We start from the raw sequence: 70,878 nt of genomic DNA, 5'->3' as shown, positions 1-70,878 counted from the left end.
CAGTCGAGATTCTTTTGAGTGTGACCGAAGAAGACTTACTTATCAGAGACAGCCTGAGCTGGGATGCGCGGCAGCTTTGTACGAGGCTGGAGAGAATTTAATTTTCCAGTGGCTGGTTTTGCCAACAGAAATATCCCCAGTCCTTTCTTCTGGGCTGGCCGTTCTTTAAAATGCTCTCAGCGCTCGGCTGCGCTGCTGTTCAACGGGAGCTTGGACACTGACTTCCACACCAGCAGGCCAATCCCGCTCAGCCCTTTGATTAATAATTGAAGTCTCTTTTAAGGCCAGTTAAGAACCCAAGGCCCCTTATACTATCCTGTCCTTCCTGTCCAGAGGCGAGAGGGGAGGTCAGTCTCCCTTCCGAAGAAAGCAAGCAGGACACGTTACCAGGACGTGCTTTGGGTCTCTCTGTTCACATCAGATTTGGGAGACTTGATGGTCTGTCGTGGGCCTGCAGGCAGCCAGCAGATCCCACCCGGGGGGTTTGTGATGGAGAGATGTTACCCGCTGAGGGCAGCTTGAAAAGAGGTTGGCCCAGTGGGTACGGTGCTCAGCGGGGACTTGGAAGAGGGGGGTGTGATGCTTTGTCCACCACCGATTTCCTGTGTGACTTTTCCTGTGTGCCACTTAGCCTCTCTCTGCCTACTAACACATCACAGGGGTGTTCAGTAGATAAACACCGTAAGGATTGTGAGGGGTGCAACTACTGTGGTAATGGGAGCCAGACAACAACCTTAGTCAGACTGTCTGCTTTTTTGGCTGGGATCCGTTCTGTGGGTCATGCATGCTAAGTTCTACTCCAGTTATATACCTGAGCTTGCATGCTCCCTTCTTGCGTCTGTTCATCACCTTGCACGCTGATGAATACATAGTTAAAATATCACAACAATATGTAGCTCTCCAAGTGTTTTACAAAGGAGATCACTCTCTTTCTTCCCATTTTACAGAAGGGGAAACTGAGGCACAGAGCGGGCAAGTGACTTGCCCAAGGCCATCCAGCAGCAGAGCTAGGAATATAATTGAGGTCTCCTGAGCCCCAGTGCCCTGCTTTGTCCACAACTGATTATTCCCTGGTGAGTCACCTGCAGAGGGTCTCCTTCCCGTTCAGATACCCCCTGGCCCATACACAATGGTGGGAAGACAGCCACCTCCGTGTCACTCAGACCTTGAGAGGGCTCTGGAACCCGTGCCGGGGGAAGAAGTGGTGCAGAGGGAGGCACCTTGTCTTCCCCCAGACACATCAAACTGCAGGGATTCTACAGCAGCGTGGCTCCAATGGAACTGTGCTGCCCAAAGCGAACGGCTGGGTGGGCATAGATCTCAGGGGAGATCTATGGAGATCTGGAGAGGCAGAGCAAACCCCAGCTCCCAGGAGAGTCCACCAGGGGACTCCGATGGAATTGTGGTGGGGCAAATGCCTGTCGGGGCGGCAGGACAGCAATACTGAGAGACAGCTTCAAAAATGAAGAGACTTTTGCCACTCCCATACCACTTTTGCTGCTTTTGCCGCTTCAGCCATCCTTGTCGTCTGTCCCATGACTGCGACGGTTTTGCAGTTTCCTCACCTGCCGTGGCTGCAGCATGGCACCTGGAAACCAGATGTGGCTTTTTCCTTGCACTCCTTAAAGTCAATGGAGAACCCCCATTAACTTAGCTGAAAGCAGGACTGGGCTGGAAAACTTTTATTAGGAGAATGACAATTCTTCAGGAGTCTCTAATACATTTATTGGATGAGCTTAAAGCACTTTACGAATGTTGCATAAGACTCACGACTCTTCGGTGGGGACCAGCCGCTTTAATACAGTGTTACAAGTTGGTAAACTGAGGCATGTTGGTGACTGTGCTCTACTGACATGCTGGAGGCATGAGTCTAAACAGCTGCTAAGCAAGTGCACAAACCAATGGCCAGGAACAAGCAGAAGGAACTCCAGAAGCACCATTTATTCCCCATATCATTCAGTTTCATAGGGCATCCCTCTGCCTCATTGACTCGCCATCTCTTTTCTGATCTTAGCTGCAAGATTCTCTTCCCTCACTTGCCTCATTTCACTCTACAGGGTTTGGAGGATGCAGCTGCCATGAATAAGGCTCTAGCTGCATTACACTGCAATCTACAATTACATGCACCACAGTGGGTGGCTCTCTCCAGTTCCGAAAATGCCACGGGGGCGGTTTCCATGGCATGCACGCGATTGAGCGAATGATGGGTTGGCTAATTACAGCTCATAAGCAGTGTCAATCAATCAAAAAAGGCTGAGGCTCTTCTTCTGTCTGCCTCCCAGCTGGGAATCCCCTTTACCATGGGCGGCAGGTTTGTATAATTTTTGGCGGTGCCCAGAATGGGTCCAAGCAGAGTTGTCCTGTCCATAGGACGGACCGGGGCAACCACCCTGGGCCTCACACACTGGGGGGCCTCCACGCTTCAAGGGCTGTGAGTTCCAGGGCAACCCGGGGGGCTAGTGGGAGTCCTCGCCCAGCAGCAACAAGCAACCTGGCTCCACTCCACTCCACCCCACCCCGCTGGCTCCTGGCATCGCTTGGGGGAGGGGGTGGAATCCGTAAAGAAGTGGGGCGGGGGCTTGGGGGAAGGGGTGGAATGGGGGTGGAGAGGGGGCATGGTGGCGGAGCAGGGGCGGGCTGGGACCGAGTCACTTGCTGCTGCCAGTGCCAGGCCCCCCACTAACCTCCCAGGCCACCCTGGACCCCGCATCCCCCTGAAGCACGGGGCCCCCAAAACACAGGGCCCGAGGTGGTTGCCCTGGTCTGTCCTATGGATGAGATAGCTCTGAAGATATAAGCCCAAACATTGATGGAGCTGGGCCCACGTTCCTGAATATTGGTGGAGCACGGGCACCATGGACCCATATAACTCGCCGCCTATGCTCTTTACAACACGGAGTCCTGTTCGGCTGCAAACTGCAGGCCCTGCGGAGAACCGAAGTCTCATGAGGATGAGACCTGTTCCTTTAAATACTAATTAGCCAAACATGAGCTCCCAGGGTGACTCTGTTTCCAAAAGAGCTAATGCAATCCTGGGATGCATAAACAGGGGAATCGCAAGCAGAAGCAGAGAAGTTATTTGATCTCTGTATTTGCCCCTGGTGTGATCGCTGTGGGAATACCGGGTCCAGTGCTGGGGCCCACAATTCAAGAAGGATGTTGATACATTGGAGAGGGATCAGAGAAGAGTCATGAGAATGATTAAAGGATTAGAAACCTGCCTTCTGGCCAGGGATACCCAGAGGATTCAGGGGGCCCCTGCTTCCGAATTGCCGCCGAAGACCCGGCACTTCAGCGGCAGGTCCTGGGGCAGAAGGACCCCCAGCTGTGGGTCTTCAGGGCACTTTGGTGGCAGGTCCCAGAGCAGAAGGACCTCCCGTCGCTGAATTGCCACCAAAGACCCGGAGCAGAAGAAGCTCTGGGGGCCCGGGCCCCGCGAGAGTTTACCGGGGCCCCTGGAGCGAGTGAAGGACCCCACTCCAGGGGCCCCAAACAACTCTCGTGGGGGCCCCTGTGGGGCCTGGGGCAAATTGCCTCACCTGCCTCCCTCCGGGTGGCCCTGCTTATGGCAGTGGACTCAAGGAGCTCTATTTAGCTTAACAAAATGAAGGTTAAAGGGTGAGTTGATGACAGTCTATAAGTGGGGGAACAAATATGTAATAATTGGCTCTTCCACCTAGCAAGGAAAGGTCTACCAGGATTCAATGGCCAGAAGTTGCAGTTAGACAAATTCAGACTGAAAATACGGTGTACGTTTCCAACAGGCAGGGTAATTAACCACTGGAACAACTTAGCAAGGGCCGTGGTGGATTCTGCATCGCTGATGATGTTTGAATCAAGACTGGCTGTTTGAAGCTCTGCTCCAGGAGTTACTGTGGGGCGGTTCTCTGCCCTGTGCTATACAGGAGGTCAGACTAGATGATCACAACGGTCCCTTCTGGCCTTGGGATCCATGAATCTGTGATATAATAGCTGCTGTATTTGGGCTTGCTTCTGCAGGCCAGCACCAACCCTCCCATTGATCTGAACAGGAGCACAATGGGGCTCCATGACACCAAATTAAGGAAGGACCCTGTGACACCCTGGCACCCCACTATTCAGCACTGTCATGTAATTAGGATACATTTTGTACAAAGTCTGCCTTGTGAGCTGTCATTCCAAAAGTCTTGATCTGCTGGACATTAATATCTCGTTGGATTGTACGGGCTATCGCCGTATGGGAAGTTATGAAGTTTGGCTATATAGGTGTTACTGAAATATGCCATGAGGTTGAAAACACCCACAAGCAGCCTTTCAGGTACAAGAGTAAAAAGGCCAAACAACGTTAATGGCTCCTTGAGGAAATGCACACGAGCACAAGGGTTGCCCAGGAACTGTGTACAGAGATAGCACTACACCATGGGAACTGTTTGACCCAGGTCAGAGCAAAAGAGCTTTCCAGCAAGTGGGGAGAAGATATAAAAGAGGGAAAATGACATCATGGGGGTACTTCACTCTCCCTGCAACAACACACCTGGAAATATCTGAGGAGCAAAGACTGAATGGGGGGAAATGATGATCATAGATCATAGAACAGATGGTCCCAGGCTAAGGGATTTCTAGCTTCTGTATGAAAACCTGGGAAACCCACGCTGAAAAGCCAAGGGAGCTTGTGCCTTAAGAATCTGCCAGTCTGTGTATCACTCAGGGTGAGAAGTATGTTATGCTCAGTTTGCAGTTTTGTTTATTCACTAGGTGATCTGCTTTGATCTGTTTGCTAGCACTTAGAATCTTTTCTTTTGTAGTTAATAAACTTATTTTATGTTTTAATCTAAACCAGTGAGCTTTGACTGCAGTGCTTGGGGGAAATCTCTGCTTGGTTACCATGTGTGTGCATTGTCCTTGGCACATTGAGGGAGAGGCGGACCAGGTATTAAACCCATATACTGGCCAGATTTGACCAGAGCATATACTACTCTGGGGTCCCAGGCTGGGAAGCTGGTGCTTAGAAATCCTGCGTGTAAGTGCAGCTGAGTGTGTCCCTACCTGTGTGAATGCTGGTGAAAATGCAGGCTGCAGGGCTTTGCAGCTTGTCACGGAAGCACAGTGTGAGAGGGAGCCCAGGCTGGTGGGTCAGGGGGCTCAGTGGTACCCCTGTTCCAGGTGGCACCCTGTGGGGAACCCGTCACAGACTGCAGCTGTCCATTTTAGGGCTTTCAAAAATCCTTGAGGGGACAACCTCCGAAGGCTCAGGATTTGGGTTTGTTTTGGATCAGTGCCCCAGACTTGGGATGTTTCTCTGAACTATCCCAGCTGCTCAAACCTGCGACAATGGGCTGCAGATCTCACCAAAGCAGACTCATTTCAAAGATCCCCAGCTCCCCTCTTTCTGGCGCCAGCCGGGAATACCACGGCAGGTGCCTCTTTTTGTGGGATTTCATCATGTCCCATCCCAGCTAGAACCCCGAGCTCACGGAGGCGGGAGACGATTCAATAACAACCCGAAAGGTTCGTTTTGAGTGCCGTTAGAAAGATGGCTGTGATTTTAACCAACCTGCTTCACCCACAGAAGGGACAGGCCAGCTGTGTGGCCAGCCTGCCCGTGTGCTCTGGCAACACCTGATTCTGGGAATGGCTCCTCGGAGGTCACTGCGGAGCAACACAAAACAGCCCTGAGGCTACTTAAGTGGTGCCAGGTCCGAAACTGCCTCAGGCCAACCCCAGAACTGGGGTGGAATAAAAGCTCCCCCTGCTCTGCAGCGAGCTCTCCACCTCCGGCTCTGTGGCCTGCCTGCCGTTTAGCAGCATCAGGGTAGCGTGGGAATTGTGCAGCTTTCTCCTGGTGTATAAAATATTTTCTTCAAGCTGTTTCAGGGGTGGGGTGCTAACTGCTTTTCACTTGCAAAATAATATCAGTCTGATAAAGCATGTGCGTGAAATGCCTGAATTTCAGGCTGCATCAAGTGAAAAAGCTTTTAACAGCAAGCTGAGCTGGACAAAGCACTCCTTTGTCTCCACCTTACATTTGTCTGTGGGCTGATATGAATTCCTATACAGTTGTATCCTGCCAGGGATCTGCAGGCATCTCTGTGCAGCAGATTGGAACTCGTGGGTTCTATTTTCTCACCGGTCCCTTTGTTAAATTTGCATTTGACTGAGAATTGAAATGCGCAGTGATAAGAGCACAGCATGATCAATGAGGTTTTACACTGGTGGCCACTGAGCCTTGAAGAGTCATTCTGCTCCACCAAGTGGCTCCGCAAGACAACATTGTGGGGGGTGGGGGTGGCGTTTCGACACCCCGGGCAATCTGCTCTGTTTACACACCGAGTAATGCAGTCCGATCCTTAGGCTGTGTCCACGCCGCACACCAGTGGCAGCGGCATGTAGGGAACGTGTACACGGCCCAGGGAGAAGCAAGCTGCGTCCACTCTGCGGCATGTAGCTACACGTGTCTGTGAAAGGCTCCGGCAAGGGGGAAGCAGCGAGGAAAGCAGTAGGCCGCTCCTGGAGCCTTTCACTGTGGCGAGAAAAGGCTCCAGCAGGGAGAAGGCAGTGGGGAAAACCACTGCAGCAGGGAAGGACATAAATAGCAGCATTGATGGGGGAGGCACTGCTGGGACATGCAGAGAGGTGTGTAGGATATATACCAGGGGTGGGCAAACTTTTTGGTCCGAGGGCCACATCTGGGTATGGAAATTGCATGGTGGGCCATGAATGCTCACAAAATTGGGGGTTGGGGTGCAGGCGGGTGAGTACTCCGGCTCTGGCTGCGGGATCTGGGGTGAGGCTGGGGATGAGGGGTTGGGGGTGCAGAAGGGTGCTCTGGGCTGGGACCGAGGGGTTCGGAGGGCAGGAAGGGGATCAAGGCTGGGGAAGGGGTTTGAGGCATGGGAGGGGGTCAGTGCAGGCTCTGGGTGGAGCTTACCTCAGGCAGCTCCCAGAAGCAGCGGCATGTCCGCCCTCTGGCTCCTATGCAGAGGTGTGGCTGGAGGCTCCAATGGGAGCTGCGGGGGCAGTGTGCAGAGCACCCTGGCTGCCCCTATGCATAGGAGCCGAAGGGGGGACATGCCGGCTGCTTCCATGAGCCGCATAGAATGGGGCAAGCCCCTGACCCCGCTCCCCGGCTGGAGCTCAAGGGCCAGATTAAAATGCCCGGAGGGCCAGATGCAGCCCCAAGGTTGTAGTTTGTCCACCCTAGGGTTCAGGCCTGTCTTTATTCTACTCGCCTAAGCAGCGCCTCTCTGTCTACACTGCTACTTATACCGTGCTGGAGGCCCGTGCAGCACACATTCCCTATGCTCCTCTGTACAGAGCATGCAGTGTAGCTGTGCCCTTGGAAGTGGTGAACCCCAAGGCCCTGATTCAGGAAAGCACTTACACGTGTGCTTCCATCAATGGGATTTACACACCTGCTTCAAGTTAACCATAGGTGTAGTGCCTTCCTCCGGCAGGGCCCATGGGTTGTAGGTGCTCAGCAGCTCTGGAAAATCAGGGCCATACTTCGAAAGCTAGATAACGGCCAGCCCTGCAAACTCCACTGGCCTCTGAAGTGTGTCCAGGTTAGGATTTAAAGATGTCAGGTACACTTTAGTGTTATGTTCACCACACACACAGAGCAGATAGATAAAATCGTGCCTGGTGTGGAGAAAGTGAGTAGAGACGTGTTATTTACCCTTTCCCACAAAAGAAAAAACAAGGGTCACCCAATGAAATTAATAGGCAGCCTGTTTAATACAAACAAGAGGAAGTAGTTTTTCACATAACACACAATTAACCTGGGGAACTCATTGCCATGGGATGTTGTGATGGCCAAAAGTATAACTAGGTTTAGATAACTTCATAGTGGATGGGTCCATCAACCGTTATTAGCTGAGATGGTCAGGGATATAACTCCATGCTCAGGGTGATCCTACACCTCTGACTGCCAGAAGCTAGGAGGGGAACACAGGGATGGATCTCTCCAAAATTGACCTCTTCTGTATACTCCCCCTGAAGCTCTGATACTGGCCACTGTTGGAGATAGGATACTGGGCTAGACAGACTGTATAGCAGTTCTTATGTTATTAACCTTTCACAAAAAACGCTCAGTGGATGGGTATTGATCAATCACTTTCTCTTGACTCCCACACGTCTTCCATGGCCCTGAACTCTCCTGATTCTCCTCCTAATTCTCTGGCTGCATCTTCAGTGATTCCCTTGCTGGCCCCTCTTTCTCTCCTCTCTGCCTGAGGCACTCAGGCGTCATCCTTGATCCCCCTCTTCTGCTACACTTTGTCCCCTCAAGGGCTTCTGCTGCTATCATCCCCATTCTGATGACTCTCAAACCTCTCTCCCAACATGGATCTCTTCCCCACTAGTAAAGCTGGGCAGAGAATTCCACTTAGCAGAGGATTTTCATATTTCAAAATCTGGTTTCATTCCAAAAATTTCAAAATTCTCTGACAAGCAAACGGAGGCCCTGAGCTGAGGACCCTGGAAGTCCTGGGATCCCTGCTCTGAGGCAGTTTGGCAGGCATGTAGCTGAGGACCTGGGAGTAGGGTGACCAGACAGCAAGTGTGAAAAATTGAGACGGGGTGGGGGGTAATAGGAGCCTATATAAGAAAAAGACCCAAAATCGGGACATCTGGTCACCCTAGCTGGGAGGAAGCCAGGCAGGATTCCCTCAGAACTGTGTTGAAATTGAACCAGCTCTGCCAAACTTTCAGATTTGGATAAACTGGAAAATTCCAATGGAAAAAAATGAATTTAAATGTAACGCTTCTGCCAGGTGGAGCCGTCAGCAACCAGTGCCGGGTTCAATATCAAGGGGTTCCTTTTCAACACTACAATACAGAACTGACTCAAGCCCCTACCCCTTTGCAAGCACAGAGTCTGAGTGTAGAAAAGAAACTTTTAATGAAAGGAAGGAAATCACTCGACATTAATTAGGGAAAATGCCACAAGCGGGATTCATAACATAACACTATGAGCAGGACGCCCACCCCTGAGTGCGTGGGCCAGAGCCTTCTGCCTCATGTTCTTGAGTGCTACAACCAAAGGTTCCTTTACTGTGTCCCGCTCTGCTCCCTCACCGCACCCCACTCACAGTGATTGTCTTTGGTCATGGAGGACCCAGGGTTCAGAGGTGCATATGGGTGAGTTTACCTCCCACCCGGGAAAGAAGGCACCTTGCTTGCTTTGCCATCTGAGCACTTGCTCTGGCTGGCAGCCCTGCCAGCCACGGTTCCTCGCCACTGGCCACCCTTCCAGCCACTGTTCCTGGCCGCCCCACCAGCCGATTGCTTGCCATGTTCACCAATCGCTCCCACCAGCTGCCCATCAGTTACCTTCTGCTGCCACCTGCCTCTCTGCTGTGACTTCAGTTAGTGATTAGCTCTCAGAAACACTGCCCCTCACCACAAATGATTTCAGATCTCAATTAATACTTAAAATAACAGAGGCTACTAATGAAGCCTATTTACCTTTATCTTTGAACAGTGGGGAGGAACACATTAAACCAGACCACAGACCCTTAGGGACAGTCCACACCTCCTGGCTAAGATACCTGCCCCCATTCCTCTTACTTTTGGGGTCTGGCATTCGAGCCTCTGACTTAACAAGGTCCTTTCAACTGAGGCTGACCCCCTCATTTGGGACAGGTTAAGCACAATTCTGCTCCCCTTTATTCATACAGTAAAGATCAGCATGGCTTTATCCGCTGGATACCTATGCAGAGTAGGTGTGTTCATGTAAATACAGTTTGCTCCTGAAGTCTCTCCCCTCCTGAACCGGCTGTCAGGGGAGATTCAGACCCTGCTTACATTAATTCTGCAGTTCAGCTCTGCTGTCTAGCGGCTGACTGTCATTCCGACATTTCCAGCCTCCAGCTCACAGCAAAAACAGAGCTCCTCACTCCTTCTGCCAAACACCTTGGGGGGTCACCATGGCACTTCGGGGCTAGTGTGCCAGGGAGCTTTGGCGGGGTGGGGCTCGTGGCTCTCAGGGATCCTTCAGATGGGAGGGGAGGGGGGATCACGTTTTGTTAAGGGTGGGGGAAAGCTCTCCTAGCTCTTTGGGGCTGAGATCTGGAGTCCCGGGGGGATTCGGCTCTTTGGGGCTTGAGTCCATGAGAGGTGTGTGTGTGTAGGGCAGCTCATGGCTCTGGGGTGTGTGTGTGGGGGGGCTCATGATTCTTAGGGGGGAGTCCAGGGGGCTCTGTGGGGGGGGCTCATGGCTTGGGGGGCGGTGTGCTGAGGGGGCATGGTTTTTTGGGAGAGAATGTGTGTGTGGGGAGGTGCTGATGTCTCTTGGGGGCTGTTGGGTGGTGGGGGCTGATGGCTCTTTGGGGACATGGGGTAATGTTGGGGGGGCTTCATGGCTCTGGGGGTGCTGGGGGAGCACTCAGGGGCTGATGGCTCGGGGAGGCTGGGGGAGGGATGTCGGGGGTGTGTGCGGCTCATGGTTCTGGGGGGCGGGGTGGGGGAGCTCATGGCTCGGGGGCGCTGGGGGGAGCACTCAGGGGCTGATGGCTGGGGGGGGCTGATGGCTCAGAGGGGCTGGGGGGGTGGATGTCGGGGGTGTGTGCGGCTCATGGTTCTGGGGGTGCTGCGGGCGGGGTGGGGCGGCTCATGGCTCGGGGCGCTGGGGGGGCACTAGGGAGGGGCAGACGGCTGCGGGGGTGGGGGAGAGAGTGTCCGTCCCCCTTGCGGCCCCGCCCGCGGCCTTGCCCGGCCCGTTGCCCGGTGACGGTGTTTGTGACCCGGCCCCGCCCGGGCGCAGCTGCGGCCTCACTCGGCGGCTGCTCTGGAGCGAGCGAGGGGCTGGACCGAGCCGCGCCGTGCCGAGCCGAGCCAAGCCGTGCCGTGCCGTGCCGTGCCGCGCCATGGCCTCCCGCAGCGCCGGGACCCTCCTTACCCAGAACCGCGCCACCTACGTACCGCCGGCTCTCATGCCCGGGTAACGGGGGAGAACCCCCATAACCCCCTGTACCCCTTACACTCCCATAGCTCCCCTGTACCCCCTGCGCCCCCATAGCCTCCTTCCCCCATAACCCTCTGCACCCCCATAGCCCCCTGCACCCCCACCAACCTCCTCTGCACCCCCATAGCCCCCTGCACCCCCACCAACCTCCTCTCCACCCCCATAGCCCCCTTCCCCCCATAGCTCCCCTGTACCCCCTGTGCCCCCATAGCCCCCTTCCCCCATAACCCTCTGCACCCCCATAGCCCCCTGCACCCCCACCAACCTCCTCTGCACCCCCTGCACCCCCTTAGCCCCCTTCCCCATAACCCTCTGCACCCCCATAGCCCCCTGCACCCTCACCAACACTCTCCACCCCCCTAGCCCCCTGCCCCCCATAACTCCCCTGTGCCCCCATGGCCCCCCCCATAACCCCCTGCACCTCCATAGCCCCCTTCCCTCATAGCTCCCCTCTACCTCCCTGTGCCCCATAGTCCCTTCCCCCATAACCCCCTGCACCCCCACCAACCTCCCCTGCACCCCCATATCTCCCCTGAACCCCCCATAGCTCCCCTGCATCCCCACTAACCTCCTCTGCATCTCATAGCTCCCTTCCCCCCATAACTCTCTGCCCCTTCCATAGCTCCCCTGCACCCCCATAATCCCTCACACCCCCAAAGTTCCCCCACCAGCCCCCAGACCCCTGAGCCCCCTTCCTCCATCAATCCCTGGGTCCCCTATCAATCCTCTGCACCCCACCATAGCCCCTTGCACCCCCATAACCTCCTTCCCCCATAGCCCCCTGCACCCCCATAACTCCCTGCACTCATAACCCTCTGCACCCCCTATCGCCCTGCTGCACCCTGCACCACCTCTCAGCCCCCCGACCCCATAGCCCCCAAGCCCCATCAATCCCTGGGACCCACATCAACCTCCCCTGCACCCCATAACCCCTCACACCCCCAGAGTCCCCCCCACCAACCTCCCCTGTGCTCCCCATCAGCTCTCCGACCACAGAGCCCCCTTCCCTCATCAGTTTCTGGGCCCTCCATCAATCCCCTTCCCCCCATAACCTCTTCTTCCCACCAACCTCCCCTGCACGCCCCATCAATCCCCTGCACCCCCATAGCCCCCCAAGCCCCACCAATCTCCCCTGAACTCCCCATCAATCCCCTGCACCCCATAGCTCCACTGCACCCCCATAACCCTCTGCACCCCCAGCAACCTCCCCTGCACTCCCCATAACCTCTACACCCACAGAGATCCCCTCATATCTCTCCTGCACCCCCACCAACCTCTCTTGCACTTCCCATCAGCCCCCCGACCCCATATTCCCTTTTCCCCCATCAATTTCTGGGTGCCCCAGCAATCCCCTCCCCCCCATAACTCCTACCCCCACCAACCTCCCCTGCATTCCACATCAATCTCCTGTACCCCTTATAGCCCCCATCAATCGTTGGGACCCCCCATCAACCCCCTGCACTCCCCATAGCTCCCCCAACCTTCTCTGCACCCTGTATATCCCCTGTACCCCCATATATCAACATCCCCTGCACTCCCCATAACCCCTTACACCCCCATGTATCCCCACAGACCCATCAACCTGCAAGAATCCCTAATAGCCCCCTTCCATCCCCATCAACTCCTGGGGCCCCCATCAGCCCCTTTACCCCTCACCAACCCCCAATAGTCCCCTTCGACCCCCATAGCCCCCCTACACTCCCACCAACATCTGAGCCTCCGTTCAACCTCCCCATTGCCCCTTATACCCCCGTCACTCACTACACACACAACCTATCAACCCCTGGGCCCACCCCATTGCCTCCTGCACTCCTCATAACCCCCCATCACCCCCACAGGCCCCCTGTATCCTCATCAACTCACAGGGAGCCCCATAGCCTCCAGCACTTCCCATAACCCCCTCTATCCCCATTAAACCCCCCAGGGACCCCCGTACCCCTGTACCCCCCACTAACTCACAGGACTTCATAGCTCCTTGCACTCCCTCGTCAACCCACAGGGCTTTCCCATAGCTCCCTGCACCCCCTCCCATCAACCCACAGGGGGACCCTCCATACCCTGCTGCACCCCCCATTAACCCCTGGAAACCCCGTAGCTCCCTACACACACACCTCACTAACCCTCATAGCTCCCTACATCCCCATTAACTCCTGGGGACAGCCATAATCCCCATATTAACCCCAGGAGAACCCCCTCCACAGTCCCCTACGTCCTCCCATTAAGCTCCGGACCCTGCTTTTGAGGGTACGTCCTATCTCTAACCCCCCACATGCTACTTCTATCACTCCATATAGCCCCCTTTTCCAGGAGTAGGTGTCCCCATTCTGCAGACACTCCCTCATCCCTTCCTCCACTCCCCCTTCCCTAGAGGCATCCTACATCTATCATCCCCTACTCACCCTCTCTGGGGCATGGGAATCCCACATAATTTCTTCCCAAGTCCCCTACACTTATCTTGTGGGGGAACACCCTCTAACTACCCCAGAGTGTGGGAAAATCCACCTTGCCAGTCTATGCATTCTCCCCACGGGTGACCCAATACCCCCACAGGAAGGGGAGCATGGAGAGGGTTTGAATCACGCATAGAGGTGGAGATCGGGGTTGTATAAGTAGAGATCATAAGATAGGGTTGTGCATGGAGGCTGCTGTTTACAGGGGTGCAGAGATGGCAGGTGCAATTTATGGGGTGGAGGAAGGGGGTATAAAGGGAGGGGATTCAAATCAATAGCGACTCAAGGGATGCAGATACCCCTCTGCCCACTAAAGATGTGTCCAGGAAAGGGGACCCTTGTAATGTGCTCTCATCAATTACTTTGTGCTTGCAGTATTGAAACCTGGGTAGGGCAAACAGATTCTCCTGGGTTATGATGGAAACTTAGCCTGTTCAGGTCCCATCCTGCTCTGGACTGTGTTGGATCGATAATGCAAATTGCAGAGGCTGTCGCCCCACCTCCACCCCAATAAATCCCTCTTGCCCAGCTTTCAGATCTAAGGAGCTCTGCTCACTCTAGCATTTACCATGAGATTCGGGGCCAAGGCAGCCAGGATCCCGGAGCCCCTCTTTCCTTCTGGTGCTGTTGAAGGAATAGTCACACCTGCCAACATCTCCAGGCAAAACAAGGAGATTTTCAGTGCACCCAAATCTGCAAATTTCCATACATTTAAGCAGGTTCTGCCTAGGACAGAACCGCCATACTGGGCAGCCCAATGGTCCATGTAGCCCAGGATCCTGTATTCCGACAGTGGCTGATGCCAGGTGTTTCAGAGGGAATGAACAGAACAGGGCACTTTATCGAGCAATTGATCCCCTGTCATCCAGTCCCAGCATCTGGCAGTCAGAGGCTTCAGTACACTCAGAGCAGGGGCTGTATCCCTGACCAGCTTGGCTAATAGCCATTGATGGACCTAGGCTTCAGGAACGTATCTAAATTATTTTTTGAAGCCAGTTATACTTTTGGCCTTCACAACATCCGTTGTCAACAAGTTCCACAGGCTGACTGTGCGTTGTGTGAAGAAATACTTCCTTACGCTTGTTTGAAACCTGCTGCCTATTGATTTCATTGGGTGCCCCCTAGTTCTTGTGTTACGGGAAGGAGTAAATAACACTTCCTTATTCACTCTCTCCACACCAGTCATGATTGTATAGACCTCTGCCATATCCCCCCTTAGTCGTCTCTTTTCCAAGCTGGGGATTTGCTCCCAATATTGCTATCGGTGTGGCTATCACAGTTCCAGTCTTTATGTCAGAGGTGGGCAAACTACGGCCCATGGGCCATAACCGACCCGCAGGACCCTCCTGCCTGACCCTGGGGCTCCTTCCCCAGGAGGCTCGCCCCCAGCCCCTCCCCTGCGGTTCCCTCTCCCTCGCAGCCTCGGCTCGTTCCGCTGCAGGTGCAACGCTCTGGGTGGCGGGGCTGTGAGCTCTTGCTAGGCAGACCCAGGAGAACTGGGTAGCCAGTGCTCTGTGGGAGGGAGGACCAGGTAGCCGGGGCCCTGTAGGAGGGAGGACCGGGTAGCCGGGGCTCTTTGGGAGGGAGAACTGGTAGCCGGGGCTCTGTGGGAGGGAGGTGTGGGTAGCCGGCGCTCTGTGGGAGGGAGGTCTGGGTAGCCCTCGCTCTGTGAGGGGGAGGTCTGGGTAGCCGGGGCTCTGTGGGAGGGAGGACCGGGTAGCTGGCGCTCTGTGGGAGGGAGGACTGGGTAGCCCTCGCTCTGTGAGAGGGAGGTCTGGGTAGCCGGCGCTCGGTGGGAGGGAGGACTGGGTAGCCGGCGCTCGGTGGGAGGGAGGACTGGGTAGCCGGTGCTCTGTGAGAGGGAGGTCTGGGTAGCCGGGGCTCTGTGGGAGGGAGGACTGGGTAGCCGTCGCTCTGTGGGAGGGAGGACTGGGAAGCCGTCGCTCTGTGGGAGGGAGGTCTGGGTAGCCGGCGCTCGGTGGGAGGGAGGACTGGGTAGCCGGCGCTCTGTGGGAGGGAGGACTGGGTAGCCGGCGCTCGGTGGGAGGGAGGACTGGGTAGCCGGCGCTCTGTGGTTGGGAGGACTGGGTAGCCGGCGCTCTGTTGGAGGGAGATCTTCCAGCCTGAGACAAGAAGTCTACACAGCAATGAAACAGCCCCTGAGCCGAATCAGTTGGCATGGGCCAGCTGCAGTTTTTTCAAGCTGTGTATACATACCCGCAGTCATTGGCTTCTCTGGAGACTGTGCCAGCAAATGCTAATTGTGGTGGTGGGTTTTTCTGAAGGGGACAAGATGTCCAGGAGCTGGATTGCAGCCCACCAAAGAGCCCTCAGATGGGAACTGTTTTCGGTCTACCCCTCGGGATGGATTTCTAGGAGGTGGTAGGATCTCGATCCCATTACCAGTGCTCTTCGTCACCCAGGCCCCTGTTTTTAGACTACAGGTATTGTACTCCTCCGCACTGACAGCTCAGGACTCCACAGCAGTTACAGTATTAGCTACAAATGTGCTGTCTGCAGTGCTCCCTGCACAGAGCACGCTGCTTCCAAGAGGAGCCTGTTGCTCGGTCAAATCATTTTGCTCCTTGGTTTTCAGAGGGAGCCGTAAACGATGCAGTCTGCTGTTCTGGCTGTGATCTGGACTCTGGAAAAGCAAAGTCCCTGTGCTTTGTATTGGGTGGGTTTTCCATGGGCCCCTTTTGCACAGCCAGAGACAAATGGGCTGATTTCTTTCTCAGCTGCCGCAAAACAACTGGTTTCCCTTATTTATTGTTTGTGTAGCAACAGCTGTGCTCTAGGTGCTTTCCAGGCAGGTTGTTTGACTCAATTCTTGCCCGAAGCGCTTAGAACCAAAGTATTGTAGGTCCCTTCTCTGGTGACATCTGGCACGTGGGAGCTGCTCTATCTCTGACTGATCCAGCACCCACTCTCCGCTTGCCCTCTCATGATGTCCCATATTCTCTCACCCTGTCTCTCTGTGAAATAGACAGGCAAGGTAGTTGGGCCTTTCTCTACCTTTGGTCCCTTCCTTCCCCACCATTCATATTTTGCTGTCCTAGTGCCTAGGATCAGCTTGCCGGATTGTGATGTAACAGTGCAGTCTGCCCAGGCAGACTCAATGGGGCACTAGCAGAGAATTATCATGGCATCTGGATGCCACTCCATTAACACCACAGAGATGGCTATTCCTCTAATGTCTCACAATTCCCATTTTGGTTTCTGGCCCCCATGTCTACGTGCTGAGCCCAGAAGAGTAACAATGGGATAGTGAGACACCAAACCATGTATCAGTTACGCCGCTTGGAAAATTAGCTTTAATTAGGTCATTGCTGGGCACAAAGTGCTTTTCCATGGCCCTTTGTGTAACTGTGTAGTGTCTCTCAAGTTTTATAGACAAGCAGGGAGGGCAGCTGTCGTCTTTAGATTTAACCCATTAGTCACTGCAGCACTGTGTCCATACCTTAGAACCAATTTTCTTTAGGAACCTCTGCATTAACAGAGCACAAGCAGGTACCTGGTACATCCAGCCACATTTAAGAGCGGCAGTTCATGGATTGTAACAGACTGGAGTCAAAGTAGTTTCCCTTCTTTTGTCGATGAACCCCTGAATGTTGATGTACCTAGAAGCAGTTCCACAACCACGTAGGGCTTTATGCTGCTTTTTTCCCAGTATAATAATGGGAAACGCGATCATAATTAAGCCTAGTCTTGAAAGAGGAAATAAGGGTTCTGGTGTATTTCCTCTCTCCCTCAAACCTCTGTCAGCCGCGCTCGGCCAGTAGATTCTCTCTGCTCCCAGAGCTATTATCGCTGGGATGGGAAAGGCGTAGTAAGTAGCAGTCTGAGTCGGAAAGAGCTGCCTGTGAGAAAAGATCAAAGAGCTACATATGGGTAGCTTAGCTAAGTGACAGCTAAAGAGGGATGTGATGGTCTGCAGGTATCTGAAGACTAAAACACCAAGGAGGCAGAGGTGGTTCAGGGTGGCAGAAGAGGATTGTGTGTTTGGGGGGGAGGGGGACTAGAAGTCGGCAAATTCAGTCCTATTACGTGTAGAATTGTTTCCCAAGGGAAGTGGTGAAAGCCCCGATGCTTGGGACATGTAAATCCAGATGAGAGGGTTTAGATGATCTAATTATTTGTCTCTCTGAATATCCATTTCTGTGATCCTATTTACATCCCAAAACATGGAGAAAGTGAATAAAGAAAAGTTATTTACTTGTTCCCATAATATAAGAACTAGGGGCCGCCAAATGAAATTAATGGGTAGCAGGTTTAAAGCAAATAGAGAGAAGTTCTTCACACAGAGCACAGTCAACCCGTGGAACTCCTTGCCTGAGGAGGTTGTGAAGGCTAGGACTATAACAGGGTTTAAAAAAGAACTAGATAAATTCATGAAGGTTAAGTCCATTAATGGCTATTAGCCAGGATGGGTAAGGAATGGTGTCCCTAGCCTCTGTTTGTCAGAGTGTGGAGATGGATGGCAGGAGAGAGATCAATTGATCCTTACCTGTTAGGTTCACTCCCTCTGGGGCACCTGGCATTGGCCACTGTTGGTAGACAGGACACTGGGCTAGATGGACCTTTGGTCTGACCCAATATGGCCTTTCTTATGTTAAGAACGTGACGTTTGCAGAGCCAGGCCCTCAAAAGTTAGGAAATGCCACAATGAAGGCTGCCCATGCAACCTGTATTCATTCCCCATGTGCACGTGCATTGTATGTATTTAATTACATGATTGCATAGTCTTTTTCCTCACAGGCCCCTGCTTTGTTCAGTGAATGGGTCGCTCTTCAGTATTTCATTTTATGCTGTACATTCAATGTGTAGTGCCAGGCCTTATTTAACATGCACTATCCAAAGTCTGCGCTGACTACAAAATTACTGATTCCCTCATGTATGCAGTGTTGATGTAGCTGTGTCGGTCCCAGGATGTCAGAGAGACAAGGTGGGTGAGGGAGTAGCTCTTATTGCACCAACTTCTGTTGGGGAGAGAGACAAACTTTTGAGTCACAAAGCTCTTCTCTGAGCATCACCGCTAAATGCACGGTGGAACAGATTATGAGCTAATTACTTGCACTAAACAATTGTAGTACTTGGGATATTTTTATGTTCAAAGCATGGCTCCAAATCAGCGTGGGTTGCAGCTGCAAGTGCTTGGCCCGTCTGCAGATCGGCTCCCAAGTGAGTCAAGGTGCACACCCAGCCAAGCAGGAACACAGAAGTAATGCCCAACTGTGAAAGGTGGGGGTTAAATGATTTGCCCCTCATCACCTAGGAACAGGCAAGGATAGACTCCAGTTCGCCAAGGTGGCATTCAGCTTCCTTACCCACGAGGCCAGACTTCCTCTTCTTGCAATCCCTGGCCTCCTTCACTATACATTTTTCCACTTCTGCAACAAGAAGTGAGGCAGGGGTTCTAATTGACAACAGCCTCCTTCACTGCACAGCCCTGATTATTCTCTGAGCAGGTCCAGCCAGTGCTCTGAGGCAGGAGTCCTGTGGAAGCAATATTATGTGATCATGCAATTAAAGATTGTATCATAATGCACATGCACAAGGGTTGGAAAGGCATCCTTAATTCTGGCATCTCCTAAGTGCTTGATTTTGCAACCTTAATGTTATATTAACATAGTTTAAGATGTAGTTTCCTAATCTTAAACAAATAAACAGTAATCCAATCACATGGAATCGCACTGACTCCCGCCTGAGTCATCAGCAGTGTTTGGCTCTTTAGATCCACAACCCAGATCTCTCTGACTTGAGCTAACAGTAGTAGGCTGTTATCCTCTAAGTGACCCAGTCAGCATGGGAGTAGGAAATGAGGTCCACACCTTGCTAGTGGGTTTCACAAAAATAGTTCTTAAACAATCCCAAGGAAAGTCAAGAGGCAGAAATATTAAGGTTGAGATTTGGATCAAATCAAAGTTGGGAAATAATTGCAGGTGTGGTTGACTTGGCAGCCATAGTTTAACCGCATTGCACATATAGGTTAGAGGGATATTCAACAATTAATAACATTTTTCATTTAGATAACACATTTCATCCATGCATTAATTTCAGTTTGGCCTCTAGGCATTACCATAATAGAAATCAATCAGTCATTGGTTTCAAAGTGCTTTGCAAATGTGAGCAAGTATCATTAGCATCCCTTGACAGATGGGGCAGCTCAGGCATAGAGAGAGCGGAAGTGAGACCATCAGCCTCAGGAAACCATTGGCTAAGCTGTGATTAGAACCCAGGTCTCCTGGCTCCCAGCCTTGGGTCCGGTCCCCTAGATAACAGCACTTAGTCTGCAAAACACTGCACGTGCACAAAGAGGCCAAGATATGGTTGCTTTAGGATGCATGGTTTTGCACCTCCTGTTTTTTTTATTCTCAGCTACAGTGTTCCATAAACCAGCCAAAGCTTTTCATTCCTGGTGAGCTTCATCTGTGTCCTTTAAAGTCCTTGCAATTCGCAGGCTTTCTCCAGCTGAAATTTAGGGCTTCATAGTAGGACCAGTTTTGTGGTGTCTAGTCTCAGTAATAAGTCTGAGGGTTCTGTAGGGTCAGACTGTCCTTGTAGATCATTTAATGGATCAACCTGTTTTTAGAAGAGCGGCCATATAGGGTCAGACCAGCGGTCCACCTAACCCAGTATCCTGTCTGTGACAGTGGCCAGTCCCAGAGCCTCGGGGGAGGGAACAGAACAGTTAATTAAGTTAAAATCCCATGTCGTTGATTTCTTAAGGTGATTGCATGAGTCAGAGGTACCTTTTTTACTGTGTGGTAGAAGAAAACTGCGGAGGATTGTCTCACCTCATTAATATTTCTGTATTGATACATTATACGTTATGTGCTCTTCCTCCCTGTATGTGTGGAGAGCAGCACAGAGTGCTGTACCCTTTACCACCGCTCTTCCCATCTTCATCTGTTTTCTTTCCCTGTTCTTTTTCTTAGGCTAGATTTTTAAAGGTATTTGGCCCTTAACTCCAATTGATCTCAGGCAAGTTTGTGCCTGGTGGGAGCTAGTTTCAGACAGGGCACCACCTGCATCAGACTGACCCAGCAGCAGAGGGTACGTCACTGGTGATAAATGAACAGTGGCCCCAGCTCCGGCCTGCCTACACTCATAGAGGATCTGGCAGGCCGCAGTCTTCTGTGCAGCTCCTGCTCCCAACCTGGCCTCTCTCTTAGGAAGTGCGAGCTCCAGATCCGCCCTCCTTCCCACTCCGCTGAGCTGTGCTCTCTCCCTCCCAGCCCGGCACCTGCCACAGGCAGCTCATTAACATTTTCTTAGCCAATGTGGCGTTGGCCTACGCCGTCACAGTCGCTCTAGCCACATTTTGGGGTAGGAGGCCAGAAGAAGACCACCCCCCCCCGTCCCAAGCACCATGTGTTGCACCCAAATCTGGCTGCATCACTGTTATTTACCGTTCTCCACGCTGTAAAAGGCAGTGGAATACAGTGTCCAGAGTACAGAGGAAACGATGGACCAGGTGCTCATGCTGATTAGTCTCGTACTCAACATGAATCAGATGATCAGAAAAAGCAGCAGAGTCCTGTGGCATCTTATAGACTAACAGATGTATTGGAGCATGAGCTTTCGTGGGTGAATACCCACTTCGTCAGGTGATCAGAATCTGGCCCATTGTTGGAAATAGCTGTTTTTTATCAAGGACCCTGAGATTAACGCTCCTGCTCTCATGAAAAGTGTCCTGAGGCCTTTAATGACCACGAATGAGCAAGACCTGGATGTTGCTTCTCATTCGAAATAGGAGCACAGGAAAGCTCCCGGCACTGAACGCACTTACTGTCTGAAAACCCAGCGGGTGCTCTAGATATTCCATGCCAATCTAGGCCTTTTTGTGCACAAGAAATTTGGATTGATAGGAAAAGAAAGAAATTAAAAAAAAACAAGAGTTAGTTGTAGGGTTTGGGTTTTCTCCCTCCCCCCAGTGCACATAGAATGGAGCTAGCTGGAACAGGTACTGATTCTTTACTGCTCTGGGATCTGGAGAGAGGAAGCAATTTGGAGCATTCTGTCCATCAAATAAGCAGCACACGATGATTTTATACTAGGTGTACAATAACTGCCAGTTATGGTACGTCTGTGTAATGAGGACTGGCTGAGAGCCAGAAGAGCTTGGCAACACCAAGGACTGTCTTCAGGAGATGTGTCTCAGGCTAGTGTCTCTCAGGATTCCACCACTGAGACACGGGGAGAAAGATATCCCAGAGCAATCTAGATGTGTTGAATTATAAATGTTTATCTTAAAGCAAAATGAATCTTGTTCTCACTCCATGTCTGGATCCCACTTACCATGAATTATACACATTGATTCTCTCCCCATCAGTCCCTTGTAACAGAGACGATCAGGCTGAGATTTTCACAGGAACCAATGGGATTTAGAAACCCACCTCCCATTGAATTTAATTGGTTTCCTCTCTAGACCCTTTGGGTTCCTTTGCATCTGTTTTTTTTGTTTTTGTTTTTTGGTTTTTTTTGTTCACTGTAACAGTAGTTATTGGATAGATTTCTCCCTTCTCCTCTGAGATGTTTCAGTTGTTTACAAAGCATATATCCCTAGATTTCTAAGCAGCATCTTATTTGGCAAGATCCTATTGTTACAACCTTGCCACTGGGTAATTTTTCACCATCCGAAATGCTCTTTAGATGCAATATGCAGAAAATCTTTATCTTGCAGCCAAATTCACTCTGGATCCCCCTATGAATTAACACAGTCAAAAAGAAAAGCCAAATGCTCTGTTCAATCCAGCCTCGTGCAGAATCAAAACCAGGGATCAAACACACTGTCTGTGAATCCATTGCAAGTTTGCCCACTTTGCTTTCTCTGTAATGTAAATTTTCCCCTGTGAAATCAGAAAGCCTAAGGGTATTAGCATTGCAGTAAAGCTGGTTCCATGCAATCATTACAATGAGCCACAGCGAGAATAATGTCAACTTGTATAAATTCTGTGCAGAGTTACTGAAGGCATAAATGGCTTTTTTGGGGGTTGGGGAGGGTAGAAGAGGAGATACATTACAACTTCATAGCTACTCTTTACGCTCTTTGTTGTTAGTAAGATTTTCAGCTACAAATGTTGCTGGAGCTACCAGGAATTCCACTTTATCTATTTGATGAGCCAGATTCTGAAGTGAATGGAGCAATGTCAGTTTACACTAGCTGAGGATCTGGCTTTACATATTTACCATGGTGATGAAGCAGGATGTGGGTGTAGGGTAGGAGTGTTATGCGAATGGGCCCTACGTACACCCTGTATTACCTTGTTCATCTAGCCCCACCTGGGTGGTACCTGAGGGGCGCTGTGATGAATCTGGGGGATGGGACCACCAGGGGCTGGAGCAAGGATAGCGGGATGGCCTGAGCCTCTCTTGGATCTCTGGGAGCCATGTGGATCCCGGGACCCCCACCTAGTTTCAAGTGAGGGGTCTATATCCTTTCACAGGGTGGAGAGCAAACCCAGCCCTTCTCCAATGACATGCTGTTGGGAAAACTCTGCAAGGCATTCCTCATGGAGATTTTCACCGAGAGAGCCCCTCCCCATGGATTGTACCACAGGACCGAGCCCACTGGCCCCTTAGCCTTATGCTGGAGTCCTCCATTCCTTGCTCTACCACTCAGCTGCTGAGTGGTCTTGGCCAAGTCCCATTAACTTCTCTGGGCCTCGGTTTCACTTCCCTATTTGTTGTGAGGCTTAATCAAGTGCTTTGGGATCCTCGCACGAACGGTACCAGGGAGGTGTGAAAATTGTAAATAAAATTAGAGCTTTGGCCCGTAGGAAATTCGGAGTCCCTCCTCCCCCATGTCACTGAAAGCGCCTGACCCACAATGGTTCTGAGGCTGAATGCAGCCCTGTGCGTTGTGAACCTGGCATTGTTGACAGGGAGTCTGTTTGATCCCTTTGTTCATTGTAGGGGGGTAGCTCTTGTCGATGTCAAGGAAGAGCAATTAATGAGGGAGATGAAGGACTGCACATGTCCTGGGTCAGGAAGGCCAGTATCAATTAGATAGTAGTTTATCCTCCTATGGAACATCACATATGAAATGTGCCGATGAAAAGACCAAAGCCATTATAAAGATGTCTCTGCCGTCACCCTCCAATCTGTTCTAGTCTGACTATTGCTAGATGCCTTTCATATCCCACATCACAGCTTGCCAAAGTCTGTTTTATAAGCTGCATGTTTGCGGAAGTGTAGAGCCCAGTACAGAGGCATCTGTGAGGTGTTTAGCCATGGGACAGCCCATGATTCTGTTACATCATGAATGTATAACAGTCTTGGGATTTATAATCTGGCCAACATGATCTTTAAATTGACAAGAGCCTTTCGTCTATGCTTCATCTCTTCAGAGGGCTGTGCAAAGACTCAGTAACCCCCCCAATCCCCTCCTCAGCCCTAGTTGGTCATAGCCCCATTTTGCAGATGGGGAAGTTGAAACACTGGAGGTTAAGGTTCAACATTGCAAGTGCCTGTTAATTCCAGGTGTCCAACAGGGGCCTGAGTTCCAGAGATGCTGAGCACCAGTAACAGCTGTTGACGTCAGCACTTCTGGAAAGCAGGCCCTAGGAGTCTCCAGTTGGACCTACCCAAGGAGGTGGGGCCAGGCTTAGACAGCAAGTGTGAGGACCTGCTGAGACCCGGGCTGCAGAGCTCCTGGCTTCCGCTCCCATGCGTCTCACCGGTAGGCAGTCCAGGCAGCTGGCCAGATGGATGGCTGATAATATCTTCAGTTATGCATGTGAAGATCAGGGTAAGAAAAAGCTTTAGAGTGTAAACTGCTGGCCCCCAGGACTCGGGAGGAGCCCCTCCCTCCCAACGTGGCTCAATCAGCCAGGAGCAAGGTGGGACTTTGACCAGGGGGCTGCAGAATGTGTGTGCAGAAGGGCTGCATGGCCCCTCTCTGAGGTATTTAAACCAGAGCCATCAGCCCCTCACTTCTGCAAGCTGCATTTAGAAGGAGAGACAAGGGCCCTGTCCCCAGGGGCTGCCCCCGGCATTTCCCTGTCCCTCACTGGCTCGCTGTCTCCTCTGCAGGTACCGTGGGCATGTCCCCAACACGGTGTTTTCCTTTGGTGACACCTACGGGAACGCCACTCTGAAATACTTCCAGGATTTCCGCAATGCTGCCATGGAGACCAGCCGCTGCCCCTACAGCAAAGGCGGCCAGTTCCCCACCCTCTTCTCGCCCGACCCTGGCTTAGTGCTGGGGTGCAGGGCGCGGGGCTGGGACAGGTGGCTGCATGCGCCTTCCTATTCCCGCTTCAACTTGGATTTCAACCGCTCCGAAGAGCTGAAGGAGTTTTACAAGGTGAGAAGGCGTTTCTCAGGGTGGCATGCCCTGCACGCAGCGGCACAGCGGGATTGATCCAACACACAGCACCTGAGCGCTACACAGTAGTCAGTGCAAAGCAATCAGAGCCCCATCTGGGCAGCACTCATGTGCCTCAGTGAGAGGTGCCTCTGGAATGCCCTGGACTGAGCCAAAATGCAATCAACACCAATATATAATTAGTCACAACCAAAAGCCAGTGCCCTCGGCCTCTGGCACCCACCCACCACACTGAGATGGTCTTTTTCACTGCCCTGTTACTGGTTCTGAAGGCAGCTTCTTGACCATAAGAACCTAGGCAGACAGTCCCCAGAAAACCCAATTGGCATTGTTCTAGGGGAGGTGCTGGTCGTCCCGTCTCCAACGGTTTGCATGTGTGTGACTGGCATGCAGAGGGAGGAGTCAGCGTGGAACGCAGTGGGTGGTTGCTGAAGAGCAGGGCTCCCCTCCCAAGGTTACCGTGCAGACATCTCTGCGTGTGCTGCTGTGGGCAGGATTGCCTGGGGAGCTGTTTGAGGAGTCATCGAGCTTTGCTGAGTTGCCTAAGAGAACGTGGCAGCTAAAGGGGGAAGGCATGAGAGTGTAACCCAGCTGGCGCAGCTCACAGCATAGGTAGGGTAACCAGACAGCAAATGTGAAAAATCGGGATGGGGGTGGGGGTAATAGGAGCCTATATAAGAAAAAGACCCAAAAATCGGGACTGTCCCTATAAAATCGGGACATCTGGTCACCCTACAGCATAGGACACAGCTGGAGTATAGCCCCATTGCTCAGCACAACAAAACTTTGTCCGTCTCCCTGAATCTTCACTCTGGAACAGGAGGGGGAACTGGACAGGGAGGTGGAGCCTAGAGCATGTTATCCCAGTAATAAATAGTGTGAGAGGAGGACAGATGTGTGTGTGTGACTGTTGGAGCATGCAGGGGCCTGGGCGCGTCTAACTGTACATTGGAGATGTTCCCCTTGCTAAAGAGAGCAGCATCTCTCTCATCTGACTCGGCCAAGCCGCACATTTTATGATTTGCACCCAAAACACTGTTGTCTCCCCACTTCTCAGCCATAGTGAAGGCACAGAGCCACGCCGCCATCACGGTGCATGGAGAATAAGTACAGCTTGCATCAATGAATTCCCAAGCCAAGCCCCCATGTGATTTATCACAATTGTCACTTACTCTGCTGCCCGGAGAGCACCTTAGAGAGGGGAGTTTTAGAAACATGGTTATTATTATTTCTCTAGCAGCGGAGAGCGTGTTGTGCTTTGCACATCTCTGCGAAGAGAGGACCCTGCCCTAAGGAATCTATCCCAGCTAGTGGATAAGGCTTTTGGGCCCTGGGCCCTGCATAGGCAGTGTCCCTTGGCAGCAGGAAGGAGGGATGCAGCAGAAGACCTGTTATCTTTTCCCATTGCATTTCCTGTTTGGTATTTTAACTCCTCGGTTGCCTGGCCAGCTAATGCAGCTCTGCCCTGTGATGGAAGCCTGGGTTCTGAGTAGCTTGCTTGTCCTGCAGCTTTCCCAGAGGCACCGCGAGCATTACTGTGACAAGACCGGGACGGAGCATGTGGTTCCCTACTTTGTGCTGCCGGTCAAGGAGAAGGACAAGTACCCCCACCCTCTTGATCTGTGAGTAGCAAAAGCAGCTCCTAGAAGGTGTGCTCGGTAGCAGCCATTTCCCCTATTGGCAAGCTTGGGGGGAAAAGGAGGCAGACCATCTTCATAGCATTTAGCCCAGTGGTCAGTGTACTCCAGCTGAGGAGGAGAGAGGCAGGGCCGGCTCCAGGCACCATCCCAGCAAGCAGGTGCTCAGGTGCTCGGGGCTGCCAAGGGGAAGGGGTGGCAAGTCGGGCTCTTCAGCGGCAATTCGGCGCCGGGTCCCTCCTGGAGGGAAGGACCTGCCGCTGAAGAAGAAAGCGGTGCGGTGCGGTGGAGCTGCTGCTGATCGTGGGGTTTTTTTGTTTTTGTTTTTGTTTTTGTTTTCTCCTGCTGCTTGGGGCGGCAAAAAACCTGGAGCTGGCCCTGGAGAGGGGCCTTGAGGATGGATCTGCCACCTCTCTGGTGAGTGCCGTACCCCCGGGGCTCTAGTGTATTCTGGTGTGGGGCTTTCTCAGTCTTGCTTGTTGAAGCTGTAGGGGAATAATTTAAAAAGTCATTGGAGCAGGATCCTGGTCTCCCCACTCCTATGTGAGTGCTCTAACCACTAGGCTACAGAGCCATTCTAATGCATGCTGGTGGTATAGGTGGTGCTCTCCCTCTGTCTCTCTCCGGTTCTTTCATTGTTTATCCACAGTGAAACAGCTTCACCAGCAGAGAGTGAGCGTATGGCTACACTACAGTGGTATAGCTGCAGCACTGTAGTGTAGATGGTTGCTACAGCAACAGAAGGGGTTTTTCCATCATTGTAGTGACTCCACCTGCACGAGCTAGGTCAGAAGAAGAATTCTTCCATTGACCTAGCCTTATCTACACCAGGGCTTAGTTTGGCTTAACTGCGTCTCTCGGGGTGAATTTTTCACATCCCTGAACAACATCACTAGGTCAACCTAAGTTTTAGGTGTAGACTTGGCCTGTGGCAGCCCCACACCAGATTTTCCCGTAGCCCCATGGTGAGAGCACTCCCCGGAGAAGTGGCAAATCCCCACTGAAATCCCTTCTCCCCCTCAGGTGGAGGTGGGATTTGAACCAGGGGTCACCCACGTCCAGGTGACTGCTCTGACTACTGAGCTAAGTCATGAGGGTGGTGCTCCTCGCCCTCTCCCCCCTGCTCTTGTTAAAACGGTGTAGGTACCTGACTCCGAGAGAGAGTTTTCAGCTGAGAATCCCAAGCAGAGGGAGGCATTTCCCACCAGAGGGGTGGGGCTTATCACCCCCCCCAGCTTGGTCCCGCCCATTGGTAGGTTAGGGGAGGAGCCGCCTCACGTGCCGGCATTTGTGACTGCCGTTCTGGGGCACCTCACTGTCGCCAGGCGTTGTGCAGGGGGCTGAGGTGCTGGACTCCGCGTCACTACGCCGCCGTTCTCTAGCCCACCGAGATTTAAAAAGCAAACCCCGGCCCTGGGGGACTAGTCAGGCCCGGGACTGTGAAAGCACAAATCCATTTCAAACTGGAATGTGCTTCCCTCACTGCTGCTGATTCCGCATTGCACCTGGCAGGTCACTTTCACCTTTGTTCCTGGGCAGTTTTACGTTCTGGGCCTGGGGGTGCTCAACCCCCTACTCCGCCCCAGGCCCTGACCCCTTCCCCCCGAGCCCCCGCCCGATCCTGCCTCTTCCCACCCACTCTCCGACCCAGGCCCCGCGCTTACCCCTTCCCCCAAGCCTTTTTTTATGTTTTACAGTTTTTTTAAAAATAAAATGAAAGGACATTTGGACAGGCATTTCAGAGTGAAAAGCCAGAATGTTTCTTTCTGAAAATGTCAACACAAAATAGCTAGTTATTTTCTGATTTTTTTTTGTTATTTGCTTGACCGAATCCATTTGGCGAAATCGATGTGCATTAGTGAAATGTTTCAGAGTCACCAACTCTGCATTTTGGGGCCAAAAAAATGTTGGTCCTAAAATTTCACCCAGCTTGAAACACCAGGACCGTGGGGCCAGGTTAACAGTCAGGGAGCTCAGGACATGAATTTGTTCATTATTGCCTGAATAAATCTCCCTATAACAACTGCTCCGGGCACTCCCAACCCCTGGAATTTCTCTGGCCAAATGGACGTTCCTCTGTGGACTAACCTGATGCCTATGCAGTCAGGGAAGCTTGGACTCAGCGCATGGGTCTCCCCCTGGAGATTTACAGGATGCAGTCTAGCTGGCAAATAGGAATCAAGTTTCAGGCTCCCACCGGTGGCTGGAATTCAAGCCCCCTTCCGGCTGAAGAAGAGGGTGGGGCTGTGACTTTAACGGCATGCTAGACCTGGCCTTGTTGTTCCAGCTAGCCCACGCGTTTGCAGGGAGGTGTGGCCTTCCCACCTCTGCACCCCTGGCTTTCGGCTGCTCACTTGGATTTGTGCCCTTTGAGGAATGAGTCCTAGTGGACACCAGCTGATGTTTCTTCAATGCAGAATATATCGGGCTTTATAGCTTGCTCCCCCACCTATTACATCTTGTCTAAGAGACAAGGGGGGAGGGATATCTCAGTGGTTTGAGCATTGGCCTGCTAAACTCAGGGTTGTGAGCTCAGTCCTTGAGGGGGCCTCTTAGGGAACTGGGGCAAAAATCTGTCTGGGGATTGGTCCTGCTTTGAGCAGGGAGTTGGACTAGATCACTCCTGAGGTTTTAAGTCTGTAAGCTCTTTGGGCAGTGGGCTGTCTTTTGCTCTATGCCTGTACAGCATCCAACACAGCCTGGCTGGGATTGCTTGGGGCTATTGTAATAGAAATAATGATGAACCCTGGACCACACGTGGCCATTGCAATAGGAGGAACTTTAATGAGGGCTGAGATGTTAGTCACAGTGTCCTTGGTCAATTCCAGTTTGGGTAACTGCACTCCGCCTTCTTAGCAATTACCCCAGTAATATGAACTGGAGATAGTACTTTGCACTTCCTGTTCTGATCTCTTGTTAAACAGCTGCCTTGTTCTGTCCCAGAGGTTGGGGCATGTCACTGGTGGGTGAAGTGATCCTACTCAGGCAGTGTCAGTGTTGCTGTTGTTATGGCTTGATATCCAAGTGCTACCAAAGCTAAAACTTCAAGGATCATTGCTTTTGTTTGTAAAGCTCTTTGGAATGAGAAGGGCACTAAAGCGTAGCAGCCACTACGTTTGTATGAACATTTAGGTCTCCAGCAGATACAGTAGAACTCACACGGACATCGCCGGCACTGGCCAGACTGGGCGCTTGCTGAGGGGGTGAGGCTGGCTCTGGGTTCTGGCACACCCTACAGCAACGGGGATGGAGACCGTGACGGGGCAGGCTTGACTCCATCAGGTGGGGTATCTCCTGAAGGGCCGTCCCACAGTGGGGGATTTTCATTGACTCTTCCGCTAGCTCCAGTATTATGGCCCCTGGAAAGTGTTTCCCCACCAACCAGGTGCTCTGTCTAGGAGGGAGTTGCCATCAGTTCTGAGCATGTCACTGTTACATCTCAAAGAACTCCCATGATCCCTCTCTTCTCCATCTACCCCTTGTCCTTGAGTGACCCCATCCACTCTCAGGGTTTGGCCGTTCCCTCCATCCTGTGAAGTCTCAGATACACATCACCCCCCAGCCCCACCTCCTGCACTTCACTCTCTTGTCACTCCCGGTCCCAGTAAGTCTCATCCTGGATGGCTCACTGTCCCCTCCAGCTCAATAGGGTCAAATCAGTCTTTTCTCCCAAACCTGCTCCCCTTCCTCCACCCAGTCTTGTAACTTCTGCGTCCTCCCATTTCTTTCTCCTACGCCTAGTGTAGATCTTCTCTTGCCCTGCATGTTGTCCACCCCCTAATCCTCTGCCACCACAACTGCTGCAGTCTCTTCTGCTTGGGTCCTTTTGAAACCAACCGGGCTTGCCTCCAAAACGCTGCCTGAACGGTCCTGTTCTAACAGCTCTGAGCATGGCCCCGAACCTCACTATGAGTCGCTTCCAAGTCTAACCGCTTGTCCTTCTTCTCTGGGCCATTCGTCTCCTACTTCCATCTCTGATCTGCTCTCCTTCTGTGTTCCCCATCTCTCCTCCCTTCCTCCCTCTCCGTGCGTGGTGATCTCCATGCCATCTGCGTGCCATCCGTGGTGCCCGGTCTGTATCCTCTCGCCCCAGCTGTCTCTGGCTCGGCAGTTAGGAACCACCCTCGCCGCATTCAAGTGTCCATTCTCTGTAATCGTGTCCATTCTCTGTGCCTTAGTTTCTCTGGCTATAAAATGGGGGTGATGACTCTCCTTTGCAACGGGCGCTGTGCTCTAAGACCGAAGGATGCCAAAGGAGAGCTAATAACTCACACACTTCTGCAGCCCTGCCTGGTTAAAGGGGCACATTTGTCCTTCAGTAACAATAAACACGAGCCATCCAAAGGCACGTCCACCTGACCTGAGTAACTGTGTGAGCTGGCCCTTTCCTGGTGTGTTACATCCTCATTCAGCTGCTGAGCCCGTCGTCTAGGCTGTTCAGGACAGTGCTGTTCTCGGAGGAGCCTAGCAACCTGATGGGAGCTCTAAACTAATAGTAACACTTGGAAGGAAGGCAAAATAACCTCACCACACACCTGGCCAATTGTGCGTTGCTGTAAATGGGGGTGGAGAGGGGGCAATGGTAGGGTGGGATTATTCCTGTTCCACCACCCAGCAATCAACAGTGCCCTGAAGCATGAGACTAGACTGGCCCAGGCTTCACATTCAAAATTACAGCAGCAAGTCACCTTCCATGGTTACACTGGCTGGAATGGGATGTCTGCAAGTCTGGCCACCCCACATTTGAGGTGAAATAGCTTCCAGGTCGGGACCCCAGAAAGTTGAATTAAAAGAGCCAATGAAGCCATGGCCAACTCCCTTCCCCCTGCCTGAGCTATCCAGGGCTGCCTGTTTGGTAGCATCGCTGTTTCAAACCAGGGGAGGCAGGTGGGATTTAAACTGCTTCCTTCCAAGGGTCCAGGTCCAGTCCCACCTCCCTACAGACAGAAACCCTCCATGCCCTGGTGCAACATTTCACCTCCCCAAACCAGCCAACCAGCAAGTCCCTAAAGGGTTAAACACCCAGAGTTCGCCAGTGGGCACAGAGGTTAGTTTTGTGGGGGTCCTTCAGAATCTTCTATAGCAGGAGAGGGCAAACTATGGCCTGCAGGCTGGATCCGGCCCATCAGGGCTTTCAGTCTGGCCCACGGGATTGCTGGCCTCAGGGCGCAGTGGGGCTAAGGCAGGCTCCCTGCCTGCCCCGGCCCTGTGCTGCTCCCAGAAGAAGCCGGCACCACGTCCCGGTGGCCCCTGGTGGGGGGAGGGGGCAGAGGGCTCTGTGCGCTGCCCTCACCTGCAGGCACCGCTCCCCCTAGCTCCCATTGGCTGGGAATGGGGAACCGTGGCCAATGGGAGCTTCAGGGGTGGTACCTGCAGGTGAAGGCAGCGCGTGGTGCCGCACCCCACCCCCAGGAGCCACTGCCAGACTTGCTGGCCGCTTCTGGGAGCGATGCAGGGCCAGGGCAGGCAGGGGCTGGGTGCACAAAGCCTGGGCAAACCGGTCCTTTCCAAGTGTCTGTTGTCGTTCATTTCGCTGCCAGTGTTTTGGTTTTGTTCTTTTCAGCAGCGTTTTCCTCCCCCGCCCCAGCAGGGTCCCTGGCACAATCCTCTGCGTGTTTCCATCACTCCCATAGGATAAAACACTTGGGTTATTTCTAGGCACTGATTTTGTCTGGGGGGATTGAGGTGGGCTCTGTGCAAACATGTGCCCTTCGTATTACCTGACATGCTGCAAAGAAGGAGGATTCTCTTACCAGTTTCCTAGGCTCAACTGAGTCTGTTTTAATTAACCCTTTGCATGCTGGTTCCCCCACTGCACCTGCTGTGCAGCCTCTGGCCGTCTGGGATCCGTTAGGAGAAATGGAAAGTTAGGACGTTTTTGGAATGTTCAGACACAGGGAAGGCACCAGTCCCTGGTACGTTCAGACCCTTGCTCCATGGGCATCTCCGTGTGCTGCAGCACATCCAGCAATGCTCAGCGGCTTTGGCTGTCCTCTTTTGTTTAGCTGTGAAGCAGGCGAGCTCTGCATGGACAGACCTGGCGCATGCGGCCACTTTCTGTCTACACCCTTGAGAGAGCCAGCCGCCTGGCAGCTGCAGTCTAGCTGGGCATCCCTGGCATGCTGATCTGTGAGTGAAGAGGGAGAGCGCCTGGCACGTATGTACTGGGACGGAGGGAAGGGGACGCATTGAAGAGTGTCTGCTTAAAACCCTGCCTAGCCAATCTCATTCTTTCTTGTACAGTTTGCAATAGGGGGCACAGACTCCGCCTCTGAGGAAGAGGTGTGAACTGTAACCCACTGGCTTTGCTGACAGAGTCCTCACTCACCTGGCCAGCTCTTCGTTAGGACTCTCAGCAGTGGAAGGACATAGGCACTTGTAACAGTGGAAATAGATCACTGGGTTCAGAATAAAACCTACCCCAGGATTTCAGAGGCCCAGCTTAATATTCCAGCAAACTATTTCTTCTGTTTCCAGCTGTGTAATATTTCTTTCCATTAAACCCTTTTTAGCCCTATTCATGGCACATCTGCCCTGGAAGGGTCTTTGGAGAACTAATGGAATGAGGACATCGCACGACACCAGAGCCTGGAAAGTGAGCAACAGAGACGGGACAGGATTTTAGTCAGACTCTGCTACCTAAAGAACACTTGGGAGAAAGGACATCTTTGTTGAAATTGGCTCTCTCGATGCACATTTCAGAGCGCCCAGCAGTCCCCTAGGAAAACCGCGGAAGATCAGACTTGACATTCCTGGTATTTCTAAGGCAGAACACAAGCAGGCACAAAATGCCAAACCTCTTGGGCTTTGTGCATCCATGCCCAAGGAGTACAGAGCCAGCTGGTGGCGCTCCTTGGCTGGTTACCTCTGGAGCTGCTGAGCATGTGATGCAGGGATAGCATTTGGGACTCAGAAATACAGGGCCCAGTCTTTCGCCACAGTACCACTCAGGCTCAGGGCACTCCCCCAGCTCATTCTGGGCCGACTCTGTGCTGGATTGGGCTGCAGCCTGAGTTAGAATAGCAAGAAGGCTGCTCCAATTTACGCTGGGTGCCTATGTCCCTGAGTGGTCGATAGATTCCAAGGCCAGAAGGGGCCATTGTGATCATCTAGTCTGACCTCCTGTATAGCCCGGGCCAGAGACCTGCCCCACAGTGTCACGGAGTCACCGGGCGATGCTCTGGAACTGCTCCCCACCAAGCCAGTCAGGACTTTGGGGAGCCTCCTCTCCCTTGGAGCAGACTTGTTCAGGGCAAGAAGCTCACACAGCTTCACCTCCTGGGTCTCTCCTTGGAGCATTTAGCATCCTCTGCCCCTCCGTGCGCTTCCCACAGCGAGCCTGCCCCAGTGGGGTCCTGGGGAAGCCACAGGGTCCTGCACCCCCACTTCGCAGTCAGACGTGACTCTCAGCCAGCCAGTAACACAGAGGTTTATTCGATGACAGGAACAGGGTCTAAAACAGAGCTTGTAGTTACAGCGAACTGGACCCCTCGGCTGGGTCCATTCTGGGGGTCAGTGAGCCAGACTCCCACGTCTGCCCCCAGCCAGCTCCAGACTAACCACCCCTCCCAGCCCCTCCTCTCTGCTCAGCCCCTTTCCTGGGCCAGGAGGTCACCTGATCCCTTTGTCTCCAACACCTTCAGCTGGCACCTTTGCAGAGGAGGGGCCCAGGCCATCAGTTGCTAGGAGACAGAGTGTCAGGCATTTAGGTGCACTGGCCCTTTGCTCTGCCAGATACTTAAGAACTGCCATGGGGACACTGAGGCACCAACACAGTACTCAGAGAAAACATTAAGAACTTTCCCAGTCCATCACACACAGTAACTCCTAGAGCAGAGCTTTCAGAATAACAGCCAGTCTTGATTTAGAATTGTCAGTGATGGAGAATCCACCACAAACCTTGGTAAGTTGTTGCAGAGGTTGTTTACCCTCACTGTTAAAAATGGACGCCTTATTTGCAGTCTGAATTTCTTCTGCTTCAACATTTAGCCATTGGATCGTGTTAGACCTTTTTCTGCTAGATTGAAGAGCCCATGACTAAATATTTGTTCCCCATGTAGATACTTATGGGTTGTAACCAAGTCATCCTGTAACCTTCTCTTTGTTAAACTAAATAGATCAAGCTGCTTGAATGTGTCACTATAAAGCAGGTTTTCTAATCGTTCCTGTGTCTCTTCTCTGGCCCCTCTCCAATTTCTCAACATCCTTCTTGAATCATGGGCTCCAGCGCTGAACACAGGATTCCAGCAGCGTTCGCACCAATGCCAAGTACAGAAGTCAAATAACCTCTCCCTTGTTTATGGGGAAGCCCTGGCCACACTCCCGATCCCTTTGCTCGGCCCCTTTATATCAGCAGCAGGGTGGATGGCGTAGGAGCCATGATGCCAGCACTGCCCTGCAGGATAGTCCATGCAGCGGTGACACTGGCTTTAGGGACCCTGTGTGCCGGCCCAGCAGTGCAGAGGAGAAGCCGGGCCAATAGACTAACAATCTTATGATCCAACTGAGGGTCTTGGCTCACACCCAGGTGCATGTCAAGCTCTGCAGAATCACCCTGGGAGGGGGGCTGCACCTGGGCCCCACGATGTGCTAGGAACCCTGGGGCCTGGGAGTTCCGGAGTTACGGGACTAATCCGCTCTCGCTGGCATCTTCCCCATGTCCTTCGTTCACTGCCTTCCCGCAGGAGGCAGAGCTCACCACACATTGGACTGCCTGCCCCTGAGAGGCTTTGGACTGCCTGCCCCTGGGAGCTGCGAATCGGGAACACACCCAAAGGGATCTCAGACCGAGGCTGCATTAGCACTCTGCTGTGCTCGGCTTTCCCGATCGCAGCGCCTCCGAACGTCAGCCCAGGCCTCAGCACCTTCGCTTTCCTAGCAGCCTTGGCCAGCTCCCTGCCCCTCTGGCTACGCGACCTGCCTCAAAGCCTCAAATGACCATCCACAGGAGCTGCCCCTAGGCCTGCTTTAACCGTGGTCTGAGCGGTGAGTCAAATTCATGCCTGGTGTAACTCCCCTCACGTCACTGGGGTTACACCAGGATCACAGTGACTTCAGGACACAAACCACCACCACGAGCAGCACTAATTGATCACCCAGGGCTGGAGATTTTGGCAATTTCCATGGAGACTGGATCTCTTGTCTGCCCTCAAGCAGTGCCCCCTGTCTGGTGGCATGGCAGAGGGGGTGGGTGCCCCTGCCATAGAGGAATTCAGCCCCCGACTGCTCAATCCAGCATCATTCACCCATCTTTCATACCACTGACCCACCCTCCCAGTCTCATTTTCTTTTTTTTGTTGTCCCAAGCGAGCGCCTGATTTTTGGCTCCTGTGGCCCCTCCTTCCTGCGTGGGTGGGTCGTTAGTGCCTGTGGGCTCCATCCACCCCCCTAGACTTCTGATCAGCTAGCCCCAACCCCGCCCTCGCAACAGGAGAGCCAGGAAAGGCGACCAAATGGAAAAGTCGGGTTGCCGTGCTGGGGTAGGATGCTATAGAGGAGCATCGCCTAGCGGTTACAGCTAGAGCTGAGGTGGATATTTTCAGCACTGGTCTTCAACCCAGATCAGGGCCAAACGTTGAAATATCGAAAGATTTTGTGGTACAGAACTTCTGATTCAGAAATGTTGAAACATTTTGGCCTTCCTGAAATCCAGCTGGTTGGTTTCTGGTTGTTGAAAGGACCCGACATGCTACATTTCAAATCAGTTGGACATTAACCTGCTTTTTGCCACAGGGACGCTTTCCTCACAGGAGCTGCTGTTCGGACGCTTGGTGCCCCTGTTCTATCCTGTGGGTCCAGCTCTGTGGGCTGACAGAAATGTTACCCTGGAACATCCTCCTGATGGAAATTGTCTGAGCAGCTGTAGTTCAAGCACGTGCCTGGGCTTCAAGAGACCTTGGTTCTGTTTCCAACACTGATTTCCTGGGTGTCCTTGGACAGGTCACTTAAAACAAACCTCACAGAGCCTCATTTTCCCCATCTGTAAAATGGGGGTGCATCATAGGGCCACCCCACCTGGAGTGCCCTGCGGTGGTAGGCTGTTACACAACAGGCACCCCTGCCTCAGTTTCCCTCCTGCAGACTCCCCAGAAATAGTCCAGGGCCTCTTCTCAAGTATAAATATATCCTGGGGTTCATTTGTTACAAGAGTTCTGAGCACATAAATCATAACAAGTCCCAATTCAGAATTCCCCCAACAGAGTTCTTACAGTAAATGCAACATATGCCCCAGTGTCCCTCACCCCACTCCGAGTGTCTGGCATAGCCCCAGCATCCCTCACCCCACTCCATTCCTAGCCCCCCAGCATCCCCTGCCCCCACCTATCCAGCATAGCCGTCTCCTGTCCTTGTACCAGGATAGCCACCCCAGGATGCAACCCTGCTCTTCCCAGCGGGTACCTCCGCAGACACTCTGCTGAGAGATCATCTTTAGCAGGGAGCATCCCTCAGTCCCCCCCCCCCCCCGGCCCTCCCACTCTTCCCTGGGTCCAGCTCTCTGGCCCTGGAGATATCAGCAGAGAAGCTCCTCTGCTGCTGTCCAGCCCTGGCCCTCTGGCTTGGGGATGTCGGACAGAAACCCTCCTTGCTGCTCTCCTGCCTTCAGCGTTCCCCCAGGAACCACTGTCTGGCTCTGGCAGCTCCCATCTGCCCAGCCTGACTCTCACACACCGGATCTCCTGTCTCTCTCTGATCCAGGTGGTCCTTGACTCACTGGCTCACTCTCTGATCCTCTGTAGACTCCAGGTGTTGCCCTGCCCTCTTAATTTGTCAAGTGGGAGCACCTGCTCTGGGGCAGGGGCCCTAGACCTGTTTGATTTACTGGGCCCAGCCAGCTAGTGACAGGATTCTAATACTGTCTGTCTCCCATCTTAGGTGTGACATGGCCCCCAACCTCTTAAAGCTGAGCCCCTCTCTGCCTTTAATGCACTGATCCTCTCCACACCCCCATGAGGTGGGGGCAGGTGCTATGAGCCCCACTGCACAGATGGGAAACTGAGGCACAGGGAGACTAAGTGATTTGACAGTGTGGATGTACTTACCTACCTGGGATGTTCTGAGACTTGGTTCAGTTTTGAACAAAGCTCTGACACTGGGAAGCACTCTGAAGAGAAGAGAGGTTTTATTTCTTTTGTGGCCAGAGGGATGTGCTGGGGAAATAAGAATTATTCCCTCCTGTGAAAACGGTGTGCTGTGTGTCGAACGCTGTTCAATAACACATTCAGTGCTGACGCTTGTACTGCAGTGCGGAAAAGTGACTGTGCAAGAACTGCAGAACTGCTCATGTCCCGTCTCCAGGGGCCCTGGGCTTTAATAAGGAATGAACAGCTTTGGAACCATCTCACATGGCAATTTCTTCCCTCCTGGTGTATTTACGAATGACCTTTATGGATTCATTGAGGCAGCCCTTTGGCCAATGAGCTGTATCTGCCTAGCCCACTAAGGCGCTTGGCCTGCAGCTGTAATGCCAGCGCCAGGGCGGCTGACACCTGCCCTGATTATGTGATATGCCTTCACTTTGATAGTCATCGGTGTATTCTTCCAGGGATCTCAAAGCACTTCACAAGCTTCATCTGACTCATCTGCACATTTCTGTGGTGGGATCGGCATTAACCTGCCATTATTATTATTGTTATTCATTGTAGCGCCCAGGAACCCTAATCAATATGCTTTGAGGGAGATTTCATACCGCACCCTGATATGGACAGAGCCACCTCTGATCCTTCGTTCTCCTACTCTTCATGGCTAGGGGTCGTGGTCAGTCCTTGGGTGTCAGAAGGGCACAAGACCATTTCCCATAGATGGCCTGAAAGTGCTAGGCATACCTTCCTGCTAGCACCTTGGAAATGTGGGGGAGCCAGTCAGGAGCTCCGTAGGGAGACAGCTCCCCAACTCCATGTTCCAGCCCTGTCCATATCACGGGAGACCAAGTCATCACAAGAAAGCTCCTCTGCTTGGAGACAACCCCTTAGTTTCTTGATCTCCTGATTATCCCACACCTGCAGGGAAGACACGCGAGGTTTCCAAACGGTCTGTTTAAACTATGGAATAAATTAGTGGATCTGACTGTCCAGTTCTTATCCACAAACCAAATCATTAGCATGATGCCACCACATTCTGCGAGCTCATTGTTCCGGTGTGTGTCAAAACGTCTCTTGTTTCACATAATGGCACTGGGAGGCTTCTTCTCCTGAGGGAAATATTGGACCAGGTGTTTCAGGAACAGATGGCAGATTTGAATTGTCACATTGTGTCTAGCCATCTGCTCATGAGTATAAAAAGTAAAAATCCCAGGAACATAGACACAGTGATTAGATTATTTCTCCAAGGAGAAGCAACTATACATAATTTCATTTTTTTAAAAAGTAAAAACTTACTTTAAAAGGACACTAGGGTTGCAAAGTCAAGCACTCAATAGTCAGGAAGTGACAAAGTAAGGTTGCCTGGGCAACCTTAACTTTGCCCTTTTGTGCATATGCATTACGAGATAGTGATCATGTAATTAAAGACTGTCATGACATATAGAAGCACAGTCTACGTGAAACCGGAGGCACGTAGTGCAGGCTATAGGCACAAACAAACAGACTTCCACATAGCTTGAGTTCCAGCTTTGTCCTCTGGTTGCCAGGAAGTATAACATATCTGCAGTTCCACATAGCACTCAGACATCTAGTGGCTGCTTCACATACTGCAAGGTAACATATTACAGTCAGATGCTATGTTTTCCCCAGAACCCCTCATTCAAAACCCTCCGCAACTTCATCAGTGAATCAAGCTTTTGTTCCTTTCTGCATCCCATTTGTACTCCCTACACCACCCTGCCTCATTCACTGTCCAACCTGTGCACAGAATGTGACAGGGCTTCTGCGGAAAAAGTATCTGAGCGTGTAGTTAAAGAACGTATTGTAATGTGTACGCACAAGAGGCTGGAATTACAGATGCGCATCGCCAATGAAGATGATCGTTGTACATGTGAACCCATAACATTATTACAGATGCATCCCTGCCTCCTCCTTACACGCACGCTGAGCATTTACAATTTGCCAATGATTTCTACGATGATGCTGTATAGAAATAAATACAGTGATCTCAGTCTGTTCTCCATAGACTGTATGATGCTCAGCATCCCCAACTCCCAGACTTTGGTCTCTAAAGTTTCCTGAGCAAAAAACTAACTGCATATAGCAATCAGTTTCTGCCAGTCTCTGGGGTGGGTTGAGATAGACAGAAATTGCCTATACCTTGTTGTCTGAGTGGGAATTCAACCCTGGCCTCTTGTGAGCTGCAAAATGCTAAAAGTTTCAAACCAAGATGCACAGATGCCATCTAGTGCTGGGATGCAGGTTAATTTTCACATTACGCAGCGTGCAGTGGAAAATACAGTAGGAAGATATATATATATACACAGAGAACATGAAACAATGGGTGTTACCATACCCACTATAAGGAGAGTGATCAGTTAAGGTGAACTTACAAAGTAAGAATATACATTAATTTTTTAAACCTAACCAGTGTCCCTTAAGTGAATTGACACAAGTATTAGAGCGGGTGGGTCTAATACAGTATTTTTTTTAATTTTTTTTCTTTATATAGGAATTAGAAATTATTATCCGACAGGAGCACTGTAACTAAGTTATTATCTGCAAAAAACAAGAGTTTTCGGGTGCCCAAGTAGCTTTTGGAATCACGGTTAAAGTTACCCCCCAAAATCTGAAACGGCGCCCCTGGGTTAGAGCTTAGCAGGGGATAAATTGATGGTCAGGTGCACTGCAGAGTCATATCCTGTCTGGCAGCACCATAACTTGCCATGTAAACATGCCCAAAGGAATCAAGATGACGACTAAGCTGGGCTGATTTTCAGCCCCTTGAACATGGATGTTACCCTTGGAGAGTGTGAACTGGCCCATGTCTCCACACCAGCGCACTGCAAAGCCTGACCTGCGTTAGTATGCCCTCACTGGTGTTACGTCCGCCTCCCCAGCCCATGTGCGTTGCAGGCTCTCCTGCAGGGCACATCCCATGGGAAGCAGAGCTGCTCTGTGATTCTTTCCTAGGGAATTGTGGGAGAGCTTGTCTGTCCTTCTGGGCACCATGGGGGAAGGCACTGGAGGACTGGCAGCATTCGAGGGGGTGGGTTGCCAGCTTCAGTGAAAGCAGCCCCTGGGGCTCTAACCCACACCCCCAGCTAGCCCAGGTTGAAAGCACCAGATGGAGAGGGCTGTGTGTGTAGATGGAAGGTGGGCTAGGGCCAACCCCTGAGCGTGCGCTGCATGCCATCTCTGAGTAGAATGAAATGGGAGGATACTCAGGGCTGTGTGGGTGCATTTGTACAAGCAGAGCCTAAGATACAACACACGCACACACATCCTCCACCAAGTGTGATCCAAGAGCGCTTGAGAAGATCCATGGGACTCCAGCTGTGATAGGCAACTGGATTTCCCTTTCCAACCCGCCTAAACATTTTTGCAGTTAGGGCCAGACTGTGCAACCCTTATTTGCACCAGGGAGCACGTACGCACCCCAGTGAACTCACTTGTGCAAGGCTCCATGTCTCCCCTGCCCACCCTTCCTCTCCCACTGGACACATCTGGGGCAGGGCTGAGCTTTCAGGGGCTGATCTCGAGCGGGTTAATTCATGTTCTGCTCTTCTGTTTCTCCCCAGCCCACCTCTGAGCGCGAAGACCCAATGGCATTTATTCCGCGTGTCTCCAGAGAATCTGCGGACATGCCAAACCTTCCCCTCGGGGAAGAGGGTGACCACCCAGGAGAGAGAAGTCAGAGACAGCTATTTTGAATACAGAGCATGAGGAGAGAGGTTCCCCTTCCACCGCCGGTTCCTAGATGAGGAAGGAACAGTGAGAAATAAAGCACTGGAAGTTAGTGACCCCCTGGATTCTCTCTCCAGGCTGCGGCTGTTTCTAAGCAGGACAGCTCTTTCGTTACCCACCTGCAGTGCAAGGAGAGGCTATGCATGTGGCTGCAGTAGGTCACAGACCATGCGCCTGTCACTGTAGATGTACATTTTACACAGAGATAAAGGACAGGTGGGGTGTGGACTGAACGCAACAGATTCAGCAGCTGTCAGTGAGAATGTAGAGGCTCAGCTTTGGCCGGCACAGCCTTTTATTGTCCTCCAGAGAGATCTGGGTCAAAGCAGAAGCTCCACCCACAACTCAAACTGTACCAACAATCGTGGCTCAGCTCTTTCATAATGCCAAGAGGCACCACTCACAGCAGATGGACAGGTCTCCATAATAGGTTTTCCTCTCCCCTTCCTCACATAGTTTGTTGGAAGAAAAATAGTTAATAATGTGGACAATTAAATGGTCACCATTAGGCCTCAGGGTTAACGCCCACCGGCGTAAATAGAACCATTGACGCTTCTCTCAGAGTTGTTGTTTCAGGCTCTCTGAGGACTCAGGGACACAACTGGATGCTTTTCTACTCCAGTATAAGGGCCAGAGACGTGTTTTTAAATGAAAGCTTAGATTCTGGAGCAAAGAGGGCAGGCAGCAGGGAAACAGACTCCTTTGCCAACCTCCTGGGAGAACTATTATGCAGAGAATATAAAACCTGCTCTATGTTCGGTGTTCTTCCATCTTTTGTAAAAAACGCAGTCACTCATAAACCTAAGAACCAGAGTGCAGCCTGTTGCTGCACCAGTCCTGAGCTGCAGCCCAGCCCAGGAACCAGCATAGTCTGTTGAGCCCCACACTGATTGCCCGTCAGCGCAATGTCAGGTGCACAGGGTGAAATTCACCAGCCCCAGGAACTCCCACCTGAGCACACAGGGCTTGTCTGGGCCGTCTGGGTGAACAGTGAGAGCAAAGCAGCAGAAATGCTGAAAGAAGCTACCCCAGAGACAGGGGACTGTGAGTCAGGAGGTCCCAGTAATATAAGCCTTATTGCTCCTCTTTGGCACTATAGATATGATTCATGCTGCTGTGTTTCCCAGGCAGTTCCTAGATTCAGAATGTCCTAGGGACGGGAGATCACCTAGTCTGGCTTCCTGTGTGGCACAAGTCAGAGAATTTCACCCAGTTTCCCCCGTCCTGAGCTCAGCCACTTGTGTGTGGCTGAGGGATGCCTTCCGCCAGGCCAGGAGTGAGGATCTGAAGACGTGGAGAGATGGACAAGCTGCCTCTTCCCTTGGGAGTTTGTTCGAATGGTAAGTCGCCCTCCCTGTGGTCTTACTGCTAATTTGAATGTGTCTGTGTGATGTGGGCCTCTTCCTGCTAGAGTGCCCCCACCAGCAGCGGGTGGTTTTGCAGGGGATTTTGCCCCTGTCAACCTCTGGTGGCCACTTCCTTGGCCTGGCTCTGGGCCTTCCTCTTAAGTTCAGCCCCTTCCGCAGTAACGAAAGGTCCAACTGAAAGTCCAGATAATACTGTGTCTGCTTCTCTTGGGCTCGCGGACCTTCCCGGCTTCTCGGCCCCTGTTCCTGGGCCCTGATGAGCTTCTCCACTGCCCCTTCCTCCTCGCAGGCTTTCTCTCCACTGCCTCTCCTGCCCCAGGATTCTGGCTGCTTCCCACAGGGATCTCTTTGCTCCTTGTAACCCCTAGCTCAGTGCTCTTGCTTGGGAGCCTTCCCTGAGCCAGCCTTGCTCCCCCAGGCCCTACTCAGAAAGGAAACTCCCCAGAACATCAGAACAGCCAGACTGGGTCAGATCAGTGGTTCAGCTAACCCAGTATCCTGTCCTCTGACAGCGCCCAATGCCAGGTGCTTCAGAGGGAATGAACAGAACAGGGCAATTATCGGGTGATCCATCCCGTTGTCCAGTCCCAGCACTGATCCCCTTGTCAGAGGCTTAGGGACACACATTACAAGGACAACTCCATCATCGTCAGCTTGTGACAATCTGGCTTCAGCAGCTCGCCACTGGTTCTTCTTGTTATTTTTTCTCTGCTAGATTGAAGTGCCCTGTAGTGCCCAGGGAGGTACCGGAACCCTGTAATCAAGTCACCTTTCAATCTTTCTGATGAGGCAAACGGCTGGAGCTCTTGAAGGGTCTGTCTACACTGCAGTAAACTCCCGTGGCTGGCCCGGGTCAGCTCGCTTGGGCTTGTGGAGCTATAAAACTGCAGTGTAGACAACCAGACTCAGGCTGGAGCCCGAGCTCTGAGACTCTCCCCATATGAGGAGCCTGTCTCAGGAAACCAGTCCCATAGATTCATAGACTCTAGGACTGGAAGGGACCTCGAGAGGTCATCGAGTCCAGTCCCCTGCCCTCATGGCAGGAACAAATATTGTCTAGACCATCCTAATAGACATTTATCTAACCTACTCTTAAATATCTCCAGAGATGGAGATTCCACAACTTCCCTAGGCAATCTATTCCAGTGTTTAACTACCCTGACAGTTAGGAACTTTTTCCTAATGTCCAACCTAAATCTCCCTTGCTGCAGTTTAAGCCCATTGCTTCTTGTTCTATCATTGGAGGCTAAAGTGAACAAGTTTTCTCCCTCCTCCTGATGACACCCTTTTAGATACCTGAAAACTGCTGTCATGTCCCCTCTCAGTCTTCTCTTTTCCAAACTAAACAAACCCAGTTCCTTCAGCCTTCCTTCATAGGTCATGTTCTCAAGACCTTTAATCATTCTTGTTGCTCTTCTCTGGACCCTCTCCAATTTCTCCACATCTTTCTTGAAATGCGGTGCCTAGAACTGGACACAATACTCCAGCTGAGGCCTAACCAGCGCAGAGTAAAGCGGAAGAATGACTTCTCGTGTCTTGTTTACAACACACCTGTTAATGCATCCCAGAATCACATTTGCTTTTTTTGCAACAGTATCACACTGTTGACTCATATTAAGCTTGTGGTCTACTATGATCCCTAGATCTCTTTCTGCCATACTCCTTCCTAGACAGTCTCTTCCCATTCTGTATGTGTGAAACTGATTGTTCCTTCCTAAGTGGAGCACTTTGCATTTATCTTTATTGAACTTCATCCTGTTTACCTCAGACCATTTCTCCAATTTGTCCAGATCATTTTGAATTTTGACCCTGTCCTCCAAAGCAGTTGCAATCCCTCCCAGTTTGGTATCGTCTGCAAACTTAATAAGCGTACTTTCTATGCCAACATCTAAATCGTTGATGAAGATATTGAACAGAACCGGTCCCAAAACAGACCCCTGCGGAACCCCACTTGTTATACCTTTCCAGCAGGATTGGGAGCCATTAATAACTACTCTCTGAGTACGGTTATCCAGCCAGTTATGCACCCACCTTATAGTAGCCCCATCTAAATTGTACTTTCCTAGTTTATCTATAAGCATATCATGCGAGACCGTATCAAATGCCTTACTAAAGTTTAGGTATACCACATCCACCGCATCTCCCTTATCCACAAGGCTCGTTATCCTATCAAAGAACGCTATCAGATTAGTTTGACACGATTTGTTCTTTACAAATCCATGCTGGCTATTCCCTATCACCTTACCACCTTCCAAGTGTTTGCAGATGATTTCTTTAATTACCTGCTCCATTATCTTCCCTGGCACAGAAGTTAAACTAACTGCTCTGTAGTTTCCTGGGTTGTTTTTATTTCCCTTTTTATAGATGGGCACTATATTTGCCCCCTTCCAGTCTTCTGGAATATCCCTCGTCTCCCATGATTTCCCAAAGATAATAGCTAGAGGCTCAGATACCTCTTCTATTAACTCCTTGAGTATTCTAGGATGCATTTCATCAGGCCCTGGTGACTTGCAGGCATCTAACTTTTCTAAGTGATTTTTTACTTGCTCTTTTTTTATTTTATCTTCTAAACCTACCCTCTTCCCGTAAGCATTCACTATATTAGACATTCCTTCAGACTTCTCAGTGAAGACCGAAACAAAGAAGTCATTAAGCATATGCGTACGAGGCTAGATTGTGTCTGCTTCGGGCACCTCCCCACAGCAAAACTGGCTCTTTCACTGTAAGGATTAAGTCTGAGACTTGGAAAGGAGCCCAGAGGAGTTCCCAACTCCCATTAACTTTCAGTGGGATTCAGGCACCCAACTCCTCTAGGCTCCTTTGGAAATCTCAGTCTAAAAAGAAAGACACCTACTAGTGCCCATGCTGTGTAACTGAGCATCATCTCTGCTCCAGGCAGGGCTCCAGGAGTCGTGGTTAGTGCAGGGGCAGGCTGTGCTGGGAGGTGTAGGCGTGGGGCTGGCTTGCGGGGGTCACTCATGAGCATCTGAAGACATGAACTGAAGGCTGTCAGCGGCTGAGATATACCCTGTGCTAAGAACCTGCTGCCTGCCCAGGCTCTGCAGATTTTTAGTGACAGTTAATTGACGTTAGCTCCCTGCTCTGCTACTCTCAAACAGAGCCAGCTCAGGGCTTGTGTTCTACTGGAGTCACACGTAAGCCCGAAGAAGGCAAGAAGCAGCATTACCAGCTCCAGCAATAGTGTGATGCAGTAGGGACTGTCTGTGTGGGGAGTAGGAGAGCAGGGGAGGACTTTAGGAGATGGACGAGGCCAGAGCCTGTAACCTGAGCTAGGTAAGGGAGGGGAAAGGTCAACACCTTTGCCCGGGAAGGGGAAAAAGGAAGGGAGTGGCAGGAGGGAAGCAGTTTGAGTTTGGGCTTGGGGCTGTGTGGGCGGAATTCAGGGTATCCTAGCTAGGATCCAAGCACCCTGAAAGCCCAGAAGGACTCGGTGGAGGGGTCCTGACTGTGCCTGCAAGCTCTGCTGTAACCTGTGTTCCTGTTGTCCAATAAACCTTCTGTTTTACTGGCTGGCTGAGAGTCACTGTGGGTCCCAGGAAGAGGGGTGCAGGGCCGGACTCCCCCACACTCCGTGACAACTGGTGGCAGCGGTGGGATATACTGCACCCCGTGGACGGCGCTTCCTGCAGTAAGTGACTGGGGAGCAGTAAAACGAAGGGGTGGTTAACCCCTGGGAGTGTGTGCCCAGTGAGAAGGACTTTGCAGTAACAGGGTCCCCCGGGGGATTGCAGCGAGCGGTCCCAGGGGCGGAGGAGTCTGCAGCTCGACCCTGGCAGAGAGGTGGTGACCTCAAGAAGGGCTGGTGCACTAGGGGTCCCCCTGGAAACCGTGGGGAGCGGCGAGCACCCCGGCCTGTGAGTGGTCAGCAGGAAGATGTATGCCAAGCGGCGCAAGTGCGACCTGCTGGAGCTGTGCAAGCAGAGGGGGCTGCACCCAGGGAGACGCACCAAGGACCAGCTGATTGCCCAGCTGGAGGAGGGAGACCGCATGAATGAACGGAGCCCTGTCTCTGAGGGAAGCACCCGGGCAGATGCAGCGCAGGCACCAGTGTCTGTCCCCGCTGGGAGTGGTCAGCCGGCGGACGAGGGCTTCCCGAGACCCCCCCTTCCTAGGCGTAGAGGAAGGGCGGGGAGGAGCCCAGTGTATACCGAGGCCACCGTGACACCCCCGGCCAGCAGGGGAGCCTTACGGCGAAGCTCACCCCCCAGCAGGGGATCCTCCCGGCGACGCTCGGCATCCGTGGAGCGGATGCGGCTGGAATATGAAAGGGAGCTGAGACGGGAGGAGCTCGAGTTAAAGAGGCGAGAGCTGGAGGAGAAGGCGAAACAGCGTGAACATGAGGAGAACCAGCGTAAACATGAGGAGAACCAGCGCCAGCGTGAGCGGGAGAAGAAGGAGAAACAGCGTAAACATGAGCTGGACCTGGCCCGGCTGAGGAGCAGTGAGGCTCCAGCTGCGGTGAGTGAGGGGGGACCCAAGCCTACAAAGAGCTTTGATAAGCACTTGCTGCCCTGGCGTAAGGAAGGGGAGGACATAGATACCTTCCTGACGGCTTTTGAGAATGCCTGCGAGCTGCACAGGGTTGACCCTGCAGACAGGATCGCAGTTCTCACCCCCTTACTGGACTCCACAGCCGTGGAGGTGTACAGCCGACTGAAAGGGGCGGAGGCAGGGGACTACGAACTGTTCAAACAGGCCCTGCTCCGCGAGTTTGGGCTGACTCCTGAGATGTACTGGAAAAAGTTCCGGAGCCAGTGTAAAACCCGTGAGGTCACGTACCTACAACTGGTCAACCGGGCGCAGGGGTATGCCCGCAAGTGGACAGCTGGGGCCCAAACTAAAGAGGACCTGCTTGACCTATTCATACTGGAGCACCTGTACAAGCAGTGCCCGTCTGACCTGAGGCTGTGGTTGATGGACCAGAAGCCGGAGAACCCGCAGCATGCAGGCCAGCTGGCCGACCAATTTGTGGACAGTCGGGCAGGGGATGGTAGGGAGGAGTCTCGAAGGAGCAGGCCTGCCTCAACGCAGAGAGAGAGTCATCATGGGACCTCCCAAAGGGGGCCTATGGAGAACCCCCCCAAAAGGGGAACATCCAGCGGCAGGTCCCTCCGACCCACTCAAGGGGACCCACGAGATATGGGCTGCTATCGCTGTGGCCAACGAGGTCACATACGGGCCCAGTGCCCCAAGCTCAGGGACAGACCAAGCAGACCCAATCCGCAGAGGGTGGACTGGGTAAAAACCCAATCGGAGGAGGGGCTACATTCCCAGGAAAGGGGGGTTGGCAACATACCACCTATGGATGCTCCCGGTTCCGGGTTTTTGGTTTACCGGGTGGGCGCGGGGCTGCCCCTCCGGAAAGAGTGCATTGTTTCCCTGGAAGTGGATGGGAGGAAGGTCACTGGGTACTAGGACACGGGCGCAGAGGTGACGCTGGCCCGGCCCGAGGTGGTGGCCTCAGATCGGATGGTGCCCGACACCTACCTGACCCTGATGGGCGTGGGCGGGACCCCATTCAAGGTACCCGTGGCAAGGGTACACCTGAAATGGGGGGCCAAGGAGGGCCCCAAAGATGTGGGGGTACACCAATATTTGCCCACTGACGTGTTAATGGGAGGGGACCTTGAGGACTGGCCTAGTAACACCCAGAGTGCCCTGGTCGTGACTCGTAGTCAGAGTCGGCAAATGGCACTGCACCCCGAAAACGGGGAAGGTACTCGACCTGAGGTGCAGGACCCTAACTCAGGGAGCGGGGAACGCCCAGGGGCACGGTGCAGAGAGGCTGCGGCCTCAGACCCAGCCAGCAAGAGAGAGCCGGTCCCCATTCCTGTCCCAGCTGCTGAGTTCCAGGCCGAGTTGCAGAAAGATCCCTCCTTGCGGAAGCCCAGGGACCGGGCTGACCTTAGTGCGGTACAGACCATGAGGAGAGGTTGCAAGGAGAGGTTCCTGTGGGAGAAGGGGTTCCTGTACCGAGAATGGGCTCCCCCAGGGGAAGTAGAGTCATGGGGGATCAGGAGGCAGCTGGTGGTTCCCCAGAAGTTCCGTCACAAGCTGTTGTACCTGGCCCATGACATCCCTCTCGCAGGGCACCAGGGAATCCGGCGCACCAGGCAGAGGCTGCTACAGAACTTTTACTGGCCTGGGGTCTTTACCCATGTCCGACAGTACTGCCAATCCTGTGACCCCTGCCAGAGGGTGGGGAAGGCCCGGGACAAGGGGAAAGCGGCTTTGAGGCCTTTACCCATCATAGAAGAACCTTTCCAGAAGGTGGCCATGGACATAGTGGGACCTCTCAGCAAGATGACCCGGTCAGGGAAGAAATACATCCTGGTGGTGGTGGATTTTGCCACTCGCTACCCCGAGGCGGTGGCCTTGTCCTCTATCGAAGCAGACACAGTGGCAGATGCGCTGCTGACAATTTTCAGCCGGGTGGGGTTCCCCAAGGAGGTCTTAACGGACCAGGGGTCCAACTTCATGTCGGCCCTGCTCCGGTCCTTATGGCAGAAATGTGGGGTCCAGCACAACTGGGCCTCAGCGTATCACCCCCAGTCCAACGGGCTGGTAGAAAGGTTCAACGGGACGCTGAAGAGGATGCTAAAAACATTTATGAACCAGCATCCGCAAGATTGGGACAAGTACTTACCTCACCTGCTGTTTGCGTACAGGGAGGTACCCCAGGAATCTACCGGGTTTTCACCTTTCGAACTGTTGTATGGAAGGCGGGTGAGGGGGCCCCTAGACCTGATGAGGGACGAATGGGAGGGGAAGGCCTCTCCCGAGGGAGAGTCAGTGGTGGAATATGTCCTGACCTTCCGGGAAAGACTGGCCGAGCTCATGGGCCTGGCCAGGGAGAATCTGGCCCGAGCCCAGAGGAGGCAGAAGGTCTGGTATGACCGCACAGCACGAGCCCGTGCCTTCGCCACCGGGGATCAGGTGATGGTTCTCATCCCCGTGAGGAGAAACAAACTCCAGGCCGCCTGGGAAGGGCCCTTCAAGGTTATCAAGCAACTGAATGAGGTAAACTATGTGGTGGAGCTGTCAAACCGGGCACATCACCGTCGGGTGTACCATGTGAACATGATGAAACCATACTATGACAGGGGGAATGTGGTGTTGGCCGTGTGTGGACATTGGGAGGGGCAGGGAGATGACCCCTTAGTGGATCTATTCCCTGGGACAAAAGCTGGTTCCCCCCTGGAGGCGATTCCCCTCTCTGAGCAACTGACCCCGGGCCAGCACGCTGAGATCAGAGGGGTGCTGCATCTGTACCGACAGCTGTTTTCCAACCAGCCTGGACGCACTAATTTGACTGTCCACCGGGTGGAGACGGGGTCACACCCCCCTATAAGATGCTCCCCTTTTCGGATCACTGGTAAAACTGCCCAGGATCTTGAAAGAGAGGTCAGGGACATGCTGGCTTTGGGGGTGATCCAGCCGTCTTCCAGCCCTTGGGCCTCGCCAGTAGTGCTGGTTCCCAAGAAGGATGGGTCAATCCGGTTCTGTGTGGACTATCGAAAGCTCAATGCCATCACCATATCTGATGCCTACCCTATGCCCAGGCCTGATGAGCTCCTAGACAAGCTGGGAGGTGCACGGTACCTCACCACTATGGATCTTACCAAAGGCTACTGGCAAGTGCCGCTGGACGCAGATGCCAGGCTGAAATCGGCCTTTATCACCCCTCTGGGGCTCTATGAGTTTTTGACCCTGCCCTTCGGCCTCAAGGGAGCGCCGGCCACCTTCCAGCGCCTTGTGGATCAGCTACTGAGGGGGATGGAGAGTTTTGCCGTGGCGTATATTGACGACATCTGCGTCTTCAGCCAGACCTGGGAGGACCACGTGTCCCAGGTTAAACAAGTCCTGGACCGACTCCGAAAGGCTGGGTTAACAGTAAAGGCTGAGAAGTGCAAGGTGGGGATGGCCGAAGTATCTTACCTGGGCCATCGGGTGGGGAGCGGCTGCCTGAAGCCGGAACCAGCCAAGGTGGAGGTGATCAGAGACTGGCCTGCTCCCCAAACCAAAAAGCAGGTCCAGGCCTTTATTGGGATGGCGGGGTACTATCGAAGGTTCGTGCCCCACTTCAGTGCCATAGCCGGCCCCATCACTGAACTGTGCAAAAAGGGGAAGCCAGACAAGGTGATCTGGACTGAGCAGTGCCAGGAGGCTTTCCGGGCGCTGAAGGAGGCTCTGGTTAGCGACCCAGTTCTGGCAAACCCAGATTTTGACAAACCCTTTATGGTGTTCACCGATGCCTCAGACACGGGACTGGGGGCGGTGTTAATGCAGGAGGATGAAAAGGGGGAGAGACACCCCATCGTGTACCTGAGTAAGAAGCTGCTACCCCGGGAACAAAGCTACGCGGCCATCGAGAAGGAATGCCTGGCCATGGTGTGGGCCCTTAAGAAGCTAGAGCCATATCTCTTTGGGCGACACTTCACCGTGTACACTGACCACTCTCCCCTGACCTGGCTGCACCAGATGAAAGGAGCCAACGCCAAGCTCCTGAGGTGGAGCCTGCTCCTGCAGGACTATGACATGGACGTGGTCCATGTAAAGGGAAGTGCCAACCTAACAGCGGATGCGTTGTCCAGGAAAGGGGACCCTGAACTTCCCCAGGTCACTGGGCAGAGTGACCCCGCTCAGTTCAGTCTCGAAGGGGGGAGAGATGTGATGCAGTAGGGACTGTCTGTGTGGGGAGTGGGAGAGCAGGGGAGGACTTTAGGAGATGGACGAGGCCAGAGCCTGTAACCTGAGCTAGGTAAGGGAGGGGAAAGGTCAACACCTTTGCCCGGGAAGGGGAAAAAGGAAGGGAGTGGCAGGAGGGAAGCAGTTTGAGTTTGGGCTTGGGGCTGTGTGGGCGGAATTCAGGGTATCCTAGCTAGGATCCAAGCACCCTGAAAGCCCAGAAGGACTCGGTGGAGGGGTCCTGACTGTGCCTGCAAGCTCTGCTGTAACCTGTGTTCCTGTTGTCCAATAAACCTTCTGTTTTACTGGCTGGCTGAGAGTCACTGTGGGTCCCAGGAAGAGGGGTGCAGGGCCGGACTCCCCCACACTCCGTGACAACTAGTCTCTCTCTTTCTCCAAGCCCAAGCTCCTGGAGTCAGGTGATCATGTGAGAATCTCAGCTTTCATTTAAAAAATGCAAGTCAGTTTCTAGTTCCCATGGCTGAAAATGCAAACCCTAAAGGCTCAAAAAGCAGAAAACAAATAAAAAGAAGCCTACATGTGTGTTTTGTGAAGCAATCTCGTGCTTCTTTTAGGCCAGGCATGATTTTAGGGGCCCTGACTCATTATTTTTGAGCACTTGGGGTTTGCAGTATTGAAGAATTTTCCTGTTCCTCTCGCACATCTGCACAGCACCAGTTCTCACACCTGGGGGGCACAAGACACCCCCCGGGGGTAACCACGAGACTGGCCATCAGGGATTTCGACCCTGGGCTAACGTCAGAGACTTCTGTTCCCATTTCTTGTTAGTGCAGCTGTGCCAGAGTCTTAGCACCGGAGAGTGAGGGGTCAGGCCCCATCCCCCTTCCACACCAGCCTGGGGAGCATAAGCTGGGTGCACCCTTAGCCAGGGGAGTGTACGCTACACCCCCAAAAGAACATCTCCCCCTCTGCTCTGGGAGGGCTTGGGACTCCCCGAGGCAGGATCCCCGCACTGGCATTGCTCCCAACCACAGCCTTGGGCTAGAGGGCACCACTGAGCCCTTCCCAGGGAGCTGTGCACAGAAAGCCACCTAAGGTACGTAGCTGGCCCCACAGTCTTTAATGGATCGTTGGGATAACCCCTGAAACTGCTGAGGCTAATAGCCACCTTTCCTTCCGGTGAACTGTGTGAAATGATACAGTTCCTGGGATCAGGGCACCACTGGGCTGTGGGGTGTTTTCTCACTCAGCGTGTCATGGGGGGCGGAGAGGGTCAGACAGCACGAGGAGCCAGCACGCAAGGAGGGAGAGGGCGAGCAGGAAAAAGCAGCCATGACCTGCAGGACCGGTGCATGGGAGATGCCTGGAGAGGATTGGGCTCAGAGCGCTGATGCTGGGAACATGGCAGCTGCGTCCTGCTGTTCGGTGCCTCCTGTGCTCCAGGACACATAGCTTTGTGCATCCTTTGTAAATAAAGATTGTGCCACAGGTACCTGCCTCCAGCCTCAGTTTCCCCTCCCACCTGGAACAGCCCTGAGGGCCCTGAACTTTCATCAGCTCTCTGGGGACCAAAGGGATAGTCCTCTTCACCCTCCCAATGCCCCTTGTGACGGGGGTGTCATAGCAGGGGCTCTTCCCAGCACCCTCACCCACTGCTGCTCTGGTCCTGCGGTGGTCTGCTTCTCCTCATGACTCTGCTTTCCAGCCAGGTCACTTGTAGTCTCCCTGTCCTGGGTAACAGGGAGTCCCCCAAACAAATAGTCCAGATCTTCAGTCCGACTCTGGGCCCAGCGGGCTGTACACCGCTCGGCTCAGGGACCTTTCACACCACCTTCCAAAACTCACATCTGCTGCCACCTCCGCCTGTCTCTGGGCCTTTTCCCCAGCCCCTTCGTGGGCTCACCCCTCCCCAGGCTCGGCCCTATTCTGTACAGCTCCGGAGCAGAGCAACGCCCCCTCCAGAGCCAGCTCCCCAGTTCTGTCTGCCCACGGCTCTTTGGCAGAACCTCTTGCCCGCGCTGCCTCCCTGGGTCTGGCCCTTTCCAAGTTCATTCCACCCCTTTGCCTGGCCAGCTCCCTTCTCCTGCCCTGCTGGCCTTCCTCCGCTCCCCTGGGACCCACCCCCCCAGGCAGCCCTTAGCTGGGCCTAACCCTAACCATGGCCACCCTTAAGGAGTAACCGGGGGCACTGATTGCACTCTGGCTCCGTTAACTCTTTCTCTGCCAGTGCGGAGGACAGAGGCAGAACCACAATCGTCCTAAGGAGGGGCCCGGGTTTCCTGCCAAGCAGTGTGTGTGTGTGTAAGGGGTTCCCTCACTTTGTATTGCCCCATGGCACCCATATGTCTTTGCTGAGCCGCCATCTCTCCTCCCACCCCAGAGTGGGCTGGGCGCAGAAGCAGCTGGAGGGGATGGCGGCCCTGGCTTTTGGGAAGCAGGGAGCCAGGTGTGTGTGTGTGTGTGTGTGTGTTTGTGCGCGTGCAGGGGAGGGAGAGGGGGCGTCAGGGGCCGGAGCCCCAGGAGGAGCTGCTATCCCTGCGCCAGGCCATGCTGACACCTTCAATCAGTTCCTTTCCCATCCCCAAAGGCCGGGACCTCTCCCCCATCCAAGAGACTGGGATCAGCCAGGACCTCTCCCTGTATGTCCCCCCCTCGAGACTTTGACTGTGAATCTGTAGCAGTGTCCAGGGCTGGGGGCAGGGGTTGGGGCTGACGGAGGAGACATCCCACCACATTGATTTCAGTGGACATGAGGAGCCCGTACAGGCCCCACACTGAGCAGGAAGGGGTTAATGGGGGCCTGTGGGCCCAGCCAGCCCCACCCTATTGCAGCCTGTGCCAGGTGCCAAGCCTGGAGGGAGCAGAGCTCCCCAGCTCGGCTGGGGCCAGAACCAACCCAGAGGCTGCCTCGAAGCTGCCTAGAAGGAAGGACCCGCTGGGGGCTGGGACTAGAACCTCCCTGGGGCAGGACTTTTGTTTCTCCTCAAGCGTTTGGCTCCTCTGCATCTCGGGACCTGCAGAAGAGCCAGCCGGGAAGAGACTGAAGAAGACCCCGGCAGGAAGCAACCTAGCGATGCAGCACAGGGGCTGAACAAACGAGTGCCTGGGCTGGAACCCAGAGCGGAGGGCAGGCTTGGCCCGCCAAGGGCGAAGGCTTCAGAGCCAAGGGCTGGCAGCCTCATGCCCCATAAGCTGGGCTGACCCCGAGGAGAACTGGACTCGGGATTCCCTGGAGGGGCAGGATTAATAGTGAGGTGAGGACCGTCTTAGAGCAGGTTTCCCCAGTCCCACCCTGGCACTCTAACCACTGGACCACGCTTCCTCTCTGCTCCTTTCCCTGTAAATTACTTCCCCCCAGGCCGTGTTCCCAGAGAGACAGGAGATAACAAACACCACATGATTAGATTGGCCTCGGTTTCACAAAGTACAAGACAGGCTTTGAGGTTTGCAGTCCAGTAGTCCCGGCTCTCTCTCCCCTGCGTCTCTAGGTTGGATATTAGGAAACACTATGTCACTAGGAGGGTGGTGAAGCTCTGGAATGGGTTCCCTAGGGAGGTGGTGGAATCTCCTTCCTTAGAGGTTTTTAAGGTCAGGCTTGACAAAGCCCTGGCTGGGATGATTTAGTTGGTGTTGGTCCTGCTTTGAGCAGGGGGCTGGTCTAGATACCTCCTGAGGTCCCTTCCAACCCTGAGATTCTATGATTCTATGAATCTCTTACTTCTAGTTGTACGTTAAGGTGCACCAAAGAACATCATATCAGGTCTCAGATGGAAGCTGGTGTCACGCTAGCCACTGATATCACTGTGCAATGTGTGTACAGATCCTATATAAGGAGTTATGTACATAGAGTGAAAATATGTTCTTAAAGTCTGCATCAAGGTATTAGGCATCAGCCAAGGTGACAAAGAGGTGATGAAAGAGGCAGTGTCTGCCTTCCCATCTATCTGTTTTCATGTAAACTGAGTATTGTTTCCTTCCCAATGGGTTCTCTGTAACCAGTATGGACTGAATGCAAATGAGTGAGTGTAAGAAAGAACTCCAAAAAGAATTAACAGGAAAATAAACACAGCTGTAAGGAAGAGAACCTGATCTTGAGGTGCATATCAAAGGTCTGTTTGAGTATATATGGGGGGGGGGTGCAAAGGGGAGGCCCAGACACCCTTCACTGAGGGGAAAAAGGGACAGCGATTTCGCTTCATGAGAAAGGGTCTCAGTCAGATGTGGCGAGAACTGTGGGTGAGATAAGCTTCTTTAGACCAGAGCGTGACTTGTTAGTCAAGTCTGGTGTCTAGAAAGCCTGGTCTGATTTTGTTCTCATGTCGCCATTTATTCACCATATCCCCATTCACTATCCCTTGGATTGTCGATCTTTGATAATAAGCCTGTTTTTCTTTTCACTGTCAATCTATCTCAGTGCTGTGGTGAGAGGCAAAGTGCTGATCCTGAGTTGCACTTTACAGGCTGGTGTGCCCTGTTCTGCTGGCAGTTCTGTGAGTGTCCAGAGAGCTCTGGGGCCTTGAGACCCAGAGGGCACCGATTGCGCTGCCAGAGGCTGTTGGTTTCCACAGAGGGCACAGACAAGCCTGCCTGACGCAAAGGGCAGGGAGTGGGGAGGAGCTGGGGCATGTCACTGCCTGCATTTCAAACGGCTGCTCAGCACTGACTGAAAATCTGACCCCTTGGAGGTGGCACATGTCGGGCACCCGAACTCACTCATTACATTTTTAAAAATTGGTCTATTTGTTCCAATGCATAAAATAGTGGCTGCTGTAGGCTTTAAGCACATGGGTTATTAAAATTCACACGTCAAAAGCTAATTCATCTGTCACAACACCAGCACAGTAAAACACTGTGTCCCGGGAGCCCAGATGAAACCCCGCACGATCTCTCCACACACCCGGGGACTGCCTGGTGCTTTGTTGGCTTGTTAAATCTTGCTGCTGGTGGAGTAGGACCTCTTACCATAAATACAAAAGGCATATTCTATTTTTAGACGGGGACTAGCTTTGTCGCTGAAGACAGAAGCCATGCCTAAGACATCCTCCAATGTAAAGGTGCCGTCAGTAGAGAACACTTGGCAAATTCTGTCCCTAAAGGGATTCACCTTCAGGAAAAGAAGCAGGATTTGTTTAATTTTATATATATATTTAAGACAATCCCCTGCCCCAGCCAAACCCTCTTTTAAAATGATTTTTGACATGTAGGAAACACCAGAATTAAGGCTATGTGGACAACTGTAATGGACTAGGTGGTATTTTCCATACCTTTATGCTCCTGGTTTTTTGCCTTGCGCCTCAGCTTGACCCTTTGCTGAATCACAGGCCAGAGTCTGTCTTTTCATGACTTTTCAGCAAGTATTACACACAGCTAAACCTCACGTCTACTGCATGCAAAACCCTGAACGTAGGTGATTCTAGTTCCCAGTCAGCTTCAAAGGGGAGACAGACAATTTCTTAGTAACCGTTTAGTACACACCCAGCACTGTAAATGGTCTTTGTAATACTTCTGGCTAACTCTTCAAGAAAAGCTAGTAGATTGCAAATCTCCTGGTGTCACTCACAGTGACAGCGGCACTTTGCTGTCTTACACATATTTCAGGGCATCGTTTCAACAGAACACACTTTATCACACACACACACACACACAGACAGAGCCATTTCTCTCTGATCTGCTCTCAGAGATGATTGAGCAGTCTCTATAGCATGGCCATAGCAGGTGCTGTGTTCTTCAGAGCTTAACTCTGTGCTGAAGCATAGGCCAGACTGCTGTCTTTTCAGAAGGCATTACACAGTGTTAAACTTCAGAGCTGTTGTGTGTAAAATGGAGGGTCATAGTTCCCAGTCATTTCATGGAGAAGTAGCAGCCACTTTCTTAGTAAAAGAAACACGTAATGCTCACAGAACATCTTGTAATAATATGAAATATGGAATACTATGAATGATTTGTAAACAAAAGCTTTTAGGCAGTAAGTCTACTGGTGTTTCGTGTACCGATTCTCCCCCTTTTGGTTCTGTTTCAAACATTCCCATCTAAGGTTTCCACGTAACATTTTCTGTACATTAACTCACACATCAAAACGCATTCCCTTCTGATCTTCTTTGCAGTGTGACCGGAGTAGTGTGACCGTGAGTCACCTGGATTCTTCAGAGCTTGAGAAATGGCAGCGTCTCTCAGTTCTGTCAAGTACTTCAGACCCTGGCAGTGAACAGACACTCTGAGGAGCTCCCCAGCTAGCAGCTGCCAGCCCTTTGGCTAGTAGCTGACTGGTCCTCTCTTGCTGATGAAACACAAGTCTCTAGCCTGTATCGAAGGTGGTGCAGTGATTGGTAAAGGCATATACAATACCGCCTGAGCATCCCTGGCCCTCCCATGGCCCAGAGTACCAAATGCTGCAGTATAAAGCAAGCGGATTGCATAACCTTAACTCTGCCCACATGTGCCTTATGCTATAATCTTTGATTACATGATAACATACCATTTTTCCCCACAGGACCCCTGCCCCATTCCATGCACAGGCTGGATGAATGAAATCAGGGCTCTGTAATGAAAGAGGCTGTTGTTTGTAGGTTCCCTGACTGTCGCTGCAAAAAAGTGGCAGATGTGCAGCGAATGAGGCAGGAGATTGTGGGAAAAAAATGGCGGTCTCATGGGTAAGACAGTTGAATGCTCCACTGGAAAACTAGATTCAGTCCCTGTCTCTGGCCCAGAGGCCCTGTGTGATGCTGGGCAAGTCATTGAAACCAGCATTGTCATGGCTGGCCCCTAATTAGGTGCTCATTTTCTGGTGAGCAGCACTACAAATAAACATACTTTAAAATAAACTATTTGCAAATCATCCTTTATAACTAGTGTGATGTGGCAAGGCCAGATGGCTACAGTAAAGTACTGAGAAACAGGTATGTTAGCCCCAAGCTAAACAAATCCCTAGTACACTGGTAACGGGGGCAGGCGCTGGTGCTTAATCAACTGGTCCTGTCCATGCTCTGGTACCGGCTCAACACCCTGGTCCCGGCCCCGTATTTCCTGGCCAACCTCCGGATGGTGATTCTGGAGTTCTTTTGGCCAGGGACGCACTGGGTCTCTGCAGGGGTCCTCCACCTGCCCCTGGAGGAGGGGGGCAGGGCCTGAAGTGCTTACGCGCTCAGGTCCATGTCTTCCTCCTCCAGACCCTGCAGAGGCTCCTGTTTGGTGCGGATAGTCTGGCGTGGAGCATATTGGCGCACGCCTTCCTCCGCCGCTTCCGAGGGCTCCGATACGACCGGCAGCTCTTTTACCTCCATCCGAGAGGTCTTCCGTGAGACCTCTCCGGGCTGCCGGTCTTCTACCAAGACCTCCTCCAGACCTGGAAGCTCTTTTCAACGACCAAGTCCGTGGCGGCCACCGTGGGGGTTGACCTCCTCGCGGAGCCCCTGCTACACAATCCCCAGCTTCGTGTGCAGGTGGTGTATGTAAGAACTAGGCTGTCTGTGAATCCCCTCAACTGCTGGGACAAAGGAGCATTTGAAATAGCAGCGATCCCAAGATCTTGTCTAGAGTGGAAAGAGTTTGCCGGCGTAGCTGTCATAGAATCAGTGGTGTCAGGTCACTGTACACCAAGCCTTGTTTAACACTGTGGATTATTGGCGAGTGGCTGGAACATTTTGGACTCCATGGGCCCTTGTATTCCATTGATATCAGTAATGCACCCCATTGTCCTGAAGAGGGCAGTGCTCCTCCTGCAAGGAACCTTTCCCGGAACTCTGCTGTAAAGACGGCATCCAAATGCTTACCCAAAAAGGGAGCGCTGCAAGCTTTCATGGGGGGAAAGGGGGAGAATCAACAGCCCAGCACCCTAGCAGCATGGCTGCACTAAAGCAGATACTCCTGCTGGCTGCAGTACCCCCAGGATTCCTGCAGGGGGTGGCAGTGGGACGTTCAGCGGAAGACATTGGCGTTGTTAACAGTTTGAACCCAGGTTCGGTTCCTGGCTGAGCTACAGACTCCTGGCATGGCCTTGGCCAGGTCACTAACTCTGCCCTACCCCGCAGGTCCCCATTGGTTTAACGTGTAGAACAGCACTTCCCGGCCTCAAAGGGATGGGGGCGGCGGGGTGGGGGGAGATAAAATCCATGAATGAAGAGGAGATGCTCAGGTATCACAGCACTGAGGGCCATATAAGCAGATAATTGACGCTAATGAGAGATTGCACATGACTAAGAAATTGGGAGGTGCTCTCATACTAGGGTCATTGGGGCCCTATCGGCACTGGCCAGACTGAACATTGGCTACTATAGCAGAGGGCTGGAGGGCTGCAAGTGCTGTTTCTGTCTGTTGAAAAGGCTGGAGGGGTGATCCTGGTAATTAGAACTTGTCTGTACGGAGATTTAGGGCTCAGCCAGCTGGGGTGTGAACCTGCTGTGCACCAGCCTTCCACACACTAAGGAAAAACAAACCCAGGCTCCAGGACCCTCCCTGCTGACCAGGTTACAGAGCCTGGGCTCCAGACCCAACCCAAACGTCTGCCCTGCTATTTTTAGCCTGGCAGTCTGAGCCCTGCGAGCCCAAGTCAGCTGCCCCAGGCTTGGAGCCCTGCTGCCCCCAAGTGGCCACGTTAACCCTGCAGCCATGCACTAAAAGTGCCCTAATGTGCTTTGACGGGCTGCTGTCACGTAAATCGGTGGAAACAATTCGAAATAGAATTATAAGACACCTAAAGGATCACGATACAAGACAACAATGAGGAGTCCAGTGGCATCTTATGCCCAAATAAATCTGTTAGTCTTTAAGACGCCACCGGACTCCCCACTGTTTTTGTGAATACAGACTAACTCCAGATACTTGATACAAGAGAGACAATAGCATGGCCACTGCAATGGAAATTCTTACCTCCCTGATTTGTTAGAAGCCTTTGAGCTTATCATGAAAGCAGAGGATAAAGGACAACTGGCTGATGCGATTTATATTGCTTTTGAGAGTCTCTGACAAAGTCCCTCACAAGAGGCAAATAAGAAAACGGAATGGTCCTGGGATGAGAGGCAAAGTGTTGTCCTGGAGCAGAAACTGGCTAAGAGATAGGAAATAAAATGGTGGATTTTCCTCATGGCCAAAGATTAGCAGCAGGGGGCTGGAAGGTTCTGTATTAGAAGCAATGTTGTTTCATCTGTTGTTATGCTGAAAGGTGCTAATAGCTGCTATGGGTGTGAGGACTTGGATCCAAAGACAATCACAGACCTCATTAAAGCTAATGTGTGTTTGCCAGAAGGATCAATTATGCCTCTTTCAAAGTAGCTGTAAAACCAGCTGCAAACAATCTGAGAGGCCAAGCTGCATGGACTGAGGGGTTTCCCTGGTTGCAAACATAGGGGTTGGAGGCAGGCTTGTGTGACCCTATGTGTGTTGGAGCAAAAAGCCTGGAGATGGAAATGTAAAAGTGACTGTGAGAAGATGCAAAAAGATGGAGCTTCTTGGGCACAGAGGCTGCCAGAGTGGCAGACTTGGTGATTTGTGAGTTAGGCAAAGAATGGTTACCTGCTTGACCATAACTGGTTCTTTGAGATCCGTTGTCCAACTGGATTCCATTCTTGGTGCACGTGTCCCATGCTTCTGAGATCAGATTTTTTTGGTCTGCTGGGGCCAGGCCTGTGGCCCAGATGTCCTCACATCATCCTACCTCTCCTCCTCCACCAACTTCAGGGCATAGAGAGTGGAGCCTGGCCAATTATCCCTCAGTTCCTTTTTACCACCCATGGCTACATAGCATGGCCTAACCACTCAAGTAAATATCTAAGATCCTTGGTGGGGATGTACTTGGGAGGCTAGTCCATGCAACTGCTCTTGCTATCTTGGCTATGCTGCTATTGTTACTTTAGCTAATTTTGATCTAAGCTGGGGTAGGCAACCTATGGCGCATGTGCCGAAGGCGGCACGTGAGCTGATTTTCGGTGGCATTCACACTGCCCAGGTCCTGGCCACCGGCCTGGGGGTCACTGCATTTTAATTTAATTTTAAATGAAACTTCTTAAACATTTTAAAAACCTTATTTACTTTACATACAACAATAGTTTAGTTCTATATTATAGACTTAGAGAAAGAGACCTTCTAAAAATGTTAAAATGTATGACCGGCACGCGAAACCTTAAATTAGAGTGAATAAATGAAGACTCAGCACAGCACTTCTGAAAGGTTGCTGACTTCTGATCTAAGCTATCAAAGTTGTCTTGGAAAAGCCTACATGAGCTGCAGTCATGGCCTCTTGATTCCAGTGTAGACATACCCTTTGGATCTGTCCTTTGCAACCAGAGTGGATTACGCCAAGAATTCACCAGTCTCATATCACCAATGTCTACTCCTAACAGAAACAACCCTTCAGGACTCTGACTTTTGGCTAATGGCTTGGCCAAAGAGGCAACAATATTTATTAATGATCTGGAACAGGGAGTGAGCAGTGAAAAATGCCAGGTGAAACAATGTTATTTAAACTAGCTAAGGCTACAGAAGGCCATGAAGCACCCCAGAAGGACTGAACAGCACCAGGACATGGCTGATGAGTTTCAGAGTTGGCAAAAGGTGATGTGCATTGGGAGGAATAAATCTGAACAATTCATACAGATTAATGGGCTCTAAATCACACGTAACCACTCAAAAGAAAAAGACCTGGGTATCGTTACAGATAGTTCAATGAAAACATCTGCTCAGTGCGTGGGGGTGGGTAAAGCAGAGCCAACAAAACATTAGTGTGAATAAAGAATGAGCTAGGAAAGAAGATTGAAAACATTCTAAGACAATTAGAGACATGAACGAGGAGCCCTCCCGGGAAATGCTGTGTTCACTTCTCAAACAGGACCGAGTAGAAAGTGAATGGGGGTCTAGAAACAGGTGGTAGGAGAATGACTGAAAGGCCTGGAGAGAGATCGGAAAAAGTAGGACTGTTTAGCGGACATAGGAAACATGACTGAGATACAGCAACCGACCAGTGGGGTTTGGAGTAAAGGGGTTTGGGTTTGCATTTACCACAGAACTCCTTGCCACAGAGCAACAAAGCAGAAATGTTCCAGTGCACAGAACTGAAAAGTGAAACGGTTCTTCATTCTCACAGGATTTGAAGGCCGCGTTGAGCCAAACGCCAACAGTGGAGTCACTCCCCCTCCCCAAAAATCACATTCCATCCCAGCAAGAAATGTTGACCTGGTTTCCCGCTTTGAAGAACTGTATTGTACAGAAGTGAAAAGGACTCAGAGAAGAATCATAGAAGTGTAGGATTGGGAGGGACCTCAGTAGGTCATCTAATCCAGGCCCCTGCACTTACAGCAGGACTACATAATAACTACAGCAGTGGTTCCCAAACTAGGGGCGTGGCTTGTTCAGGGACAGCTGCTGGTGGGCCGGCCACTTTGTTTACCTGCCGCGTCCGCAGGTTCGGCTGATTGCAGCTCCCAGTGGCTGCAGTTTGCTGCTCCAGGCCAACGGGGGCAGCAGGAAGCAGCGGCCATCACGTCCCTCGGCCCTCACTGCTTCCTGCGGCTCCCATTGGCCGAGAACGGCAAACCACGGCCACTGGGAGCTGCGATCGGCCAAATCTGCGGATGTGGCAGGTAAACAAACCAGGCCAGCCCACCAGGGGCTTTCCCTGCACAAGTGGCACCCCTAGTTTGGGAACCCTGAACCAGAGGAACACAGACCAGTTCAGATTAGACCGAAGGCATGCATTTTTTTAACAGCAAGGGTAATTAACCATTGGAACGACTTACCTAGGGCCAGAGGGGATTCTCCATCACTTGAAGTCTTTGTGCATGTCTACACTTACAATGTTGCACGGGTGCAGCTACGCCGCTGTGGTGCTTCAATGAAACTCTCTCCCATCGGCGTAGTGAATCCACCTCCCCAGGAGGCAGTAGCTGTGTTGATGGGAGAAGCAATCCCGCCAGCATAGCAATGTCGACACAGGGGGTTAGGTGGGTTTAACGATGTTGCTCTGGGGTGTGAAATTTTCATGCCCCTGAGTGACTTATTTATACCAATAGAGGTGTGACACTGAACCTCAAACTCGCACCCATATTCACCACTGTGATACGATTACAATATGTTCCAGACAAAGTACACCCTGTGAGATGTCACTCAAAAAGTCCTGATCTGTTGAACCTTACTATCCTGTCGAATTGTGCGTTCGGTCATTGTATGTGAGGCTATGAAGTATTGCTCCGTGTTTGTGGCTGAAACACGTGGTCAGCGGGAAACACCCAGAGCCAGCCTTTCAGTGGCAACAAAGCAGCAACTGACAAGACAGATTTACATCAAGATTGGCCAGACAGGTGTTGATGGCCCATTAAGAGGAATCCACTCCCTCAATGGCCCTCCCAGAGACTCCACAGAGGACACGGACACGAAGGAGGGGGCCTCACTCCTGTGACACAGCAAGGATCTTTCTAGCAGCTGGAGGAAAGTACCAAAGAGGGACAGTGACATCGTCATTTGGCCTCTCTCCTCCCCCATCTCAACAGCTGGAAGATTGTTGGGAAGACAAAGGCTTTGAACAGGGGAGATTGGTCCCAGGCTGAGAAGGGAACTCAGCCTGCGTATTAAGTACTCTAAAGTGCCTGGAACATCCAGTGGGGTGAGAAAAGCTGTTTGATTCAAATCGTGCTTAGTCCGTTAAAGTTAGAATTTAGACTGTGATTTTATTTTTATTTGTTATGTACCCAACTTTGACCTCCGTGCCTAACACCTATAATCACTTCAAATCTCTCTTTCTGTAGTTAATAAACTTAGTTTAATGTTTTAGCCTTACCTGTGATTTTGTCTAACGTGCTTGGGGAAATTGCTCATTGGATGGGTTAGATCACAGAATCCCTCCTTGGGAGCTGCCACCTGATGTGCCAAGACTACCTCTGCTCCTGCTGTCCCTGTCAGCTCAGGACTCCAGCACCCTGTCTTGCTGAGCCAGACACTTCTGTCTGCTCCAGCAAAGACCCAGAGTCTGAATTACTTGCCCCAAAACTGCAAGTTTACCTGAAAGCAGCTCACAGAAGTGTGCTTGTCTTAACACCCAGATGCTCAACTCCTAATGGGGTCTAAACCCAAATAAATCCGTTTTACCCTGTATAAAGCTTATACAAGGTAAATTCATAAATTGTTCACCTCCTATAACACTGATAGAGAGATATGCACAGCTGTTTGCTCCACCAGGTATTAATACATACTCTGAGTTAATTAATAAGTAAAAAGTGATTTTATTAAATACTGAAAGTAGGATTTAGGTGCTTCCAAGTAGTAACAGACAGCAGAACAAAGTAAGTCACCAAGCAAAATAAAATAAAATGAGCAAATCTATGTCTAATCAAACTGAATACAGATAATCTCACCCTCAGAGATGCTTCAGTAAGTTTTTCCTCAGACTGGACACCTGCCAGGCCTGGGCACAATTCTTTCCCCTGGTACAGCTCTTGTTCCAGCTCAGGTGGTCGCTAGGGGATTCTTCATGATGGCTCTCTCCTCTCTCCCTTTGTTCTCTTCCACCCCTATATATATATCTTTTGCATAAGGAGGGAATCCTTTTGTCCCTCTGGGTTCCCATCCCCTCCTCTCAATGGAAAGACACCGGGTTAAAGATGGATTCCAGTTCAGGTGACATGATCATGTGTCACTGCAAGACTTCAAGCCTTCATTCCTCCCAGCCTGACTCACAGGAAGGCCTGCCTGCAAACGGAGCCATCCTGTCCATTGCCCTGGTTCATGGGAGTCATCAAGATTCCAAGCCACCATTAATGGCCCACACTTTGCATAATTACAATAGGCCCTCAGAGTTATATTTCATATTCCTCGTTTCAGATACAGGAGTGTTACATTTATATAAATAGGATGACCACACTCAGTAGATGATAAGCTTTGTAATGATACCTTACGAGAGACCTTTCGCATGAAGCATGTTCCAGTTACATTATATTCACTCATTAGCATATTTTTATAAAATCATATAGGCTGTAAAGTCATAGCTCAGATTACAAAGGCTGGTGCATGTCCACTTCCCTTTGCCGAAGTGGCGAACTAATTAATGAGCTCGCACTGTTCAAGAGAAGGTCATGAGCAGGGTAAGACGGGACATCACTGGGGTGCAAGGCTTGGGGAGATTTGCTGGGGTCTCTCTCTGTATAATTCATGAGCTGCTTAAATGCATTCATGCAATTTAGCTGGGGGTGTCCCGGCCTGTTGGCTGCAGGATCACAGCACCTGGATGGGTCTTGCTGCTTGTCACTAGCACAGCATTGAGAGAGAGCCCGGGCTGAAGCGTTTAAGGGGACTCAGCGGTCTCACAGTCTAGGCTGTACTCTGGGGATCCCGTCACAGTAGGTCTGTAGTGTAGACAGGACTTTTAAATCTCTTTCTAAAAGATACGTTCTAGCACAACTGGAAGTTCTGGGCTTGACGCCGACTGAACGGCTGAGGTTCTCCGGCCTGAGTCCTGCAGGTCAGACTAGATCAGTGGGTCTCAAACGTTTGTACTGGTGCCCCCTTTCACACAGCAAGCCTCTGAGTGCAACCCCCTCTTGTAAATTAAAAACACTTTTAAATGTATTTAACCCCATTATAAATGCTGGAGGCAAAACTGGGTCTGGGGTGGAGGCTGACAGCTCGCGACACCCCAGGTAGGAACCTTGCAAACCTCGGAGGGGTCCCGACCCCCAGTTTGAGAGCCCCTGGACTGGCTGATCGCAGTATTGCTGTTGAGGTTACGCCTGTTCTTTGGACAGACGCATGTAAGAGAGGGAAAGGGAAGGGGGACACAATGAGACAATGAGAAGCACTGTTTGCAGCAAACCAGCTGTGAATTGTCACTGAGGTCGGAAATGTAGTGGAGGGTGCCAGCCTCAGTCCTGCTGTCAGTCATGCTAACATGCCCTTTGAATGAGTTTTCCCCAGGATTGTCCTGGAGTCTCCAGGAATTAAAGATTAACCTTCAATGAAAGCTTATGTCATGTGATGGCACCTCCAGGAAGGTGTCCAACCAAAATGGGCAACTCTAGTTCCCCCTCATGGGTGCTGCTGCTGGATGATTGGCTGTGGGTTTAAATCATAGAACATCAAGGTTAGAAGGGACCTCAGGAGATCATCTAATCTAACCCTCTTCTCAAAGCAGGACCAATCCTCAGACAAATTTTTGCCCCAGATCCTTAAATGGCCCCCTCAGGGATTGAGCTTATAACTCTAGATTTAGCAGGCCAATGCTCAAACCACTGAGTTAACCCACCTGCAAGCTTTGAGGGCTCCTCAGCCATCTCCCTGGACCCCAGAGAGATTACTGATGAACCCAGGAAGCTGAGTAGCAGATACCACTTCTTCTGCCGCCCTGGAACTTGCATGGAGCATATCAAAAGCCCAGGTTCTTCTTCAGGAAGAGACACTGTGATGGTGCGACTTCCCCCAAGCGGCTTGGGGGCTGGAGAAGGAATGGGGAGGGGAGGTGCAGCATAGCTGCAGCTGGCCTGGGCTCCTCCAGGCAGGTGGGGCATGGCTCGGGGCTCTTCCCGGCAGGTGTGGGGGGAGCTTGGTCGAGGCTCCTCTGGGCAGGTGGGGCAGGGGACTCAGTGCCTTGGTCTTTGGCCAGCTCCTCCAGCCAAGGGGGAGCGCTCGGGGCTCTTCCAGGTGGGATGGGGGAGACTCATTGCTCCAGCCGTGAGGGTGCGGGGGGGGTCTCAGGGCTCCCTCTGTGAGAGGGATAGGGGCCTGGGGACTCCAGCCTAGGGCGGGGGTGCAGGCGGAAGGGGCAGAGTCTGGGGCTGGCCTCCCCAAAGTGGGGCTCCACCTGCCACCCATGTTCCCCCTCCTGCAATTTGTGCTTGCTCTTTTGTTAGCAATGTTATATGTCATCACTGTCCTTTCTTACTCACTTCATTCAGCCAGGCTTTTGCCGATCAGGCACTCAGCACAGGCAGGACCTCACATTCATGACCACAAAGCCGAATGTGGTTTTATTTTACCTTCCACTGTAGGTTGAATAATTGAATGATTACATCTGCCCCAGATCGAAGCAACTGAAGCTAGTGGGGCTACTCATGGTGGCAAGCGCTGAGTCTGACAGTCAATGTTTGCAGCATTAGCAATGGAAAGAGGCCGGGTGATTTTGTAGGTACGGCACTGGGCAGAAATGTGGGTGTGATTCTTGGCTGAACCATTGACTTTTCAGACGACCCCGGGCAAGTCATTTTATCTTTCCGTGCCTTAGATCTATGTGGAGAACTGGAGCCAAGGATACTAGGGACTGCAAGGGTCATCCAGTCTAACCCCCTTCAAAGATGCAGGATACATCCTCTCTCCCACGTGTTTCTGTTTAGATAATAAGCTGTTCAGGGCAAGAAATGTTATATCTTGGATCTGTGCTGCACCTAGCACAAGGAGATACTGATCTCAGCTGGGAGGCCAGCCTCAGACAAATAATGTGCCCCATATTGTCAAACTTCAGCAGCCAAAACCAGGAAAAGATGAAAGCACAGAGGCAGAAGTCTGTCTGTTCTCTGTGCTACTCTATAAAAAGCATTTTCCTACAAAGGAGAATAATTGCCCATTTGTTGACAGCACGGATACTCAGCGCAGAGCAATCTGCATAAATAACACAGGCTGAGAGATGCTAGAGCACTGGATGTGTCTGGTGGAGAATGTCGCTTCTCCATTATGCACACATACATGGTTGCTTCTTTACTGTCTTTGCAGCAAGGGTAATGCCTGCAGAGGCAGCCTGTGGATGGCTTACAGGGAATTTTTACCAAATACAAAATATTCATCGGAAACGATCCATTAAAGACACTGGGCGAGATGGCCCTTGTCTCTCACGTACCCTGAGCAGAGGCCACGGCGTCTGTGAGAAAGGCAGGAAACACGGATCCCGGCATTTCCAGCACCCAAAGTGAGTTTGTTTTGTTAAGGGAGAGTTTTATGCCACGTCTGGCTGCTCAGGGATCTGCTGAGCCGGACAGAACAAATCCTTCATGAAATGTCCCTTTTGCTATCATTGTAATTAGAAAGGACTGACGCATTCAGTGTGATCCAAAGAGACGATCTGGAGTTGTTTAGTGACTGTAGCCTGAGCAAAAATGCCACAGTATTGCAGGGACCTGTCTATACCTCAGACGTCCCTTTAAAAGGCAATTAAGCAGATATTAACCAGGAACATGCCAAAGTGGCTGGTCTGCATAAGAGAATATAAACCTACTACGGCTTAAGGCGTCGTTCCTGTGTTCAATCCCTGATGGTGACTCATGCTGAGAACTAGCTCTGAACACACAACTCTGTAAGAACTAAAGTCAGTTAATGCACCTCCCCTTGCCAGAGAGGGAGGCTAGAAAAAGCAAAGGAAATCAGTGGCTCTCAGCTGGCTGCTTTGCACTCCCCTGATGACTCCTCACCAGCCCGCATGCGCTGCTGACTAGTAGCCACATGGCTACTGCCTGCCAGCCCCTGGCTACGTTCTGCAAACTGCCAGAGGTAGGGGTCACAGACTGTGCAGGGCAGTTAATGGGGGTGAAGTAGCGTTAACCTGCCACCACTTTTACCCAGCTCCTACTGGGGGTTTGCTCCCCTCCATGCTGCGCTGTAGGAAGCCCGGGGATGGCGATATACAAAAATGGACAATATCCCTGTAAATGTTCTGCTCACAGAACGATTAGCTCCAAGCTGCACATGTCTGCAGGCAGGTTGGGGGGACCTGGGTATTTCAGCCAGGGTGAAAACCCAGAGAGAGAAGTCAGGAGCTTGTCTTGTACCCATCAGAGAGAGGGTCACATGCTATGTCATAACATTTCTTCCCAGATCTGGACCTTAGCATCCAAAATATGGGTGTTAGCATGAAAACCTCCAAGCTTAGTTACCAGCTTGGACCTGGTAAAGCTGCCACCAGCCAGGAATTATACAGTGCCTAGCTCACTGTGGTCTCCCCAAAACCTTCCCTGGGGGACCCCCAGACTCAGATGCCTTGAGTCTTACAACAAAGGGAAATAACCCCCTCCCCTTGTTTCCTTGTTACCTCCTCCCAGGCTCCCCTCCGTGGACGACCCTAGGAGATTCCCTGCTTCCAGTCCTGGAAACACAAGTACCGAGAGATCTAATCTCTCTCCCCCTCACCCAGAGGGTATGCAAAGTCAGGCTTAGTAAATCTAACACAAAGAGATTTTCCCCCTGACTTCTTCCTCCCACCAATTCCCTGGTGAGCTGCAGACTCAATTCCCTGGAGTCCCCACTAAAGAAAAACTCCAACAGGTCTTAAAAAGAAAGCTTTATATAAAAAGAAAGAAAAAGGACATTAAAAATAGGCTCTGTATCAAGGTGACAATATACAGGGTCAATTGCTTAAAAGAAAAATGAATAAACAGCCTTATCCAAAAAGAATACAATTTAAAACATTCCAGCAACTACACACATGTAAATACAAAAGAAAACAATATAAACCTATTGTCTTACTATCCTTGTACTTACAATTTGTAATTAGAAGATTAGAAAGCCTGGAGATAGAAAAATCTCTCTCAGAGCCGAGAGGGCACAGACCCAGAACAAAGGACTCACACCCAAAACTTCCCTCCACCCAGATTTGAAAAAGTCTTGTTTCCTGATTGGTCCTCTGGTCAGGTGTTTGGTTCCCTGTGTTAACCCTTTACAGGTAAAAGAACATTAACCCTTAGCTATCTGTTTATGACATGGTACACCAGGGAGAAACGGCCAAGTCCTAAACAACCGTGCGGCACTGAGATATCCTGAAACCAGCAGCCCCAGGAATCTACCCAGTGAGAGGACAGATGCGCTGTGAGTGGGAGGAATATTCCGGCCTCAGGCTGATAAATATTTTGGAGACCAGGAAACCGACACTTTCTCTCTGACTCCAGAGCCCTGCTTGGAGTCACTTCTGCTGGAGAAATGACCCCTGTCAAGTGATAATAAAATAGAACTGATGATGTCAGGCAGAGGGAGAGGTGAGGTGGTGCCAGGGTTTACTTCAGAGAGCCAGGTTCAGTTCCCCACTCTGCCACTGACACCTTGGGTGCCCTTTGGCATGTTCCTTAGGATCTTAACTGCAGTTAGTCAGGCCTTTGACCTGGGAATTTCCTTTAACTCCCTCCCATCCACACACAAAACCCTCTGGCCTGAGTTTAGTGGGGTATTCAACCCAGGCTAGCTGGTCTGGCCCGGGCTGACTAAGCCAGGTTGTGTTTTTCATTGCGATTGGTACCTAGGGTTGCCAATTTTGGTTGGACGTATTCCTGGAGGTTTCATCACATAACAATCTTTAATTAAAGATTAATCTTTAATACCTGGAGATTCCAGGACAATCCTGGAGGGTTGGCAACCCTATCTAACCCATCCACTTTGCAGTAAGGACAGAAAAAATCCCAATCCTTCCCTGGTGCCCCAAGGGACCAGAAAGTTCTCCCACAATTCGCTCATAATGAATCGGAGCAGCACAAAGAACCACAGGACATTGCCCCAGGGGTCCTACCGGCACACACAGGGCAGCACAGTGCAGTCATTGGGATAGGGCTGTTGTCATAACCTTAGTCCCAGATTTGGACCTTAGCGTCCAAAATATGGGGGTTAGCATGAAAACCTCCAAGCTTAGTTACCAGCTTGGACCTGGTACCTGCTGCCACCACCCAAAAAATTAGAGTGTTTTGGGGCACTCTGGTCCCCCTGAAAAACCT

At 51.9% G+C, this 70,878-nt stretch overlaps 1 protein-coding gene across 2 annotated transcripts; it reads left to right on the top strand.

Moving 5' to 3' along the window:
• Positions 1-10,808: 10,808 nt before the first annotated feature.
• FAM166C (family with sequence similarity 166 member C) lies at positions 10,809-42,358 on the top strand. Of its 2 annotated transcripts, none has more exons than XM_050948959.1 (4): positions 10,809-10,918; positions 24,430-24,703; positions 26,234-26,346; positions 41,021-42,358. In XM_050948959.1, exons 1-4 carry the CDS (start codon positions 10,845-10,847, stop codon positions 41,163-41,165), a joined length of 606 nt encoding a protein of 201 aa, XP_050804916.1. In that variant the 5' UTR covers positions 10,809-10,844; the 3' UTR covers positions 41,166-42,358. The 2 variants fall into 2 exon arrangements, with proteins under 2 accessions (XP_050804916.1, XP_050804917.1); XM_050948960.1 differs by lacking the exon at positions 41,021-42,358 and adding an exon at positions 32,874-33,514.
• Positions 42,359-70,878: the final 28,520 nt, after the last annotated feature.

The sequence above is a fragment of the Gopherus flavomarginatus genome, chromosome 4, assembly GCF_025201925.1.
Source record: "Gopherus flavomarginatus isolate rGopFla2 chromosome 4, rGopFla2.mat.asm, whole genome shotgun sequence".
Classification (NCBI taxonomy): domain Eukaryota; kingdom Metazoa; phylum Chordata; order Testudines; family Testudinidae; genus Gopherus; species Gopherus flavomarginatus.
The sequence above is the reverse complement of the archived record's forward strand: the minus strand, read 5'-3'. Positions and strand labels throughout refer to the sequence as shown.

Excerpts from the sequence above, each read along its gene's own strand:
- FAM166C (XM_050948959.1), top strand. The coding sequence starts at position 10,845 with ATGGCCTCCCGCAGCGCCGGGACCCTCCTTACCCAGAACCGCGCCACC. Across the intron at positions 24,704-26,233 it reads AGCTGAAGGAGTTTTACAAG|CTTTCCCAGAGGCACCGCGA; the intron begins GTGAGAAGGCGT and ends CTTGTCCTGCAG. Across the intron at positions 26,347-41,020 it reads TACCCCCACCCTCTTGATCT|CCCACCTCTGAGCGCGAAGA; the intron begins GTGAGTAGCAAA and ends GTTTCTCCCCAG.